This window comes from Arachis hypogaea, chromosome 15 (assembly GCF_003086295.3).
Source record: "Arachis hypogaea cultivar Tifrunner chromosome 15, arahy.Tifrunner.gnm2.J5K5, whole genome shotgun sequence".
In the NCBI taxonomy this organism is placed as follows: domain Eukaryota; kingdom Viridiplantae; phylum Streptophyta; class Magnoliopsida; order Fabales; family Fabaceae; genus Arachis; species Arachis hypogaea.
The window spans coordinates 12752972-12825060 of record NC_092050.1 but is presented as its reverse complement, the minus strand read 5'-3'; the positions used below and the strand labels follow the sequence as shown (position 1 = coordinate 12825060).

The following is a 72089-nucleotide window of genomic DNA, read 5'->3' as shown; positions in this document are numbered from 1 at the left end:
CTTATGTCATATTAATATATCAATGATGGTGCCCACCTACAATTATACGATTTTTAGATATTAACTTTATATTATATATAAATTTTTAGATATAATTTTTTATCATAAAAATAACTGGTGAATTTTCATAGTCAATTAGTGATTTATATAATCATATGAACATGCATATTTCCTTTTCCTTCTTTTATTATTTATTTATTTTGTTGCCATCCTCTTTTCTCATATGAATGTAACATTGTATACGCTTCTTATCTATCAATTATTATTCATATTTATTAATTAATTTCTTAATTCATAATCATTAAAAAAGCATCGCATAAAGATCTTCGGTGAGAAACTCGCATGCCCCACCAGCTCTGGCACTTGATACGATTCAATGTATCAAAGGTTTAGCAGATTACAAAATTGCCCACCGACACACCAATTCTTGAGATCCATCTTGTTCTTATATTATTATTATTGCACAATTTTCAAATTTCGACCATTAAGATAATAATATTCTACGTTGATTGATGATTATTGGTATAAGTCTTATTTAGTTTGAAAAATTAAATAAACCTAACAACAATATGAATATACTCATTATCTTTTATTTTTTTTTTCAATTTTACAAAGTTCATTGTACCAAATTCACATATTTTCTTATATCAACTAATTTTCCAGATTTTATTTTTCTTATATATGAACTAAATTTCCAGATTTTATTTTATCAATTAAACTTACAGACTTGAAATACGAAAATAAAATTAAAATTTAAGAGAGAATAAATAAACAAGGATTTGAGAGAGATCGAATTGGCGTAGAACCCTGAAGGAAAAGGATCAATAAGCGACCAGAGAGAGAGGGAACACAAAAAAGAACAAATCGAAAGCATAAAAACTTTCTTAAAAGAGTGATTAATGAAGGAATGCTATGGGGTTATACCTGACACAAATTAGACGCAGGAGCCCACGAAACCCTGTTCGATTTCGATTTCCTTGCCCGCTTCATATTTAATCTCAGAGATTTTTGCAGCTCTTTAACTCTCACAAACCAAAATTCGAGAACGAAAAAACAGATCGAATCGGAGAAAAGGTGTTCGAGAAAAATTCCTAAATCAGATGAAGCAAATCTGAAGAACAAAAAAGGACCGAGAATAAAAACACTAGTTAAAAAACAAAAAAAAAAAAGAGCGATTTTCTCCTTTGATATTTTTTTTTCTGTTTATGATGTGATTGTTGTGGTTCTCGTTTTCTCTCTCTGCGCTAAGCACAGTTGATAAAGAAATAGGAGAGGGAAGGGGAAGGGGGAGGGGAAGGGGAAGGGGAAGGGGTGGTCTGGGGAAGGAAACTGAAAACCCTAGAAGCATGCGACATTTAGGCTCGGTTTTGTTTATATTCTGTTACGTCTTACGTGACGTTTGGTCACCGTGTGAATTATTTATTTCTACATAAAAATATAAAATCTTTTTTCAAAAAATCACCTACCTGTAATTTGGTTTAATTTATCATTCCAAATCAAAATTTAGTCAAAACTCAAAACAAACAAACTGATTTTGATTAGTTAAATGACTTAAATCTAAAGTTCTAAAAATTAATTTGGGTTGATCTAATTACTGTTGATTATAACCATAAAATTTTAATTTAAAATTTAAATCAGTGATAAATTAATCCTGTAGAATTAAAAAATAAAAAAGTTTAGAAAGAATATTTTTATTAAAATTTGGTCAGTATTTAATCACTAAAAAAAATTAAATAATTTTATATTATAAGATAAAATTTTACATCATTACAAATACCAATAATAACTAATTGATAGCTACAAATCACGAAATTTAAGAAACCTTAACACCCACTCTTAAAAAATAGTAAATAGATAAATACTGAAAAAAATCTAAAGTTCTAAACTACTCAATATTTATTTATTACATAACGCGATTTGTTAAGTGTTAAACTATATAACTCTGTTTAAACAAAGTGTGAAACAACAGGTATATAAATAAGTAATAGTTAAAGGTTTATATATATAAATTAGTATTTGATTTTATTATATATATGGTTATTCTTTTATATGTTTCGAAAATTTTTAAATTAAGATTATATTTGCTTTATTTTATTTCGTGCATATTTAAGTCGGTGTACTTAATCCCCGTAGTACATGCACCTAAAATAGTTGTTTTAATTATTTTTAAAATTGAAATGGAATTTCGGAGTGGTTGATCCAGTCAGTTTCTGTTTTAATTTATGATTTTAAATGTAGATTTTCCTCGTATAATTTGGTAGAATCAAAATATTAAACTACCCTTTAACTTTAATCCATGATAACAATAAAAAAATTTTATGATTCATAAATTCATCTCAACAAAATATATCAATTCAGTTATAATTTTAGTCCTTATTATTATTATCTTATCTTTATTTATCTTTATCATATCTTTATTTATTTTTATCTTTTATAAGTCAATACTCTATGTATATTTAATTTTACTTTTATAATTTACAATTCCAATCAATCAACAATCAATAAAATTTCTTCATCTTTTATTTTCTTTTCTTATTTTTTCACAATTTTATTATCCTTACATACTCTTTATGTATTCTTTTCGTTTTATTACAAAACAATATATACGCTATAAAAAATAAAATATATTTTTTAAAAAAAATTTGATAAAATTTTAAAAAAAAATTTAAATTTTATTTTATTTTAATTTTATTCTAAAATTTTTAGATTTATATAAAATTTATTCTTAATAAAAAAAATTTTAAAAATTATAAAATTAATTCGATAATAATTTTATAAAAACAATCTTTCCAATGACTTTTTTTTTAATTTATAAAATTAATTTAGCAATAATTTCACAAAAATAATCTTAAACATAAATAAATCAAACAGAATTACCATACATTATTGTTAAAAATTTAGTCATTAAAAATATATTTGATACAAATAAAAAAATTTTAAAATAAAAATAAAATAAAATTAATTTCTTTTAAATTTTTAACAAATTTTAGAGATAAAAAATATAATTATTCCTATAAAAGATAACATGATAAAATATTAAAAATTAATTTTAGTTTTTGTATTAACGAGCTAAATTTTATATATTTAATTTATTTATTGGAAACTTATTAAAGTAACTAAAAATACGAGTTTTATTAGACATAAATTCAGATCTGTAAGAATTCAATATATAAATGATAATTTGCTTAAAAAAATAATTTCTTTTGATTTTTAATAACTTAAATGCAGTAATTTTTATATATTCAAACTTTTTTATGTATATGTATTTGACGAAAATAATATTTAGTTATTGAATTTTTTAACAAAATATAAATCTTAATGAGTTTTTAAATTTAAAAATAAATATTGTTTAATTGCAATTTTTATTTTTTATATTTAAAAATTCTAAAGGAAAGGGACAAAGGGTTGTGCGTAAAAAATGGAAAACGTAAATAGAGTGGGCCCATGTAGTCGTGGCAGCGAATATAAGTGAGTGTGTGACAGCACGGCCGTTGATACAACAAGTTATTTTTGTGTTGGCTTTTCCCTTTGAAAATTGAAATTATTCCTATTTTTTATTTTGATCTTTTAAAAGCTGTGCCTGTGCCTACCACCTATGACTAATACGGTATTCAACAATGGCACTCATCCATGGCTAATTGCTTTACTTTTCCCTTTTCTCTTTGCCTAAGTAACACATCCTTTTATAGTTTAATATCTTGTTATTATTTTTTAAAAAAATGTATATTGATAGTTTTAATGTTTTATGATATTTAATGGATAATAATGGATGAAGACTTCATTTCAGAAGAATTCAGTGAAACGACAGGATTAATACTATTAATATATTTTTTAAAAAAAATAATAACAAAAATTGACAAACGTTTTTTTTTTATTTATTTGTATTTGTTTTTGGTGAGGATGTTTTTGTTTCCCAGGGCTCAATGAATTTCAGCCCAATTGTATCCAAGCTCAGCCCAATTCCATGTTTTTATAGCACTTACATTCCATGATTTTTTATTGACAAAAAAAATTTTTGCAGCCGAGGCCTTGGTTCAACCGCGGCATCACCTGCCTCGTTGGGAGCTACACCCGGGTTCAAATCCTCAGTGAGGAATATAGAACTCATATTAATAGTGTATCCATATAATATGTGAGTGTATTGTGTGAGTGTATAATACATGGGTGTAATATTTAGGATTGGAGTTGTCCAATCCACTTCACTATATAATTTAGTATTACGAAAGTGCAATTATATATATATTCTCCAAAAAAAGAATATAACTTATAAATATATATTTATTAATATATGTAATTTACTGTAAATGTGTGTTTGGGGAAATATATATTACCGTCATTACTCATTTTTTGGTTTCCTACGGTATCCCCCAACCCGGCAGGTCAAGGACTAATCCGTCGCGGTACTGAGCTCTATTTAAGGGTTTGTCGCTGGCCAATGGGTACCGTCGTTACTCATTACTTTGTATATATGTAATATCTAGATGTGGAAAACATGAAAAAAGAAATAAAAAAGCACAATGTGAACTTGTATTCAAGAAAGGTAAGAATATAGGAGATAAGAGAGATAAAGTGAGGAGTTTAAAACATTACTTTGTCTTTGATCCGTCAATTTTTCTTTTCGATATTTATTGAATTTTTATTTCACTCCCTTTTTCTTTTTTTATTAAATTATTTAATTTTCATGTTTAAACAATTTTCATCTTTTGTTTAATACATATTTAACAATTGCCTACCATACTTAATTAATGTGATTTCACTAATACAGAAAAATAATTTTGAGGTTACATAGAAAAGTTAAAAAACCAACAAAACTACAAACACAACCGATTTTTTTTTCAACTTATTCTGTATTCAAGTTTCCTTATTTTCTTTGTCCAATTGAAAAACTTGCCTTATACTCACCGACACGAAAAATCACGTGTAGAGAGAGAGAGAGAGAGAGAGAGAGAGAGAGAGAGAGATACTTTATACTCATCTATGTTCTGTCATTAGCCAACAAATTCATATCTCACAATGTATTATAACAAATAATAAAAAAATGGATGAACCTTTAAATACATGAATGAAAAAAATTTGCCTCCGTGAAATGAATGATTCAACGACACCTACCAACAATATGGGATTTGAGGAGGGAGGGGGTGTCATTGATTTTTACTTCACTTATTCCACTTTTTATTTTTAGTGTTTGAATTTTGGTGGTATTATTTAATAGTATAAGGAGTTGGTGTATTTTTTTTTTTGGATGTCACAAATTAAAAGGTTAAATTTATAATTTATAATTTTTTTTATGTCACACATCTAAGAGTTACATTTATAGTTTTTATTTTCTTTAAAAAAATATAAATATGAGGATCAGATATACATTTTAGTGTTTAAAAAAATTTAAAATATACTAATCGAACTCTTCTATTTGTTTGAGAGCGAAAAAATATTTATCTTACCACAAATTAATTCCGTACTATAAAAATTTGATCCCTCTGATTTTTTAAATCTGAAAACCTAATTTGTTATTTAAAATAAAATAAAATAAATTTAAATTTATATAAAAAAACACATCAATTTACTATGATACTGAATTACATATTTTTTTTTTTTTTTAATTAGCCCACTTATTCATATCCAGATGATGTCCTTTCGAGGCGGGGCGCTCTCTCGCTCTTTTTAAATTAGTCTCTCATTATTTATTATTTATTAATTAGTATTTTTGTCTATAATAATATTACAAGAATACAAATCTTTAAAATTATATTGACTTTGTTCTAACATTATAGATTATGGTAGAAAATATTTATAAAATTAAACTTTTTTTATAAAAAGGTTGTAAAGGACAAAGATATTTGTCGTCTAAGAAGACTAATATTTTTGTAGATAAAAAAAAATCAAACAATAAGCTTTTTAGTTATTATTTTCACATGAAAGAGTTTAATTTTTTACTAATAATTAATTTTAATATTCATTATTTAAAACTTAAAAGAATTTAATGTATATACTTTTACATTTTGAGTAGGTATTAAGTCTGTTGCACAAATAAAAATAATCAACTTTTATATTTGTTATTTAAAAATAATATTTTTTCTCTCTATATAAATAATTAGATATTAGTATTAAAAAATTTATATTAATAGTTATAAAATAAACTCAAAATTAATTTTTTTAAAATAATCGAATCTTGATTCTAATTATTAATTACAATATCAGTATTCTCTTAAAATTATATGTAATAACTATTTGAAGAAAAAGAAGTAAAAATATAAATTAAAAAGATAAACAATGAAAAGTTAAAATTAAATAAAAAAGTATATATATATATATATATATATATATATATATATATATATAATATTTGTTGTGAATAATATATATTACTTGATTTTTTAATTATATTATTTTATTAATTTTTATTTTTCTAGAATTGAAAGATAGAGAGAGATAGAACATGAGAGAGAAAAGAGAAAGAAAGAAGAAGAGTAGATGGAGTTTGTTAATTTTGAAAAAAAAATATTTTATTTTAATTGTATTAAAAGAATATCTTGTGACATATTTTGGTTTATCAAATTAGTAATATAAAATATAAATTATAAGTTATGTATAGAGTAGAAATAGCAAAGAAAAATAAAGACGGAGAGAGATGTAGATAAAAAAATGGAGAGATAATTTATTAATTTTAGAAGAAAATATTTCATTTGAATTATAATGAGAGAATACATATTATGTAATATATTTTGGTTGTTAAATTAATAAAATAATATAGTTATATCTCAATTTTAATTTTAATAATAATATATAAAAGGGATAGAGTGAGCGAAGGAATGAGAAAAATAGATAAAGAGTCAAAGAAAAAAAATTCTTTAATTTCAAAAAAAATATTTGATTTCAATTATAATAAAAAAATAATATACGACACATTTTAATTATAAAATTAGTAATATATAATAAATTATTAGGGTTAAGTATTTTTTTTTCGTCCCTAAGGTTGGAGGCCAAAATCAAAATCGTCTCCAACCTTTTTTTGTTATTAAAATCATCCTCAACGTTACAAAACGTTATAAAATCATCCTTTTGTCAATAAATAACATTTTTTGGACAATTTTACCTTTAAACAAAAATTAAAAACTCTCTCCACCTTCACCACTACTCTCTGCATTACCCTCAGCATTATCATCACCATCACCATCGCTACACCATAACCACCAACAATCCAGCAACACCAACAACAACAATCACAAAATAAATCAACAAAAATTTTAAATTAAATAATTCAGCAATTATCAACCATAATTTCAGATCCAAAATTATCAACAACATAAATTAAAAGATTTAAAAAAGAAGAACACATATGTTCTTCAAAAATTTTAAAAAAAAAAAAAGAAAGAAGAAAAGAGAAAGAGAACAACGGAAGAAAATGAGAACAAGAACTCAAAATTGCAATATCTCTTCCAGAGACAACACCCTTTCTTCTCATATCTCTCCTTCGTTCTACCTCTCTCACTCCTCTATCTTTGTCATGCAATAGGGTAGGAGACGAAATGAGCGAAACGTAACAAGATTGGCCATTCTATCGGGAGTCGCAGGTTGATTCCGTTAGCGATAACGAAGTGCCTTGGAGACGGGTGGAGGAGGAAGAGGAATGGTGAATGGTAAAGGAGATCCATGTGAGTGAGGATGGGAAGGAAGCACAGAAGGAAGGGAAGAGCTTCCTCTGAAGGAAGTGAGAGAGTGTGGGAAGGGTTTCGTATTAAGGGGAGGTTTTTTTAATTTTTGTTTAAGGGTAAAATTGTCCAAAAAATATTATTTATTAACAAAATGATGATTTTATAATGTTTTATAACGTTGAAGATGATTTTAATAACAAAAAAAGGTTGGAGACGATTTTAATTTTAGCCTCAAATCTTAGGGCTGAAAAAAATACTTAACCCTAAATTATTATAATAAAGATATTGATATAATAGTTATCAAACAATCTAGTTTTTAATTATTTGTGTTATTCGACAAACCAGTATTGGAGAGATTCATCGAGATGTATTTGTACCAATAAAACATTGTGTTTACATGGTTTTACTTGTTTTCGTGTAGACTTATTTATCTTTATTAATACATAATATTGATACAAAATAAATATTTATAGATAATTATTTTTTGTAAAGTTAATAGTTAAAAATTATTAAATAATAATTAAAATTACAATTGCATAAAGACAAATTTTATATAAAAATAATTGTATATAAATTTCTATCTTATTACAATCACGTTATCACTTATCAACTATATAAAGTCTCGCTATTATTAATCAATTCCACTAACATGACCCTTCAATTTTGCAACATGGTGGAGATTTGTTTTCGGTGATGAAGTCTGTAGTGATGGAAAAGAAATAATCACCGTAAAAAATGCTTTAAATATTGTTGGATTTAATGAGGGATGTTATTGACAGATTTAGCGATAGATGTTATTGACAAATTTAGCGACGAATTTTTGATGGTTAAAAGTAAAAATTCGTCCCCCGAATAAGTTATCATCAGATTTAAAATTACGTAGCTAAATTTGATAATAAATAATGGTGTGAAATTTAATTTTATTATCGCATAATTCAGCGTCAGAAAATTTCGACGGTAACTGAATTTAGTAAAATATAACGTTTAGGCAACAACAAACATTTTAATGTTAAATTTTTTCATTGGTAAATTCGACAATAAATTTGGATAAAATTCAAACGCGAAAACCTCTTCTCTCTCTCTCTCTCTCTCTCTCTCTCTCTCTCTCTCTCTCTCTCTCTCTCTCTCTCTCTCTCTCTCTCTCTCTCTCTCTCTCTCTCTCTCTCTCTCTCTCTCTCTCTCTCTCTCTCTCTCTCTCTCTCTCTCTCTCTCTCTCTCTCTCTCTCTCCATTGAAGAAGGTTACGCGGCTCCCACCTGGAATTGCCATCGCCGCCAGTAGACCACATTATCGTCGTAGATTAGCACGTCATCGTCACTACTGCTGAATTTTCTGTGAAAAGCCTCTGTCGTGCCGCCGCTGTTGATGTCCCTTGCCGTCGGAGGTCGGCAGCTTATCGTTGTCACTGTGTCTAAGGTCTAGCATGCCAAAGCTAAGGTTGTTGTCTATTTCTTCTTTTGGTTGTTTGTTATATTACTAAATCCTACATCCACCAGTGTAGCTTTTACTGCCACTTGTCACCACCACGCTTTTAACATTCTATAGCCATCATCATTGTTAATTTTTTATAGTTTTTGTATTTTTTTCATATTTTTTTTATTTATTTAGGATTTTGTTAGGTATTTTATTAAATTATTGATTAAATTTTTTAATTAAGTGTGTGACTAATAAGGTTTGTTATATTAATTTAATGTAATTAGAAATTAAATCATGTTAGGTTAGATATGGTGTAATTTAGGATTTGTTCTGAGTTGATGATATTTTGGATGATTGTTAATTTTCTGAGTTTATTGTTATCTGAGTTTTATTATTTTCTAAGTTAATTAGTGTTGATTATTGTTAATTCTCGGAGTTAATCTTAATTTGTTAATTATTAACTTATTATTGATTGTTATTAATTTTTTGAGTTCATTGTTGTCTGATTTAATTATTTTCTGAATTAATTTTGCTGAAATAATTGTTGTTAATTTTACTAAGTTTGTTAGTAATTTACTCATTTGAATATATGAAATTTGATTTGTTTGTTTAATTATAACTTGTGTGTTGATTATATTTATAATTTGTGTATTGGTTATGTTTATAATCTTAATTTGTCCATTTGCATAATTAATTTTTTCTTTCAACATTTTATTATCTAAAAAGTTTTACTTATGCAATTTACTTAACCACTATGAGGTATCTTGTTTTTCATATCAAACAATAAGTAATTATTATCTTATTTTTATAGTGCTATATATCTTTTTCCTTACATGAGTAATTATTATTTTTCTTCTTTAGTCTTAAACTTTGATGTGTGAACTTGTTTGTAAACTTTTAATGAAAAATTATAGACAAATTATTATGAAAAATGTAAAATTTTAAATTTTGTTGGTTTAAAAATTATTGAATTTAAACATTTAAAATTATATATTAAATTTTTAAACAAATTTTTTTAGAAAAAATAAAGTTTAAGTTTACTGTCGAATTTACCGAAGATAAATTTGACGGTAAAAACTCTAAAATTTTGTCAATTAAAAGTTAATATCCACCGATAAATAATTACTAACGAAGTTTATACGGTCAAATTTATTTCACCGCTAAATTTAACAGTAAACAAATTACTGGTAAATTTTCTTAGCAAATTCACCAAAAAAATTCGACAGTATCTAACAATTTTCTTATAGTGAATTCTTCTTTTCTAATATTTGGTAGATCTGGAGACAACACAATCAAAAAATCTTTAACCCTAACGAAGCTTAGTCGTCGATTAAGGTTGTTGTCTTAGTTAGAAGATAGAAAAACAAGCTTAAGCAATCCTTCTCTCGGCCACGACAACTTTGCTCCACCAATGTGAGTTCACGGGGTTCTCTTTCGCTTGGTTTTAAAGGTAAACAGTGATACTAGCATTTTTCAAAAGGTTCAAGTAGTTGGGTTTAGTTGTGTGATTAGGGATCAAAGGGGTAGTTGAGTGAAGCGTTGCTCAAACAACCTCCCGTAATGGGATATCAAAAAATCCGAACTTTTTTATTTGGAAAGAGATGATCTTAGCTTAGGAATATGGTATCAAGAAAATAGTCTGCGAAATTGATTCAAAGGGTGCGTTTATGACTGACCAAAGAGAGTCTGGCATTGAATCATAAAAGATGAGGATTGGTTCTGTATATTCATTAAATACTTAACAAAAAATAGGAGGTCCATTTAAACTTGATATTTCGAGAAGAAATGGTATCATTAATTTATTGGTAAGAGTGATGCTTAAAATCCGATCGAGTATTCAAAGTGGCTTGATCCCACTAGCAACATCTTTGAATCTCTTCCAGATTAGATATTGTTTGAGTTCAAGAGACTTTCTTGAGTTTTTCTTTTTATTTTATTTTTTGTTTTATTTTATTTTCAGTCATAAAAAAAATTATTTATTTTATAAAAAGAAAGTTTAAAGATCTCAGATATAATAAAATTTAGTTAAAGGCATGTTCATTATAAAAACTTAGAATAAATACTCAATTCTAACTATAAAAAATTTAGGCATGGACAAAATCAACCACAAAAGATTTAATAAATTTGATAACCATTAAAGTTTATCATCATCTGATAAAACTAACAAAAAATTAACTCTATTTAGATAATTTTATATACATTTTTCCTTTCTTCTTTCTTCTTTGTCTTTTTTTTATATAATTTTTTAACTTTTATCACTATTATTATAACCACTAATGTTATTAAAAGAATCTTTAAATTAAATCCAAATAAAAAATCATAATTCTAAATCACAATTCCAACATTATACTTTACACTAATTTTTTAAAAAAAAAAATACAAAGTAAGGGAAAAGGTGGACAGAAGACCAATTCCACAATTCAGAGCTCGTCGTTTGACTCCGACAACGGAAGCAATTTCAAAGGAGGAGATTACAGTTGCGATAATAACATTGAGGATCACTAGATTTTAGCAGCGGAATCGATTTCTGGAGATGAAGTCGTGATAGATATTTTGCTAGCGAGTACGGTGATCGGTCTCTAAGAGATAGCGACGCACATGGTGGATGTGAGGTTTGGTACCTAGTATGCGCATGTGTACAGTTACTAGAGTGAGTTCCTAGAACAAAGCTTCTCAATGTTGGGGTTGCAAAATCTTAGCACTTCAGAGATTTGGGAGACGCCATAGCAGGATCTTGAAGACGAGATTGAGTGGTGGATCGCCAACGCCTTCAACGTCTCACATAGGATCCTTTTCACAAGTGTGCGTTGGCTGTGTGATAACTGATAACGTGTTCTCCAAAGATTTCGAATTCTCTAGGTATTTGACATAATGCGTGAACTAATTCGTGAATTTGTATTGCTCTTCTCCGATTCACAATGAGAGAGAGAGAGAAGCAATTAAAGTTTGGAAGCAATTGGGGGAAGCAGTTTTGTTTGTCTCTTCCCTACTCAGTCCTCCTATCTCTTTTTTTTAGAAAAAAATAAATTAAACATTAGTGTTGGGATTATAATTTAAGATACTTTGAATAGCAGTAGCAAGGATAATAACGGTGATCAAAATAAACAAATTTATAAAAGAAAGCTGAAGAGGAAAGAAGAAAGAAGAGGGGTATTTAAGAAATTATATTAATAGAGTTAACATTTTGTTAGTTTTATGGGACGAAGGTAAACTTTTTTATGACACAAGGGAGTTAAGGACCCTAAGGAACAAAGACAAAACAACCTAAAAAAATTTTAAGCAGACCCCCTAATTCTAAGGCAACCAAGACAATCCAAGAAAATGAAAACTTTGATATCAGCAGGAGCAAAGTTGAAAATGTGTAGATCCGGGAAAAGTTTTTGCCCTTCTTGGCAAGTGCATTAGCCACCGAGTTGGCTTCACGCAAAATATGCTTTCAATTAACATTACTAAAATGCTTTTCCATGATCAAGATGTCTTCAATCAGAAGCTTGCAAGGGTGGTATTGTAGACATCCTTCCTTAACAAAATAGTCATCATAGAATCAGATTCTAGGATGATATGCTGGTAATTATTGGCCAAAGCAATATGTAAACCTTTAATAATAGCCCATAACTCTGCATGCATAATAGAGTAATTCCCTAAATTGCATGCAAAGTCCTTCACAAATTTATCAAGGTGATCTCGAAGAACTCCTCCACATGCCACGTTCAAGTTGTGCGGGAAAAAGGAACCACCTACGTTGATTTTAATGCATGATTCAGGAGAATGACTCTATCAAATAAGTTGACTTACATTAGATTTATGCTTCATGGAGTAAACACTCTTCTTCCACACTTTTTAGGTCTCTTTTCACCGAGCCTTGGTCAACTCAGAAGCAACACAAGGATGGATATCTTTCCCATAAAATACTAACTGATTTCGGAAGTACCAAAGAGAAGGGATAGTTACACCAAATAATCATGTCCAATTTTGATCTCTCGAAAGATTGTTGATAATCCAATTCTGTGTTATTAACTAGGAAGTTTCCAATTATCACATGATGCACCAGCAACCGCCAAGTGTCTCTAGCAAAAGTGAAATCTCTTAGAACATGGAGGACAGATTCTTCCCCATAATTACTTCTTGGACAGATTGGGGAGGCAATCATATGTCTTCTTCTTCTTCTTCTTTTCGCATTGGTAAGGATGGACTCATGGGCCACCAACCACAGAAAAAAACAAATTCTTTCAAGTCCTTTCCAATCCCAGATCAACTTGAAGTCCTATTTGTCGGGCTCAAGTCAAGACGGATAGAATGATAAGCTGATTTTTAGGTTGATCACAGCTCTTGGTCAACATCCTTCCAAGGGGATGGAGGTGTCATCACCGTGACTTTTTTGGTGATATCCTCAAGGAGCCAATCTTTTAATTTGTCAATATCCCAATCAACTGAAACACATAGAAAGTCTATTAGTGAGGCATCTAAATTGGCTATAGACAATACTTGATTTGCGTGTTGCTCTAGTATTCTTAATGTTCTGAAAATCAGACCGGATCGGCCGGTTGAACCGATTCTACTGAAAATCGGCGAAAAAAATGGTCCAGTCCTCTCCCTAAAACTGCCAAATTCAAAACTGCTGCAAAATCGTTGAATCGGTCGGGCCGGATCGGAGCCGGCCGGTTCTAAAAAAATAACGTCGTTTTAATTTTTTGAGGGAAAAAAAAAAGAAACCTAACCTACAAGTCACTCACCCCCCGACTCCTCCTTCGTGAATCAAATTCAAATGCCCCTTAGCCATCGTTCACCAGCCCTAACCTCTAAACAAAAAAATTAGACTCTTCCATGGATCCGCTGCCGCCGTCCATCGTTAAAGGCGCCTCCGCGGCCTCCTCCTTCCCCCTGTCCCAAACCCAAATCCCTAGGTCGGAACGTCGTCGTCGCGTTGTCTTGTAGCTTAGCTTCGCTGTTCGAAGCCTCGAGTTTGAGCTGCCCGCCGTGGTGTTGCCATCGTCTCGCTGTGGTCATCTTGCTCGTCTCTCCGTGGTCGTCCTGATTTTCTTTTATGCTCTATTGTGTATATCAATATATCATTAATTTCTGAATATGAAATTAGTGATTTTTGAATTGAAATTAAATATATCATTGATTTTTTGTTGTTGAAATTATTGATTAACATGAATTTGTTATGCTGCTGTTGCCATTTTTTAATTTTTGAGTATGATATTTCTGAATTTTTTGTTGAAATAGTTATTGACTTCATGCTCTGTTTAGTGATTTTTGAATGTGAAATTGTGAATAGAAATCAAATAATTGATTGTGTTATTGAAATTATTGCTAGAAATGAATTTGTTACTCTGTTGCTATTAATAATGGTGATGGTAATGGTGGTAAGTACCAATCTGAGTAGAATTTTGATATGAATTTAAGAACTAATTTGTTAATGTATTTGCCTTGATTATGTGTGGTGGTTGATTTCATTAGAATCAAGCAAATTAATACTTGTTATTGTTTGAAATATAGAAATGAAATTGTGTATGTGGATCAATTCTAATGTTGACATTAAATGGACTATTGGATTTTATTGGTTGAAATTGTTGGCACTAATTAGTTGTTGGTGCTACAAAAGGAACATATTTGATATTTCCTTGCATTTGTTTTTAAATTTCACTTGTTGAAATGTAGTTTCTTCTACTTTTACATGTTGTCTTTTAAACACTCAATTACTTGTATTTTTTTTCTCTTCACAAAAAGTGTTATGGAAAAGTAAAACCTTAAACTCACTATGTCACTATTATTGTATGTCTTGATCTGTATAAAATGTTTTGTTGGTGAAGTTGTACATACTTACATCCATCTTGTTATGTATCATATTATTTGCCGATATTATCATTGTTATTTTATATGGATTTTTTTGGGTGATCACTTGTCCTATAACAATTGTCAAAGACTCTGCCCTTTCTAGGCTTCTACCGTTTGATCATGCTTTTGCCCTCTGCTGATAGTGTTTTTAGTTTCTATAAATAAATAAGCTTTGTGCTGAACTACACATACATGATTCTGTGTGTCTTGTTGGAACCAGAATATTGTTGCTTGAATGATGTACAATATCTTTAGTTTATTATTATAAAGTGACTACCATTCACATGAATTTGTTTATCATCTAGTGTTTTAAATTTGGAGAATATTTTAATATTTATATTAGATTATAATTATATTTTATAATGTTTATTTATAATTTATTTATTATTTTATTCTAAAACAGTTTTTCTGGTTGAACCACGATTAGACTGGTTAGACCAGTGAACCAGTAAATCAATTATTAGAGTGGTTCGATAATCGGTTCGGTTCTCATAACCTTCAGTATTTCCATTTTGGGAATCTAATGATGTTTCCAAAAATTTATCCTAAAACTATCTCGAATCTTCCAAACAGTGTTGTGTTCCACATCACTCCAAGCTGCATAAACTCCCTTCCAAAGATTTAAATCATCGCTTCTCCTAGCTACTTTTTGAATGATATCATTTCCACACTTGTATTTAGATCGCAAAACTCTAGTTCAAAGGGTATTCGGTTTCTCTATAAGACCCTACTCCACTTTCATCATGAAAGCATGGTTAAGATCCTTAGCGTATTGAAATCCTAACCCTCCAGAATGTTTAGGTTCAGCAACTTTCTTCCAACTAAGAAGGTGAATCTTCTTACTTTGTTCGGCTTGTATTTACTATCAATCTCATTACAAGTAGCAATAGGTAACTTAGCAGTTTGCATATTATAACTAGGAAGGAAAGAGATGACAGATCTCACCAGAGTAGTTCTTCCTCCAAGGGATAGTGATGTGGCCTTCCATCCACTTAATTTGAAATTAAGCTTATTGATGATACGATTGAAGGTTTTCTTATATGCTCTGGAATAAAGCAGAGGGACTCCAAGATATTTTTCTAAATCATATATTCTGGAAAAATGGAGAGTTTCACTAATCTCAGTTCTCACATTGATGCCAACATTACTTGAGAAACAAATTCTGTTCTTTTCATTACTAACTCTTTGACCGAACCTATTGTATAGAAAGCATCAAGAAATCCATTAATGATCTTTGCTTATTCCATAGAAACCTCGACAAGGATGAGGTTGTTGGTGAAGCATAAGTGAGAGAGTTTGGATCTATCTTTCATAAGTCTAATAGGTTTCAAAAACTCATGTTCGACAGCTGCTGAAATCCATTGAAACAATCTTTTCATACAGAAGACAAAAATATATGGAGAGATAGGTCGTCTTGCCTTATACATCTGGAGAGAAAAAACTCATCCAGAGCCTCACCATTCCATAAGATCCTTATTTTAGTAGTAGAAATACATGAACAAACCAAATCAATGAACTGCGGAAAAAACTCAATATCAAGTAAGGTATCTTTAATGAAACTCTATTTTAGTTTATTATACGCTTTCTCAAGATCCAGCTTGATAATTATCAATCTTTCTTTTTCTCTTTTGTTCTTTATAGATTGGATGACTTCTTGAACAATAATAATAATTGGGTTGGGGAGACCAACTTACCATCACCTTTTTGAATCTAGTAGCAAGAATTTTAGTCACAGCTTTGTAAGAAACGTTGCACAATCTTATTGGGCGTATTTGCTTGAGACTGGTGGCTGCATCCACTTTAAAAATTAGAGTAATTAAAATTTCATTTACTTCCTTGACTTTAGAAAGATCAGTAAAAATGTTCAAGATTAAATTGCATAAGTCATTACTCTTATTTTTTATTTTAGATATTTTACCTTTTACATTGGGTCCAAAGAAAAAAAAAATTATTTTTTGTTGTCTTGAAAATTCTTGTCTGCACCAACTCTCAAAACTTTTGTATAGGTTGGGAAAATAGTGCTAGAATATATTTGAGCTTCTTTTTTCACAATAACCGGTCCATGCATGGCTTCATTCTTTGGGTCCTCTACGTGATCTTCATGAGCGACAAATTTCTCTTCATGCTATGCATTCAAGACATTAAACTTGGACCCTATTTCGTTATTGCATTCTTGATTAGAATTATTTCTTTCCAAACTAGGTTGGTCATTATCTCTAATAAGTAAGTCCTTACTATTAACTGCACCCTTATCAGACTTTCTTCTATTAGAGCGTTTGACCATCATCCACGATCCAAAGTTTAGGGATCTTGAGAATATTTGCTAATGATTGAGTAGTTTTGAGCTCCTTAATTCTCGCTAGGATTAGTAATAATTCATGGATCATGATTACCCCTATCCTACCCCATTTTGTCGGCGGTTTCGACCTCCTTGTTAAACCCACTATCCTCTGGTGGTTCACTGCATTCTTCCAATCAATGACCATACTTGCCACAATTGAATCAGATGAGATGTAATCCCTGATACTTAATGTAGCACATGAGATGTAACTCATGATACTCAATGTTGATAATAGTTTCAAGGACTGATATTCTCGGCACTAGCTTCTTTGACAAATCAATCTCCATACATATTCTTGCAAATTTTTTCCAATAGTGAATGGAGGTTGCGCAATCTATTTTTAGTATAGTAATAATAGTGGATCCAACATGCCAGATAAAATGATGGTTATATAGTTCAATGGGTAAGCTAAGGATAAGAATTCGAGCTTCGATCTTCTTCACTTGATTCTCAAAGGACAGAAAAAAGTCTCCACCTTTGCATTATAAGATATTGTCCAATAATCATTCACGGACCATCCAGTAGCGCATGGCAGTAGTCTTCTTGATATGAAAAATGAACAAAAAAGTAAACACGACCCATATCAATGACGTTAATCTTACATTTCTTTACCCAATCTCTATTGAGGCGTTGTTCCATAAATTCTAATCCCACTCACTTTTCAAGAACTTTGACCATGAGAGCAGCGTGTCATGGTTTACGTCATTTATGAAAGTCATCCTTTGTAACTTGAATAATTGGACAAGGGTCAAAGACAGTATCCTTAACAGAGTCGTCTTCGTCCCTTTTAATTTGTACCACTTGTCCTCAAGATTAGGTTAGTCTTCTTCAATGTCTTCCGAAAAATCTTTAATATCATCCATTCCATTGCCTAGAACTTCCAGTAACAATTCTTTATAAGAAGTTTTCATAGTAGTTTAGGTTTCATCATCGATCATCGTAAGGTTCTTTGGGGGGATTAGGGTCCACCTCTTCTCGTACTTTAACTTTTTTAATGCTTTCTTTCATAAGATCAATTTCTTCTACCGAAATCTTAAGGGAGTGCTCAGAACTCATTGAAACAAAACACAAAAATAAACTTTGATGGTTATTAAATTTATTTAAATATTTCGTGGTCAATTTTGTCTGCGTCAAAATCTTCTATAATAAAAAATAATTAGTGGAAACTCAAGTACAGTCGACTTCAGTAAAGTTGATAATCAAGAGCTGTTAGATGATTTAACTGATTTGACTAAATTTTCATCTAACGACTCTTAACTATCAACTTCACGTAAAATCGATTGCATCTAGTCTTTACCAAAATAATTATTTAATGTACAAACTTATTTGTTCATGTATTCAATTGATATCTAACATAAGAATTTTTTTTTTTTTACCAAAGATAGGAGACTCGAACCCGCAACCTCTTAATTGAGTATGGAGAGATTATGCCATTTGAGTTATAACTCATTGGCACATAAGAAATTGACTTGAACTAAATAATTTAATGAAATAAAAAAATAAAAAATGGATATGATAATAAAAATTTGTTCATATTTAAAATATTAAAGCAAATATTTTTTTTGATTAATCAAATGACATAATTTTTTTATACTCACTTAAATGTTACAGATTTGAGTCCCACTCCTAACTTAAAAAAAAAAAATTATTGGAAATTGTATTGGATTTTGCTTAAAGTTAAATTTGTACTGCCTATTTTGTATTCATTTGTTTTGTTTTGGTTTGCCAATCAAAGGCTTAAGAATGAATTACAATTAAAACATCGGAGGACAGTGAGACTTTTACAGAGGATGAGCAGGATTAATATCTTCTGACTCCCATTTCTGATATCCCCACCTCCCACTGTCAAACACAAACAACCGCGTCTCTCCTTCTCTCTCTCTTCTCTCTCTCTCTCTCTATCCATTCTCCATAAATTACCATCTTCTTCGCACTCTCTTTCACTCATATTCTCCATTCCCCCAGATCTTCACTCTCACTCACTCACACTTCTCCATCAATGTCGTCCAGCGGATCCGGATCCGCCCCCAACGGCGAAGCCACTCCGCCGTCGCAACGCAAGGTGGCTCTGATAACCGGAATCACGGGTCAGGACGGTTCCTACCTGACGGAATTCTTGATGGAGAAGGGTTACGAGGTGCACGGCCTCATCCGCCGTTCCTCCAACTTCAACACGCAGCGGATCGAGCACATATACGTGGACCCACACAACGCCCACAAGGCACGCATGAAGCTCCACTACGCCGACCTCTCCGACGCCTCCTCCCTCCGCCGTTGGCTCGACACCATCCTCCCCGACGAGGTCTACAACCTCGCCGCCCAGTCCCACGTCGCCGTCTCCTTCGAGATCCCCGACTACACCGCCGACGTCGTCGCCACCGGGGCCCTCCGCCTTCTGGAGGCCGTGCGCTCCCACATCTCCGCCACTGGGCGCTCGCACATCCGGTATTACCAGGCGGGATCCTCGGAGATGTTCGGGTCCACACCACCCCCTCAGGACGAGACCACACCGTTTCACCCGAGATCCCCTTACGCTGCATCCAAGTGCGCGGCGCACTGGTACACCGTCAATTACCGCGAGGCCTACGGGATCTTCGCCTGCAACGGCATCCTCTTCAACCACGAATCTCCTCGCAGAGGTGAGAATTTTGTGACGCGCAAGATTACGCGGGCCGTGGGCCGGATCAAGATCGGGCTTCAGAGAAAGCTCTTCTTGGGGAATCTTCAGGCTTCTAGGGATTGGGGTTTCGCCGGGGATTACGTGGAGGCTATGTGGCTGATGCTGCAGCAGGAGAAGCCCGACGACTATGTGGTGGCCACCGAGGAGTCTCACACCGTCGAAGAGTTCCTGGAGGTGGCGTTCGGTCATGTGGGCCTAAATTGGAGGGACCATGTTGCTATTGACAAGAGGTATTTTAGGCCCACTGAGGTGGATAACCTCAAGGGTGATGCTACAAAGGCCAAGAAGGTGCTTGGGTGGAAGCCCAAGGTGGGCTTTGAGCAGCTCGTCAAGATGATGGTCGATCAGGATGTTGAGTTGGCTAAGAAGGAGAAGGTTCTTGTTGATGCTGGCTACATTGATGCTCAGCAACAACCTTGATCTGCTACACTCCCTACTCCCTTTCTTCATTTTTTTTTCTTTTCTGGTTTTGTTTTCAGTTTAGATCAATATTGCCACAAATTTAATTTAATTTAAGGAACTTTTTTTTCTCTGTTTTAGTCATATAATTCTGTTCTTGTTAAATGATTCAATTTCATCATCATAGCTTAAGAGAGTTTATAAATCTATGAGTACGTTTTGGTTTTGGGGTTGTCTTACTGTTGTAAGAAGTGCATTGCTTGATATAATATCGCGGTAACGTGTAACCCCCTCGAATTCAATTCATTCTATCCAATGCTCCTTTTCCCATACTTTCTTTACTTTGCTTTCATCTACTGTAGGCCTCAGGATGCTCTACTATTAGTTTTACTGCACGATTTCGTCATTTGAATTAGTTTGTCTGTCTATAGTCAATAAAAAAGGGCTAAATCTCTGTCTCTATTACTTTGGCTGGATCCTAGATCGATGGGACTGGGAGCATTCGGTTAGTTATCTTCCGTGACACTTCATATGTAATCTGCATGATTCGTTTCTGTAATCTATAACTATATGACTTTAGGGATCATCATATCCGAAATCTGCATCCGGTGACAATGCTCTGCATGATTCATGTGTGTTTGATCCAATTTTCTCGTGTACTCCTTTCATGTCTTTTTCCACACTGTTGGCTGTGTCTATTCTTTTGATTTTATAAGACAATCATCAACAACATATTAACTACAATTTTGCATGGCCGATATAATACAACTTCATGTGTAACATCATTGCTCCCGTCGACAAGAAAAACATGACTGTAAACGCCGTTAGCAAAGTGTATCACAAAGAAAGTGGCCATGTGCACATGTTGCAGTTGAGGTTACCACATTTTATACCAACCAAATATGGAAAACAACATTGTTAGGATGTATTTGGTTTGCGTTTTTATTTTCAGTGTTTTTTGTTTGGGTTATGCTAGGTAACCAATGATTTTTTTGAACAACAACAACCACTAATCAAATAAAAACACACTACACCTCTAAATTACTCACCTAAATTTTAATATTAGAATAACCATTCGTACACACCTAGTGAAATGAACATCTGATATATCTATTGTTCACATTGTTTAGTATTTTCATTGTCTACCTATACTTTTCCTTTTTGTTTTTTGAATTTTATGAATGAAAAAGTGAAAACTGTGAAAATAATAAAATTCTGTTTTCTGGTTTCATCTACAGTTTTTATTTTTTTCTTCACAAAATTTAAAAAACAAAAAATACTAAAAATAAAAACAGAAAATGAAAATTCAAAACAAACGCACCCTAATATTTTAAGGGTTTTTTTTTTCTGTTTTCTCTCTAATGAGTGCATAAGAATACATGAATTTTGTCTAAAACTACTTATAAAAAAACTAACAAGCATCTTAAAACAGTTGATGTCAAAAACGATATTTTAAATCCCTAGCCAATGGACGAAAACGTTGATATCACGTCTCATTGTTTGAATCAACACCGTCTCAATTTAGCAATCGAAACCAACACCTCAACCCCCCCCCCCCCCCCTCTCTCTCTTTCTTTATTTGTTCTCCTCTTTTTTCCTCCGAAAAAAAGACTGCACATGTCATGTCAGTGATAGGGAACAAATCTCCCTTTGTTGTAGCATTGTAACATGGCCGGAAAGCTCCAAAGGTTGCCACGTATTAGATCTCAATTAAATGAAAACCTCTATACACAATATTAATAGACGACCATGTGAATGTGATCCCTTCAAGTTCCAAACTACCTCAGATTCAATAACAAGCATGGAGCCCTCTGAATATATGGACAAGAACCAAACCTGCTGATCTAACTATGCATCAGTAGAAGGTGAATTTGTTTCTGAAACTGTTGGCAAACAAGAGGGTGAGGCTAAGTTTTTATCTTTGTCAACTGTAGAAAATGCGAAGGGCTTGACAGAAGATCGGAGAGATTCTGGGCCCTCTGCTGCAATCCTCTTGCACAATGTGTCGCAGTTATTGATAACTTCAGTCAACCTTCCTTTGAGCTCACCAATTTCCACCTGAAGTGAATGAACTGAATGCACAAACAATGGTAAGCCGGAAAAATATGTGGTGGTAATCATCCACTAATAAGTGGTTCAACAATCATCACTACCTCAAAGTATAAACATGGTCAGGATATTATGATTTGGTGAGCCTTCTAAAGTTCTATGAGCCTAAGACCATTGAAAGAAGGAATCTTCTCTTTCAAGTTAACAGATTCTGAAACCATCTGTCACAGATTTTTACAGTTTTACTCACTGCGCCTACAAAGTTATAAAGACCTTGATTGCACACATTATTAAAACTCGTGTGTTAATAATTACCTCCCGATAGATGCTGTGAAGTAGTCCTCATTGTGGACATGGAGTAGTTATATCTCTGAAGAAGTTTGATTGCCAGAGCATCTGCGACTTCTATTTTGTTTTCTATCTCCTCCTGCAAGGATTTGTGTCAATTTTCTACATGTACAGGATAACAGGAATATCTCATTGCTTTTATAAGTCATAATGAAGGAATACAAGTCAAGTTTCCTAAGTGGCAACAATACAATGATAGTGCGAAACAACATAATATAGAAACAACAAAAAAAATGATCAAGGGGTAGCCAGAAAATAGGAGTTTCACATTCCGATAAAGATTCATCCTACTTGGTAACTTATTTTGAATTTGATAATCATGTCCACTGCATATGTACATTAGACACATTAAGCCGGCAGTTATCACCATGTAAGGGTTCCCCTACTATTCATCATTTTATTTATTTATTTTTGTCAATTTTTCCTCTCCAAGCATACCTCAATTCACTAAACTAAACAAAGAATTAGCATCACCATTCAGAATCTCCTGCCTGGAAAAGTCAAACTAATGATAGGAGATAACTTTTTCATGATCATTCACCACCAATATTTTCATATTGAAATAGTTAAAAAGGTATACAAAATTACAAATCCTTTTAATCAGTGTGGAAGGTTGAAAAAGTCTAGTTTTAGCTAATGTATTAGGATTTCACTATGGTTGAACTCTATGAGTGACTTTGCAGGCAATTCTTCAAGTTTCAAAACTTATGAGATGCTATCAATGAACTTTACATCATGACATTTTACCATTATTGAAGATATGAAGTAATTTCCCATTTCATGCAGCATTATACAGCCAAAAAACTAAGGTCTTGACAAATTATCATCATACCATTGTAACTGGCATTCCCAAAACACCACACCAAGTTTACATTTCTTGAACCAACATATTATGTTAAAAACTAGAAATCATGCGTTTATTGAACAGACCTGTCTTTTGCTGATTTTTTCAGCCTTTTCCTCTTGCCACTCACGATAGATTGAGAAGAGCTCCAGTATAACCTTTGGATTCACTATAGCTGTTTCAACCATAAAAAGAGAGCCGCTAAGTATTTGCTTTAAGAGGGCTGCGACCATGAAACGAGCCAACCTTCTTAAGCGAAGCTGAAAAACCTGAATCTTACTCGCATCAAAGTATTTCATAAAACCAATAAAAGTATAAAACCATAAGGAACAGAGGCTCTCTCTCACATCAATGAGTGGAGGGAATTCCATTCAGCAATGTTCAATTTTGCAATCTAGCATAACATATAGAGATATCTATGCCGTCAGCTTTTATTAATTGAAGTATGGAAAGGAAACAAGGGGTAAGGATTTTAAAGAGAAACTGAAGGGTTTATAGCTTTAGCCTTGGCAGATAAGCAACAACAAGGGATCGAGTATCGTTGCTTATTCTACAATCAGTTTGGCTTAAAGTTACAGTATCCAAAACCTTTATCATGGGTCATATATTCTGCAAGTAACATATTAAGTAATAATTCACCAAAAAATATTTTATTTGAGTTTTCAGTTTTGATTTTTGAGGATTAATCAGTTGCAACCGAAGTATATATGATATGTATGAACATATTGGAGGGAAAGTATAATGATTAAGGCATAGGAGATGCTGACCTGGAACTGAGGAGGAAGGCCTTCTCACCAAGATCTCAGTCAAGGTACCCTCTGTAGGGGGAGACGTTAGAATGGGCGATGTCTACAATACAGGAACAATAAAGTTAAGGGAAGGATAAAAAAACACAAGAAACAAATAATCAAACACCTGGTGTTCTTATTAATTACTAACAAAAACAAAGAACGTACTACATACCAGTTTGAGGGATTTGAGCTTGTCCAAGATGGGGTCAGAGGCTGCGGATCGCTCAGTTACGGTGGTGATTTTGTCACCCGGTGCCTTCAGCCATAACAAATTAATAAAGCAAACAAAAACAACATAGAATTGAATATAAGAAAGAATTATACTTGTAGAGTAGACTCTGAAGCACCCATGTTTTGAAATTGGGAATGATGTGTTGAATCGAGCTCAAAATATCGAATCCGGAACGTGGTGAGCTCTCAAGCTCTCAAAGCTGTCGCAGATAAAGCAGTTAAACCTTCAATTTCATCAGTTGGAACTCAGCTCCTGCTTCTTTTCTTGACGATCTCGCTCCTCATGCTTGCGGAGCCATTCTCCATCTTCTTTTTTTTATCGTTGTTTGTTTGTTTTTTTTTTTTTTTTTTGGAAAGGGTGGGGGTGGGGGAGTTTTGCAGTTATTCTAATAGTACATTTAGTTATCGTTTACCTTTTAGAATTTTGTAAAGTACAGGAGAAAATATTATAACTAATAAGATTTTGTTTTTAGTTTACTTTTTTTATTATTTTTTTAAATACAACTTTAAAAATCAAAATCAAAACTAAAACACAAATCGAAACCTTCTAAAATTTTATAATGGTCAATTTTATTTGTTCAAGATTGGAGTTTGATGCACCTTAGAGGGAGAGAGAGAGTTGTGATCTAGTTAGATTTTTCTATTCACATAATTTTAATTAATAAATAAGAAAGTCAATAGTTAATGTGAGAAAAAAAATGACCATATATAATTTGATTAAATAATAGAAAATAATAAAAATTAGTCCAAATAGTTTAAAATTATTTTATTTAATATTTATTAATTATTATTAAAATAATTATATAATTATAGATATTATATTATATAAAATAATTTTAAATATTGTCTTCTTAATATTATCGAATTTAATTTGAGGGCAAGTTACTCAAAAAAAATGGTTCCAAATACATTTTATTAGATTACAACTTTCTCAAACTAAAGATGCAATTGCAACTTTTATAATTCTACAGAAACCGCTAGAGATCAACCTAAACCCGCTACTAGTAGTGAAGTGAAAAAAAGGTGCATGCAAAAGCTACTATAGGCAGCAGCGATTTCTGAATGAGGGAAGTAATGTATAAACCGCTACAGGCAGTAGCGGTTTATGAGAGACGTTGCATGTGTTAAGAGTACTAAGATTAAATAATTAGTTAGTGAAGTCAATAGGGTTGTAATAGTTCCTAAGTTTGTTACTGCAGAGTAGTTTAGTTCCTAACTACCTCTTCTTAGTCTCTTCTTGATAGTCATGCATGACTATATATATATGAATAGTCTCTTATGTAACTAAGAGACTAATAATACAATACACTTCACTCATAGTCTTTTACAATCTCTCTATGATTCACAACTGTGACTCAACATGGTATCTAGAGCCTCAAAACCACTATTCTTCCGCCATTGAATTTTTTTTCCCCTCTGCTTCATTGATTCTTATTCCTTAATCATTCATCTCCTTTAACAATGGCAATGCTTCTAAGCAGTTCTTCTGCCACAACAAAACCAGAACTAGTTCCTCTTGCTGAAAAACTTAAAGACAACAACTATAATACATGGAAACATCAAGCATGGCTCATAATTCAGACTCTTGAGATGGAGCATCATTTAGATCCCACTAAAACACCAGCAAGATATGTGCAAACAACCCTTCTTGAAGCTTCTTCAAATCAAGATTTCTCTACCACATCAAACACCACTCCAGGTGCTACACCTGCTACAATACCATCACCATCACCTGCTCCCACAACAACCACAACACAGGTTCAAGAATCCACAGCATACAAAGAATGGCGTCAGAATGATCTTGCACTCACTACTTAGCTTTTTTCTTCAGTATCTAATTCCTTTAAGAATAAAGTTCTATATTGTCACACCTTTGTTGAAGTATGGAATACCATCACTAACTTCTTTTCTGTTACATCAAAGATAAAGATTCAAAGTCTCAAAGCACAACTAAAATGTGTCAAGAAAACGACTACCATTTCTGATTACCTTGGCCGGATTCACAAACTTGTTGCATCTCTTCTTGCGATTGGCCATCAGATTAGTGATGATGATCATATTCAAGCCATCATTGATGGGCTTCCAGAGGACTATAGTGGCTATATCACTTCTATCATGTCTAGACTTGGTACATTCACAGTGGCTGAGGCAGAATCGTTACTACAAGCATATGATGATATGCTTGATCGTTTCAAACATCCTAGTAGTCACATTCCCATTGCGCATTTGTCACAATCTTTCTTTAGCTCCAATAACCGAGACGGAGCACAGAGAGGTCATGGTGGAAGATTCCAAAGAGGAAGAAGGAATCTATGGGATAATCCTTGCTCTTCTTGCCAAATTTGTGGATGCAATGGTCACGTAGCCTAGAATTGCTACTCTCGTTTTGATCAAAGTTATCAACCAAATTCTACATCCAACACACCACAGATACCTTTTTCTAACACCGTTCCACCATCACCATCTCCATCATTCCATCAATCTCGAGCATATCTCACTGCACCCTCTTCAATTGGTGAATCAGCCTGGTACCCAGACTCAGGTGCGAGTCATCATGTTACCCCCGATGCAACCAACTTGTTAACATCTTCTCAAGGTCCTCCTGATCTAGATCAACTCTTTGTGGGTAATGGTGCAGGTATTCCTATCTTAAATTATGGTTCTTTAATATTAATGGATAAATCTAATAACTTTGGCTATCGTTTACAAAATCTCTTGCATGTGTCTAATATTACTCAGAATTTAATGAGTGTTTCAAAGTTTGCAGAGGATAATAATATTTTCTTTGAATTTTGGCCTAAAAGTGCCTTGTTCGTGATCAGGTTTCTCGCCAACTCCTTCTCCAGGGCCACACTAAAGGGAGAATTTATGTTTTTGATCACCTAATTATACCTAAGAATGTTTCTTGTTTGAAGAATGGTGCTACATGTTTATGTTGTTCTTTCTATACCTCACCATGTACTAAGAAATATGCTATTGATCATACTTTTAATTCATGTCTACAAAAAAATGATGTACCCATTAGAAAGATAGAATCTTGTAACAATTTACATTTTGATAAAAAATCTAAAGAGTTACATTCTGTTCCATTAAATTTTTCAAATACTGCACCTATTGTTATTACTACTCTTATAAATTCCTGCACAATGCCTCTTAATAGTGTTGCTCTTACTACTACAAAATTCAATACTATTAATTTATGGCATAAACGTGTAGGCCATACTAATGTTCCAAATGTGATACACGTTCTAAAAGATTATGGCGTTACTGTCCCTAAAAATTCAGAAGTGCATAATGTTTGTGAGTTTTGCTCTCTTGCCAAAGATGCATGTATTGCCTTTTTCTCATTCAACATCTTCTCATACTATGCCTCTTGAACTAGTATATGTGGATATTTGGGGCCAGCTCCCATACTTTCTAGATCTTGTTTCAAATATTATATTGCTTTTGTGGATGCCTTTAGTCGCTATACCAGTATTTTTTTATTGACTAATAAAGCTCAAGCCTTTGCATCCTTCAAAACTTATAAAGCTTTAATGGAGAATCAAACAAATTGTAATTTAAAAGCTCTCCAATATGATCATGTCTCTACACACATCAACAACGAGATGTGTTGAAAGGAGGCACATGACCATAACTGAAACGGATTTGTCTTTGTTAGCTACTGCATCTCTCCCAATGAAATTTTGGGAGGATGCTTTTGGCACACTTGTGTATTTACTTAATAGATTACTCACATCAACTCTTAATTTCATCTCTCCCTTTGAAACTCTTTTTAAACGAAAACCTGATTATACTATGTTTAAAGTCTTTGGTTGCCTATGGTTTCCATACTTAAGACCATATCATAAGCATAAATTAGAATATAAAACTGAAAAATACATTTTCTTAGAATATAACAATGCACATCATGGTTATAAGTGCATGACAAAATTTGAAAAATTATTTGTGTATAGACATGTTATTTTTAATGAAGAATTCTTTCTTTATCATAATTTATTTTCAATTGAATTACAATCATCTAATGCAAATAATTTAAATGTAATTTCTCATGAAACTATTATGACTTTGCAGGTGGTTACAGAACAATAAAATTCTCATTATCTAGAACAATTTCATACTACTACTAATATCATGTCTGACTTTGAGATGACAGCACCCTTAAATGCACAAGAAGTCCAATATAAAATTTTAACTTAGAATAACAAAGACTTACAGCAACATCAAGTTACACCATCAATTTCAAACACTGAAACTGAAATTTTTTTGCCACCAACAAGTCCTACACCAATTAACATTCATCTCCTGATAACAAGGTCAAAAGCTGGTATCCATGAGACAAGAGCCTACACAACCTCAACATCTTTGGACTTATATCAGAACACACCAAAAAGTGTGACTCAAGCTCTTAATACTCCTCATTGGAAGTCTGCTATGAATGCAGAATACTAGGTTCTAATAAATTGCCACACTTGGAACTTGGTGGATGCACAGCCCAATGCTACCATAATTGGAAGCAAGTGGGTGTATGCTATAAAACGAAATAGCAAACAAAAAATTATAAGATAAAAGGCTAGACTCGTTGGCAAAGGCTATCATCAAAAGGAAAGTGTGGACTATGAACAGATTTTTAGTCCAATGATTAGACCCTAAACCCTTCGAATTGTGTTAACAATTGCTCTCGCCCAAGGTTGGGTGTTGAGATAATTTGATTTCAATAATACTTTTTTTAGTGGAAAGCTTGAAGAGTAAGTCTACATGCAACAACCCCAATGGTATGAGAGTAAGAATTTAAACAAGGTTTGTAAGCTCAACAGAGCTTTATATGGGTTGAAACAGGCTCCTTGAACCTGGTTTTTGACACTCAAATCACTCTTTTAAAATTTGGGTTTATTAATACTAAATCGGATATTTTATTATTTGTAAAAAATACGAAAAATTTTATCACATATCTTCTTGTATATGTTGATGATAGTGTTGTAACGGGAAGTAGCTTAAATTAAATTGAAGAACTCGTTGTAAATTTAAACAAGATATTTCCTTTGAAAGATTTAGGGGAGCTAAATTTTTTTTCTTGGTCTTGAAGTGAAATACTTATATGAGGGTTCTATTTTGTTATCTCAAGAAAAATATGCTGCATAATTATTAGAAAAAGCTGGGATGTCTACCTCTAACACCATGCCTACACCAATGATTTCATCAGTGAAGCTGCACAAGCATGACTCAGAACCTTGTGAAAATTCTGGATTATACAGATCAATTGTTAGGGGCCTACAATATCTAACAACTACTAGACCGGACTTGTCATATTCCGTAAATAAAGCTTCTTAATTCATGCATAATCCTACGACTGAGAAATGGAAAATTGTTAAGTGAATTTTGAGATACATCAAAGGTACGACGGGACAAGGTTTGATATTTTCAAAAAGTTCTTACTATAGGATTATTGCATTTGCAAATGCGGATTGGGGAGCCGATCTTGATGATCGTAGGAGTGTTACGAAATATTGCATTTATCTTGGAGCAAACTTAATAGCATGGAAGTCACAGAAACAAAGCAAGGTTAGCAGAAGTAGTACCAAAGCTGAGTATAGAGCACTTGCGTCGGCCCAGACAGAGGTGGTGGTAGTACAGCAGCTGCTCCAAGAGTTGAATGTTGCTAAAAAATTACCCCGACTATCTATTGTGATAACCAAAGTGCTTGTCAACTTGCAGCTAATCCCATATTGCACAGCAGATGCAAACACATAGAATTAGATCTTCATTTTGTGAGAGAATTTGTGAACCAGAAGAAGCTTTTTTGTGGTACACATCCCTGCCCAAGATTAGGTAGTAGATGTGTTGACAAAACCAGTGTCAATAAGACTCTTTGATAAGTTTAGAAACAAACTTAGAATGAGTGATTCACCTCACCTAAGTTTGAGGGGGGATGTTAAGAGTACTAAGATTAAATAATTAGTTAGTGAAGTCAATAGGGTTGTGATAGTTTCTGAGTTTGTTCCTAACTACCTCTTCTTGGTCTCTTCTTGATATATATATATATATATATATATATATATATATATATATATATATATATATATATATATATATATATATGAATAGCTTCTAATGTAACTAAGGGACTAATAATACAATACACTTCACTCATAGTCTTTTACAATCTCTTTATGATTCACAATTGTGATTTCAACAGCATGGCTGTAAACTGCTGGAGGTAGCCGCGATTTATGTGAAGAGGGGCTATAAAACTGGAATAGCCGGTAGAAGATTTTTTTATTTGGTGTGGAGTAGCAATTTTGTTAGAGAGAGAAAATTCTAGAGGGAGGGAGGAGGACTTTGGGAGCGAATTTGGATTTTGTCAATGGTGACATTCAAGTGGACAACATAGAAGAGAAACATTGCTTGTACCGATTGAACGACATTGTCCACATTCAGTGACAGATTCAGAAAAATTTAGTCGTGGGGGCAAAAATATAATAAAATTTAAGTATAGATATATATATTTTTTTAGCTTCCTACGATACCCAACAAGTTAAGGACTAATCTATATAATGAATTTGAGTTTTATTTAAGAGGGACAATAAGTTACTACACATACAAGATGGAATTCGAACTTCCAACACTTGTTTACCAACCCAAATTTGTTTAGATATATTTAAAATTTTAAATTAGAACTATCATACATATTGATAAGAACTAGAAATATACACACAATAACTTATTATCGTATTTAAAATAATAACAAGATAATTTCACAAGTATAATATTCAAAATAATAAAAAAATAATTTATAATGACTTTCTTTTTATTGTTAATATGACTAAATATTATTTTTCTATATATGTTCTTAACAATTATTTTATTTTTTATTATCTCATATTTAATTATGAAATCTATTTATTATAGTCTTTATGGTATAAATAATTTTTTTAACCAAAATAATTACTATAAATAAGACCATTTTAATAATAAATATTAATAGAGTATATTAATATATAAATAATATATTTTATCTTAAATATTTTTTAAAAAGTCACTAATAATTTAAGTTGTATTTAATTAGAAAACAAAGGTTCAATTTAATTATCAACTAATTAACTAATATAATAAAATTAATTATTACTATTTTTTGAATTTATTTATTTATTATTTTTATACTAAATCAAATTTAACAATATAATTATTATTAAATGTTAAGTTTAACAAAATATTTTTTAAACATAAAATACAAAAAATTATTTATATTTTAGTTTGGGACAAATATAATATATATATATATATATATATATATATATATATATATAAGTATTAGTTTTTTTTTTTAACTTTGTGGAGGCAAATGTCCCTCTTCACTGAATGTAGGTTCGTCCCTGTCCATATTGCCGGTGCCATTGTTGACGAGGTTAGCTTGTTTTTTTTAGTATTAATTAGACTTTGGAATATAGAATCTAGTATGTAGGGTATAGGAGTTAGAATATATAATTTAATCTTTATAGTTGAGTATTAGACTTTGGAATATAGGATCTGGAACGTAGGGTATAAAAAATAGAATATATAATTTAATGTTTATAGTTTAATATTAGACTCTGGAATATAGAATCTAGTATGTAGCCTATAGGATATAGACAATATTATACCTTGAGATATATAGTTTAGTGTGCAAAATTTAATGCGGATGAAATATTAGATTTCGTTCTGTTTTTGTACTTAGAGAGTCTACGGATGAAATATGTAGTTAATTTTATATTGAACCAAAATGGGATATTTGGAGTAATTATTTAGTGTTTATGCGTGTATCAAGTAGAATTTAATTGCGTTGTAGTTATTTCTAATGCATGATGCAGCCGAGTAGGTATATCTACAGCGTTCGAAGGCAACAGAATATGCCTATACATGAACAGATCATACCTTTTTTGGAGAGGGCTGATTTGTACCACTTGGCCAGGCTGAACAGCCATTGGTTCTGGTTGGATGAGCCTATGGTCAGTGCATTCATTGAGAGGTGGTGTCCGAGATGCACATTTTTCATATGTCTTTCAAAGAGTGCACCATCACGCTGTAAGATGTGGCGTATCAGCTTGGGTTGTCCATCGATGGGAAGGCCGTTAGTGGGTGCCTGGCTGAGTTCGAAAAAATCAGGGGAGGTAGCCGACCAACTTGGGAATGATTTCAAGAGTTATTCAGTGAGCTGCCACCGCCGAATAAAGTCAAGCAAATGACAGTACACTTCACATGGTTTCATGAGAGGTTTAGGGTGTTACTAACTGATGCGACAAAGAATATTGTTCACATATACGCATGTGCCTATATCATGATGCTGCTATCCACTCAGTTATTTGGTGACAAGAGTACGAACCGGGTTCATATTCGGTGGTTGCCTTTTGTGGCGAATCTTGATGACATGGGCAGTTATAGCTGGGGTTCCGCTGCATTGGCATGATTGTATCGATGCATGTATCGAGTGACGAACATAAATGTCACCAATTTGGCAGGTCCTCTTCAACTGCTACAAAGTTGGATCTTCTGACGGTTTCCCACTCTGAGGCCGCAAGGGTTTGACGATTTTTCATTTCCGTTGGCATCCAGGTGTCGTTTATTTATTCCAAGTAAATAAACTATTATATGTCGTGTTAAACCTTCATCTTACCGCTAACTATCATTCAGGTAGGCAGCCTCCTTACTACCAAATGATAGGAAGGAGCAAAGGGTTATACAGTATTGCCTTGCGTTAGATCGATTGAGCGCTTGAGATGTAAGTTTTCTGTGTATGGTTGGTTTTATAACTAGCGGTTCACCGATCTCGCCAAGTACGTGTGCGGTCCGTTGTACTTCCGCACTTCCTAAGTGCTCTTCCTTTGCCAGAGCATGATACGAATCATCCACGTGCACCGTTTACCGAACTCTTTGTATCTCCCACAGTATTTAATATGGTCTGACTCAAGCACCCTGTACTCAACTCCACGCTTGATGCTGTAATCCTTTACGATCAGTACGTCTTCCTCCTTACTTTAGAAAGATTAACCAATATGAAATTTTGTTAGAGCGGTTGCATCATGCAGTCCCTGACTCCCAAAGGTTGCATCGACGTCCGGCTGTTGGCCTATGGCTTCCAAGTTCAAAGTTGCCAAATGGAGAGAATGTTGCTGTGTGTCGGAACTCGATGGCTCATGGGGGTATAGGTGGATTGCTCGGAGTATCATCATCATTGTCTCCAACAATGTCGACTGACTCATCGTCTAAATCATCCTCTCGCATTGCATTTTCAACTCGATTCGGTCTAGACTCAACTACAAAATCAGGAATACGCCGAGGTGAACTAGCAGTACCAACTGCAACACATGGAGGATCAATCAACAGACAAGCAGGTGCAACCACAGGCATCAACGTTGAGGCAACCCCATCATTGTCGACTGAAGATTTGGTGCTGATGCCCCAGAGCTGTCGATGCAATCTTCCAACTTGGTAAACAACTTGTGTATTCTAACTTCGGAAAAACTTCGCCTACAGTAAAACAAGACCTGCATATCTTCATCGGACCCTATCACAAATGTTTCATACTTCACATCGGTTGACATAACAGCAATAGGAATCTTGTAGAATAACTTTTTACCCATTTTGTCCCACACACCCCCAACTTCTGTAATATGCTGCTTTTTATATCTACCAATGTATTCGATAACCGAATAAAAATGATCAGCGATTTCCTATCTATAAATTTAACACCGTGCCTTTGGTTTTTCTGAATTTAACCAGAGTAATGCACTAGAGCTAGGAAATTCTTCTCACAATCTATTTGTGAAAAATGACACTCCACTACTACCTCATTGCCTTGGAGGAATATATATAGACAAGTCACATATGCATAAACCTCACGTAAACTGCTACTGCCTGTAGCGGTTTATGCATTACTTTCCTCCTTCAGAAACCGTCGCTGCCTATAGCAGTTTTTGCGTGCACCTTTTTCCACATAAATCGCAGCTATCAATAGCGGTTTACATTGATCTCTAATCCGCTGGTACCAGTAGCGATTTTTATAGAATTGTAAAAGTCGTAATTGTGTCTTCAGTTTTAGAAAGTTGTAATCTGATAAAATGTGTTTGTAACTATTTTATTTGAGTAACCTGCCCTCAAATTAAATTCGATAATATTAAGAAGTGAAATATTGTTTTTTTTATATGTATTTGTTTTTATTTTTAGTTTTATATATACTTTTTCAAATTAATAAATTAGTTAATTGTACACGGTTGTTAAAATGAATATTAAATTTTTTGAATAAATATAAATTTAAAATAAAAAATATTTTTATTAATCCTAATATATTTTTTTGTCCATAATTATATCATATTTATTAATATTTTTTAATTAAATACTTAAAAAATAATATATTATTAAGTTATTAAAATTAAAAAATATATATATTATCACTTATTAATAATAATAATAATAATAATAATAATAATAATATTCAATAAAATTTAAAACTATTTGATCTTTTGTATTTAATATAATTTAGTTTGGTATGATAGTTAAAAATAAAATATAATTAAAATTATTCTTTTATTTTCACTTGAATTTTAATTTAATTACTAAATTATCAATTAACTTAATATAATTAAACTAATTTAGCATACCCATCTATATGACACACACATATATATTATTTATAATATATACAAAAACTATGTTAACAAAAAAAAGTATGTCAGATTTATATTTTTTGTTGGTGAGTTACGTTAAAAAATAAATAAAAAATTATTATATTTGACAAAAAAATAAAAAATTAATTTATGTATTAATTTTTTTAATGATTAAAATATTTAACTTTTAAAATTTTAAAAATTAATTTAAATAATTATTTTACTAAAAAATAAATTAAAAATTAATTTATTTATCGAAATAAAATTTTAAAAATATTTTTGTGTATTAATTTTTTAAAAAAATTAAAATATCCTATTTTTAAAATTCTTGAGGAGGAATTAACACTTAGGCCGCGCTTTCAAAAGGGGGTAGCACGTGCGTTTTTATAACCTGCGAAGGCATTTATTAGTTTCATTGTCGGTGGAATATCGAATCCTCTTTCGTCTTGGCGATTGAAGAATTTGAAAACCCTAACCTGGTAATTCCCTTCTTCCCTCTCTTCCAATCTGTTATTCCCACCTAAATCTTCATACTTCGGTGATTCAATGTGTCTTCGGTCCCTTACGTGCTTCGATTTGTAGATAATCTCCTCTTTCGTCTTTCGTAAGCAGACATGGCACGTACGAAGCAAACCGCTCGCAAATCTACCGGTGGAAAGGCTCCAAGGAAGCAGCTCGCAACTAAGGTTTTCATTCTTTTCTAATTCTTTAGCTTTTATATGCTTTCGATTTTCACGTTTATTTTCAATTTAATTTGTTCTTTTTCTTTCTTGTTGCATGTGTTAGTGGCTTGTTAATTCTGGTTATGATTATTCGATCGTTATTTTGTTTGCTTAAGTTTCGTAGTTGGATTTTTCGACAATAGCAATTTGATCATTTGCTGCAGTATTAACATCTTTTATTTTATTTATTTTATCTGATTTGTTAATTGGGAACTATTCTATATTTTAGCAAGACTTATGAAAAACATGTCTTCCAACTTAGCATGTTTGGTCTTGCTCATTATTCATAATGAATTGAATAAATTCGATGTTTTGGGTCTTTGAATTTCACATTATTGTGGTAGATTTCTAAGTTTGATAAATTTTGTGCTGCATGTGTAAGATTATTGGGAAACAATGCGTGCCCAATTACCATTTTAGTTGAATTTCTTGAAGTAGAATGATCATTTTCATTATGGTTTCGATTAGCTTACTCCCCCCCCCCCCCCCCTTTTTTCTCTTTTATTTCTTCCCATCTGCTTCTTTTTGTTACATGTGTTATGTGTAATGGGTATAAAGTGTCCATGAGGTTAATGTTACGCAAGGTATAATTGTTTGCATGTTTGTTTCATATAAAAGGCAGCAAGAAAGTCTGCCCCTACCACCGGTGGAGTGAAGAAGCCCCACAGATACCGCCCAGGAACCGTCGCTCTTCGGTATAGATATTTTGTTCATTAAATTTTTCTTTTCTTTTCCTTATATTTACTCTGTTCTGAATGGGGATCAAAATCAAAATAATTTTCTTATTTTCTAACATTTGAACAGTGAAATTCGCAAGTATCAGAAAAGTACTGAACTGTTGATCAGGAAACTGCCCTTCCAACGTCTTGTTCGTGAAATTGCCCAAGACTTCAAGGTGACAAATCCAGACTGCATGTGCTTTTTTTCTGTTTTTGTCGTTCGTATTATATGTTTGTAATAACCAAGTTATTTTTGTTTCTCTTTTTGTGTATAGACGGATTTGAGGTTCCAGAGCCATGCTGTTCTTGCTCTTCAGGAAGCTGCAGAAGCTTATCTTGTTGGATTGTTTGAGGATACTAATCTCTGCGCCATCCATGCTAAGCGGGTGACCATAATGCCCAAGGACATCCAGCTTGCTAGGCGGATTCGTGGTGAAAGGGCTTAATTGTAATAGGTGTCTGGTCTATTAGAAGAATGAATTGAAAAATTGGTCTTTGTCTGTTCATTTAGATTGTATGTTATGCACCTATAATCGGTTGTGGTTATCTGGAATATGAACCACTTTATACTATTTGTTGTCTTGACAATATGACAAAACCGTGAAGTTATATACTAAAGTCCTTGTTGCCTTTGCTTAATGTGTGCTAGTTATTTTTGCTGTATTATGATTTTGGTTAGCATATATCCTTGACCACCAGACCAGCAAGTTGGCGTGAGATGTGGAAGACTTATTGTGAGACGGTAGTTGTTGGCCACTTGGCTTGTTGCACAACAGAGTTATCTAGGACATTTTTTTTTTTGGGTTAGACCAAGAAATTACAATATGATCTGGGCTGACTTAGGCCTAAAGTCCCAAATCGGACATTTTTAATGGTAGGAACTTTTCACTGAGGATGGTACCATGGGCTGGAGATCTTTTTATTTGGGATCACGGTTTTTGGAGGAAGCACATTAGCAGGCCACATTTGGGGTTGAAAAAATGTGAGTGGAAAAGAAATCTAGAGGCTTATGTTTTCAGAAATATGATAAATGGGGGATACTATTACCCAAAAAAAAAAAGGGGATACCAAAAAAAACGATAAATGCTATGATGAATATTTTTATATTATGATAATAATGACAACATCATAAGATGCATAAGGTGAAAGTATCTTCGAGCCTGGTAGCCTATGGATGAATTTATCACAGATTTAAGTTCTATTTAAAAGTTTATCATTGATTTGCTGCATATCTCACATCTGGTTAAAAAATGAGTAGATTTGAAACCCAAATTGGTTTGTTTTTGGGTAATTGACGATGTTAATATTTTAATGTTTCTTCAGCTCGATGGTGTTAGCATACATGAATGCAGGTATTTAATTTGGTTTGGGACAACTCGGGTTTTTTTTTCTTTTGGTTACTTGCGGTATCTCCCAGCTTGACAGACCAAAGACCCAGTTTGATAGACCAAAGATTAATTTCCAGCTTGATAGACCAAAGATTAATTCCCTGCGAATTTGAGCTTTTTTTAAGGGTTTTCCGCTGTCCAATAACTTGCTGCATACATAAGGCAGGATATTTGATTAAATGAAGGAATGAGCTTATGACTCAACCAATCCAAGTTATTTTTTTTTAATTGATGTCTTTGACGTTATTAAAAATTCAAATGTACAAACCTTGGATATTCTGTTGATGGATGAACAAAATTCAGCCCATCATTTTAAATGGGTCCTTGAACTTGGTTCCATTCGAAGACCAAAAATACCGATGGTTTCATGCTGATAGAAAAAACAATAAACAAAAGGAATCCTCGGGTTTCATGGAAGGAAGGCAAAAAAACAGTAAAGGAAGCTACAATAAAAAATACATGCTATCGTAAACCAGTACTAGTATACTTATATTTTGTGATGAAATCATGAAATATGATCATAAACTAGTAAGAAATTGATAAGTAAAGTGTTTTTTTTTTTTTTTGGATTAGCCACTCTTATTCAAAGATAAATCAAAATATTATTTTCTTGTTGAACAAAAAACTAAGAAAAAGAATTAGCTAAAAATAATCAGAATTTATTTTATTTAATATTTATTAATTATTAAATAAGATAAATTTTGACTGTTTTTTTTTTTTAATATTATCGTTAATATAATATGGAATTAGAAAATAATAATAATAATAAATGAGAATTCAAAGATGAATGATAGGCAAAGTGTCGCAAAGAGACGCTAACTCATATGACTTTTGAATTGGTGTGGTGATAAATGAAATTAATGGAAATAGAGGCTTATCGCTTTTAAGATAATATGTTAGATGTATACCAAAAATGTTACTTTTACACACTAAAATTAATCATTATGTATTTATATATAAATAGATATAATTTAATTTATTTTTAATATATATTTTCTATTTAAATATGTATTCTATTTTAATAACTAATTTTAATAGCAAATTTTAGTATATGTCTAATATAAAGAGCTTGTTTGGGTGAGTTTTTAAGAAAAAAAATTTTTTGAGTTATTTTTTTTTAAAGATCTTATGGAAAAGTAAAAGTAATTTTATATTTGGGTATCTCATGCAAAAAGATCTTTTTATCTATCAATTATGTTTGAGTATAACGATATAAAAGTACTTTTTTGTTTATTTATTAGATGAAAAACATCTTTTTTTAAGAGAAAAAGATCTTTTAAAAAAAGATGTAAATTACAGCTTCTCAAAAAAATTTTTTTTTTATTTTTCTAATGCTTTTACTTTTACTACTAGAAATTTGCCAAACACACTAAAAAATAAAAAAAATCTTTTTTCATTAAAAAAATTTTTTTTTTATCAAAATAATGACGCCCAAACAAGCACAAAATATGATTGGTTAATACATATACACTCGGACAGGCAGACATGCATGATGCTAGCAAAGATTTTGTCATATATACTACATATACATATACATACATTCATACGCTACCCATTCAACCACTTCAAAAATTAATTTTTGGCATTCCTGCATCTTACACTATATAAATTTTGTATTTATTATAGATAAGATGGATCTTTTAAAAGATCTCAATGTTGGTTTACTTCCAACAATCTAAGCTAGTCTTAACAGAAAAATTCGATAACGTAATATCATCAGCTTCGGAAATATATAACTGAAAGTATCCAATGAGCAATGTTACTTTTTCAAGTGACTTAATAACAGAAAGAAGGAGAATCCTAGAATAGTGGCATTTAACTTTCACTACTGTTTAATTTAACGGTGGCTATAAGCTAGCACAACCTGAGTACACTTTAATCTTTCTTTTTTTTTCTTCTTCATTCCTTATCCTATCCTTAACTTATTAATTTTGTTGCATGAGATCGAAATTAGTGATGACAAAGATGCATAGTATGTAGTTGAATTCATAGTTGCGTGCGTGCCATGATTGGTATGATAAAAAGCTAAGGAGGGACCTTAACTTAACTTGTGTTTGGTCAACCATTTACACTAATTGCTTATCCTTTCTTTGCCCATTCTTGAAAAGCCATAACACGTGGATAGCCCTGATTGGCCCATTCATAAAGAAAGCACTTTCCGACCATAATAATAATAATATGGTTTTTGTCAACTTGGTTCGCAGGCAGCACAACTGATGAATTGAGTCTTGTATATTCCATGGAACGTGGTTGGTCGAGCCGCGACTGAAAGAGACTTATGGGTGTGGCTGATGTCACCTTAGCTTCATGGCCATGGCCCCTTCTTTTCCCTTTTCATTCTCATATGCCACGCTTCACCCTACTATATATCTCTTCTAACACTAATATGCTAGCTAGTAATATTACTCTCTCTTACAGATTGTGACCTAAACACTATAATCGATTTCATACATGTTAATGATGATGACAGGCTCTATAGACAGAGGTCACACTAACATTCGTCAAAAATCACTCTTGAAAATGAAAACACATGTTTAAATTATTCTCTGAATAAAGTAACAAATAAACGCTAAACAATTAGATTTCAGATAAATTAGTCTCTAAAAAAAATATCAATAAAATTTTTTATAGGATAATAAATATGGACAAATTAGTTCAAATTATTAAGACCTTTTATCTTAATTATAAGGATTAATTTAAAGTAGTGTGTCTGCATCTGCTATTTTAAAAAATTTTATTGATATTTTTTTTTAGAGACTAATCCATCTGAAATATAAATCTTTAAAAATTTATTTATCATTTTACTCTCTCATTATCAAATTTGACAAACTATTTTTGAGTATTTCTCTACAGAGGTTATTGATCACTTGTAATGAATTCAAGCAAATTTAAATTGCATACACAAAGTAATGGGGCATAATTTCTTTTCCAAAAATATTATTTATATATCAAAATCAGTTATTAAAATTATGTTTATATTTTGTATTAGTAGTTCATTTTAATATACACCTAATGGAATTATCTTTTTTTTTCCAAAATACCTTTCGTTAAAATCCCAAAAAGAATATTTATTTTTTGCAATTTCGAATATTTGAACCCAACCCAAAATCTATTATTAAGTTATAAATTATTTATCATCTCAGTAGCTATTGATACATACATTAGTATGTAAAGCAGTTTATATTTGTGAAGAAGATCGAGTTGCTAGTTGCTAGAAAGAAGTTGATGATTATTGATGCCTTTCTTTTACCAACGGCGAGACATGCAGATACAATTAAAGCAATTAATTAGCGCCCATTCTAAGTAACAAATTAAAGCTATGCTAAAGCTAGTAGGCAAAATTAACCACTATGATAATACTCCATTGAACCCCGACACGATGTGACTCACATCTTTTAATCATAATTAACTATCTAATCTAATTTAAGCTAATCTCTTGCCCATAATAACCGTTTATTTTATTTAGATTAAGCTTCATATGAAGTAGCAATAAAGTAGCAGCAAGTCATTCATCACTAGCTTGAATCAAAAAAGAAAAAGGGGTATCAGATATCACTAATAAATATAAATTGTTTATCGAACATTATGTCGAGCACATACAAAAATGTGAATCACTTTATAGAGTAATGAAAATCCAATTAATCGAATTGACACTAGGGAGAACATATGTGATCAAAGCCTAGCAATGATTGTCACGAAAAATGGTACAAAATTATTGGAGGTAGATGGTGCTGTCGTGGCTCAAAGTTATTGGAAAAACAAGATTACATTTTTGTGTATGTATAATTAGAGTTAGAGAAGGTGTACCAAAAACTCGGTAGCATGATGATAATGGTGAGAATTTCTGTAGGGATGGCTTTGTTTTAGCTTCAACACTATTGAGTCTCGACAGGAAGATGACACATTATCCTTTAGTGCTTAAAGTTGATAAGCACATACACACTCTTTCTGCCCTTTTCATGGGTCCTACTTGTTCACTACATATGTGGACCAATGCGGCTTTGAAATCTGTCTTTTTAACCATCACACCCCCACATTAATTATAACCAAATCCTAATTAAGGGATTGGAAATTATATATGGGCTTAAATAGTACATGATAATCAAACTAGAAAGTTCACATTTTTATAATGATTTAAAACATCTTGGTCATATATTAGCTAAGATGTAATTGTTATATATATGTAAGTAAACTGATACGTAACTAATTTGAATTGGTTTAGTAATTAAATTATTTATCTATTTAAATAAATTAATTAATAAATAATTTGATCCATATTTAAATATTTCGGAAACTACGTTATGCCTTAAAACTATAAAGTCAAACTCGGTGCAACTAATTTAAATTAAAAACTGTTATACACTTTTATAGTCGCTGATACAACCGTTATACGTCGGTTACGAATTATAGCTCGGCGAATCCCTTTTTAATCGGCACATTAACTTTGCCGACTTTATGGCATTAAACCACTATGATCGATTACACAGAAACGGTCAATAAACGGCCACCATCTCCGAGTTATAAAGGAAACAGCTGAAATTGAAAAGGTAGATCATCGTTCTAAGCTAAAATAACTCTTCAAATAATTCTCTTTAGCTGACTTGAGCGTCGGAGTGCTTTTTGCAGGTGCTCCCCCCCTTTGTTTCACTTGGTGGTCGAGGCATATTGAAGTTTTCCAATAAGGTCGGACGTTCAACCCTCCAAGGAGACATATAGCTCGGCCACAACCAGGCAGGAACATTTGGCGCCCACCGTGGGGCCGAGGTTATAGAAAAATTTTCTTTCTAGGCCCCAAAATACCCTAACATCCATTAATGGCTGATGTGCCTCCCCCTTCTACGTCCGAGCTCCTTCGGATGGTAACCGAGCTTCAGCAGGCAAATCAACGCATGGCTGAGGCAAATCAACGTATGGCGGGGGAAAATCAAAGAATGCAACAACAAATTCAGCAGATAGCCAACGCCCGCCTTGAGCACAACGACACCCATCACGGGCGAAACACCAATGATGAGCATCAATCCCACCCAACGCATGTTTCGGAAACCCCTCAAGATGATGATGGCGGAGATCCCCATAACAATGAAACCTCGCCCAACGACGAGGAGGATGAGCCTGACAACTCGGCAGGACCTTTCACGGCCGATATCATGAACTTTCAACTGCCTAGACAATTCACATTGCCAACGACTCTAACTCCATATGATGGTTTGGGAGATCCAAAGCAACATATCAAAAAATTCCGATCTATCATGATCGTTAACGGTGCATCTGACCCTATTTTATGTCGTTGTTTTCCATCCTTTTTAGATGGTCCTGCACTTGACTGGTTTTGCTCTTTGCCTGCAGATTCCATTTCACGTTTCCAGGAGTTAGCAAAACAGTTTGAAGATCATTTTGCGGCATCAGCAATATATTTACATGATTCCGATTACCTAACGGCACGTTCAAAAAAAGGACGGTTGACGCAAGTTCACAATAAATACTGATGCAGGCGACCTATGGAGAGCAGGAAAAAAAGAACAAGATATACAACAAATCAGAAAGCTTCTCGATTCTAAGTCTAATTTTTTTAGATTATATACTTACTTGAGCGTTGGAGCTTTTTTTTTTTTTTTTTTTTTGTGCAAGTTTTCTACATTACTCGAATGGAAGAGGAGCCAGTAGCATAATGCATAGGAAAAGGACATTTTCAGCACCCTTCCCACTGTGAACGAATTATACTTTGGAGTCCAATTCCAAACCAGAACACTAATCAATTATACTATGTGTATATTAAAATTAACTATTAAAATTAGTTATTGTATAAAATATATGTTGAAATATAAAATATATATTAAAAATAGGGTAAAGTATATTTTTTGTCTTTAAAGTTTGAAAAAAATTTCAAAAATATCCTTAAATTTTATTTTATTTCAATTTTGTCCCAAAAGTTTTTTATTTGCATTAAATATACCTTCGATAGCTAAATTTTCAAAAATTTAAGACCAATCTAACAATAATGCATAAAAATTATGCTTGATTTGCTTGTATTCAGGATTGTTCTTATGAAATTATTGTTGAATTGATTTTAATTTTTTAAAAAATTAGTCATTAAGAGTATATTTTATGCAAATAAAAAAATTTTGGGACAAAATTAAAACAAAATAAAACTTAGGGGTATTTAAACTTTTGTCAAACTTCATCAGAGACAAAAAGTATACTTTACCTTTAAAAATAAATTAAATAATATATGTATTTATACATAAATACATGATGGCAAATTTTGGTAACTGACTTTAGTGTACAAATAATATTTTTGATAATCAATTTAGATTTTTTTAGTAGTTAGATTATTTTTCTGTATAAGTGTTCGAAATTCGAATATCGTATTTGTATATACAGTAATTCTTTAGTCACTGACAAATTTTAAATGGAACTCCACTTCAGCAATCATTTGCCCTTATATTTATAAATATTTTGCACACAACAAACATATAATTTATACTTATATTTATCAGAATTTTGTACACATAAATTAATACAGTTTATACCCAAAATTTTCAGAATTTGCACACATAAATTATTAAAATTTATTTGTTAAAGATAATTTAATATTTATGCTGGTTAAATGATAGCAAAAAATATTAAAAATTAGTAGCCCCCAAAAATTTTTCATATAGATAAATTCTATCTGATCCTCTCTTAAATAAAGGGTTAGTTACTCTCTATGACATGTCTAATAACTATTGGATAAAATGAATTATACAAGTATCATCATAGTTAATATACATACTAATTCTTAATTTGACTTAAATTTTGATCATTTAATTAATTAACTATAATAATTTTTTTAAATTGCAAGAGTTTCTAAAAACATTCCTATTTTTTAATTTTTTAATTTTTTTTCAAACCATCTATTTATTAATCAATTCTAAATAAAACAAAAACAAAAAATCAAATGCTAAGAGGAATAAAAAAAATAAAAGACAACAGTGATTCTTCCATTGAAATTAAATTGATGCAAAAAAAATTTTCGAAAAAATTTTGTTTTTTCATCGAAGAAAAACCACAATGGTACATAATATTATGTATGTTATACCTTCGAATAGTATTTTAAGTAAGTTTACTATAGCCAAATTAAGTAACTCCCTTTCAGTTTTTAAATTTTTTATAAAGTTTTATAATTTGTATATGACACAAATATTTGATAAGCATGTAACTACTAAACATATATGTTCTTTCGTTTTGTTTTAGGTTAATCCAAAATATTTATTATTTAAAATTCTCTGATAAAAGTGGGTAGACTAGACTAGACGCACGATTATTACAGTTTTACTTCAATAAAAAAAAAAAACAAGATTTTTTTAAAAGTAAAATTTCTGCAGCATGAGTTTTTTTTTTTTTTTTTTTTTTTTTGTGTTGGAACTGATCATTAAATAGGTGATTTAAAAATAAATAAAAAATATAAAAGATGAGTTTTCTAATAATTCTATAATTTAAAAAAATTATTATTTAATTGGTTAAGTCATTAAAACTCAAGTTAAATAAAAAATTAATGTTAATATATCTACTTATGAGAATGAATGATATCTTCCGCTTTTTAATTTTGATATTGGAGAGCAGTTGGTGTTAGGCGTGGATATGGGGTGACTGGGTGCTTAACAAGGGTGTGGTGTCAGGAAGAATGCCATAACAGGAATCGGACCCAGCGATTCTCCCCCACGAATCGGACCCAGCGATTCCCTCCCCCCCCCACGAATCGGACCTAGCGATTCCCCCCACGAATCGGACCCAGCGATTGCGCCCCCTTCCACGTGTCGGACAGCAGCTTCTCCCCAGGACGGTGCCCCAGCAGCCAGCATACCCCCATTTCCCCACTCCCTCAGTCCGAAACATCATTTTCAAGTCTCAAACCCCATTTCTTTCTCTCTGTGTTCATCCTCTTCCTCTCTTCTTCAAAAAATTTGCATGCAATAAAATTTGTGGAAATGGCCAAAAAATACAAAGCTAGAGATGTTGATCGTCCTGAACTTCACATTGTAAATTATTTGTCTGATCCTGATTATGTAAGTTAAATTTTTTAATTTTTTGCAAATTTCTGTATTTTAATTAAATTTTGTATGAAATTTTTTTATATTTTATGGTTAAATGTTGCAGTTAGGTAGATAGATATGTAAATGTTGATTGTTACAGATTTTGTAAGAATTTTTTCGGGGTAGTATTAGAAATTTTAATTAATTAATAAAATCTGATGAATAATTTAAAAATTATAATATTAGCAATTATGATAATTTTTTGTTATTATGTTTAGATATTTTTAGTTAATTGGAGAATATGTTAAATAATATTTTTTAACACGGTTAGAAATTTTAATTAATGAATAAATTTTGATGATTAAACTTATAAATTATGATTGTAAATTGTTTGTTATTGTGTATGTATAGATGTTGTTAGTTAGTTAGAGGAAAGGTAAGATATTATTTTTCGAATAGATTTAGAAATTATAATTAGTAATTTAGCTTTTATGATTCATGTTATAAATTATAAGTTTAGGAATTATTATGACACATTTTTGTTGGAAATTATATATTTAGGATTTATTATAATTTTTTGTTGGAGAATATGTTAGAAATTTTTTTGTAATAGGATTAGATATTGTAGTTAACTAATTAACTTTTGTGATTAATGTTGGAAATTATAATTCTGATTTTGTAATAGATTTAGAAATTAGAATTACTTAATTTACTTTTGTTATTAATTTAAGAATTTATAATCTGGAACTGCATCATTAATAACGAAATTTTTTAATATTAATTGCAAGGCCAATTTACTTAATACATAGTTCATTTGGGAAGAAAGGTAAATCATAAGAATTTAATTGTAAATAAAATAAGAATACTAAAGTAACGTTAATTTTGTATGTTGTTAGTTAGACAATATTTTTCAAATGTTGTTTGTAAATAGCTGAGAAGTTATAATTAACTAATTAATTATTATGATTAATTTTTGGAAATTATAATTATAGGACTTATGATAATCTTTTGAAGTTATGTTTACATGCTGTAGTTTGATCATTTGGTAGTTTTTTTTTTTTTTTTTTGTAATTGGGTTAGAAATTATGATTAATCGATTAAATAGTATGATTAATTTAAGTTGTAAATTAGTAATCATTCATGATTTGACTAGTAACGTGTTATGTTCTTGCAGAGTTTACGGATGATGACATGTGACCACCCACTGCCCCCTGATCGGTACCATCCGAGTGTAGAGGATCATTTACGGGTTATTGGGTTTTATCATGCCTCTCAGATTGGAGTAGTTCAATGCCAGAAAGCATTGATAAATGCTCTAGTGGAGAGGTGGCGGCCGGAAACACACACCTTCCACCTTCCGATTGGTGAGTGCACTGTGACGCTGGAGGATGTAGCCGTTATTTTGGGCCTCCCGACGAACGGCCTTCCGGTGACAGGGATGACCTTGAGCAGCTTCGAAGCATTGGAAAGTGAGTGTTTCCATCAGTTTGGGGTTGCACCGAGGAAGGCCGACTGCAGAGGGAGTGGCATAAAATTGACATGGCTTAGGAATCTGAAAGAACGTATACAACTGACTGACGAAATCAGTATGCAGAGGTACGTCAAGTGCCACATTATGTTGTTACTGGGTACTATCTTACTTGGAGACAAGTCAGGGGCATCTGTGCACTGGAAGTTTCTACCTTTGCTCCGGGATTTTCATAGTATCAGTCATTTTAGTTGGGGATCGGCATGTTTGGCGCACCTATACAGGTCCTTATGCCGGGCATCTCGTTTTGATTGTAAAGAAATCGATGGTCCGTTAACACTTCTGCTAGCTTGGTTTTGGATCCGCCTACCCTATCTTGCGCCCCCTACTAGGGAACCCCGCAGTTTTCCGCTTGCGAACAGGTAACATTGGCAACTTACTTGGTATGTTCATAATTCTATTTAAGATGTGCTACTGACATAAATAATTTCAGGTGGCGTAACTGGGAGCGTGGTGACAATCGGTATAGATATCTTAGCCTCGCCCACTTTAGAAAGGCATTAGATGAGGTTCAGGAAGGGCAGGTGTGTTTTTATTAGAAAAGTATTTGTCTCGAATTGAGGTTGACTGTTATTTGGCTTGTAATCATGTGTGCCTTGTGCTGTGTGCAGTTCGTGTGGGTTGCTTATGGTGTGGATCGCATTGATCCGGGCATAATCCCAGAAGACATCCTCATGCACGCAGTAGTGTGGAGTGCTACGGTTCCGTTGATTTCATTCGAATCTATTGAGTGGCATGCAACGGATAGAATTAGAAGACAGTTTGGTTTTGTTCAGGGAGTTCCACATCAAGAATGGAATCCGGGAAGGGCACACGGAGAAACACTGGCTGGTCCTAAGAATCTTGACTGGGCCACAGCCCCGTCCCATTCATGTTGGATTATGCACTGGACAAACAGGTATAATAACGTTCTGACTGAGTATCTGGAACCTTCACAACATCCGTTGGATGCTTACATGCACTGGTATCGTAGAGAATATGGCAACCATTTGAACTTGTCAAATGTTGTGGTTCAAGAGAACGATGTAGGTGAATAAGTTATGGATGATGAGGGTAACCCAGTTATGAATGATGAGGGTAGCCCAGTAATGGAGGATGAGGGTAGCCCAGTTATTGATGTAGCCAATGAAGAACCGGGGGCACAGTCACAGCCACATCCAACTACACCTCCAGCTCCTCAAGAACAACCGCAGGCCTCGGTACCATATGTTGTTCAGACACAATTTACTCCGTCATATCCAATACATCAACAATACTGGAGTACCCCACAGTGGGATGCAGGAGAGGGTGCTTCTTTTAGCCAGTTGCTTGGGTTCATAGCTGCGGATGCAGGCCAGTCACAATTTGGCCATCAACCTGAATTTATGCCCGGTAGGTATTCTTTGGACGCGAGGATTCCATGCCACACTGCCTCAGTTGCTTCTGGAGGTTTGGTTTCTGGAGATTCTAGTAGAAGTGATGGTGGTCGGGGGATACTTAATAGCCGGAACCTACGGCGTGTATCAATGGGTCAGATTGAAGAAAATGCCGGGGCAGGTGAGCATGAAACAGATGAGTATCTCATGGAAGAACCGGATGATGAGGATCAAGACGAGAGCGACGATGAGGAGATGGACGAGGATGAAGAATCCCGCAACAATGCCCTTGATGATGGGGATGATGCAGGTCCGACTTGATTTCACTGTCCATTGATTATATTGCATTAATTTCAGGACTTGTGTCTTTATGATTATGTTATGAAGTTGTTGGTGTATTTTTTTTTTCTTGTTTATCCCGTGTTTGCATCATTTTGGATAGTCTGTTTCATTAAATTATGTACAGGTGAAACAGGTAAACATTACAATCTCAGGGTGGACCCGCCACGTCGTAACGCTAACCGATACACCCCGTCCTTGTTCAAGAAGGCCAAGAAATGCAAGAACTTCGTCGAAGACATAAAATGGGCAATGAGAAAGTAGTTGTGTGGGTCACATAAGTATTTTGTGTATGTATGTTGGAAACTTGTAATTTGAACTTAATATTGTGTATGTATGTTGGAAAATTGTAATTTGAACTTAATATTGTGTTTGTATGTTGGAAACTTGTAATTTGAACTTAATATTGTGTTTGTATGTTGGAACCCTTTAAATGTGAATTTCCTATCGTCGATTATGCTACAAATTAAAGAAGTTTCAGGTGTCATAAAGAAGTTTCATGAAAGTACAATGTTCCGATAAGGTGGTTAGCACAAACGGATAAACATAAACAAGCAAATGCCATAAAGTACTATAATGAAACATGAAAGGCATAAATCTACTGTCCTGGGTTGCTGGGACCTACACCAGCTGACCGACGGCATCTACTTCGGCTGTGTCCCTCGGCTCCACATTGCCTACAACGCCTAGGAGCACGTAACATTCGTGTGTCCATTTCGTTCAAGAAACGTGTCATCCTCGGGCGACCTTTCGTCACCCGTCTCAGGTTCGGATTCGGGACAAATCGAGGGCCGCTGTACACAGGCCACGTTGTGGGATTCCCTAGTGGCCGAAACCTAGCTCGGTAAACCCTCCGAACTTGGTCCATCTTGTAAACTTCGTGTACATACACTCGCCAATCCAGTCGCTAATTTGCACAACATGCAAAAATATGTCGACAGGGAATCCGATCCACCTGGAACTCACCACAGTCACATCGTTGTCGACGGAGGTCGACGGCATACTCAGTTCCACCTGGCATCTCACGAACCTCGAAGACCTCATTCATCCTGTCGAAGCAATTAACCTGGATGTTTGATGATGCAAGTTGATTTGCATTCAATTTTGACGTGACAACCTCAGAAAAAACATGTCCAGCTGTTATCCGCGACTCCGCCTCGTGTCTTTTTCTAGTGAACAACTCGTTAAACCTGTAGAATGTGGCTTTGACAAGTGCCGTTATCGGAAGATTGCGTGCACCCTTCAACACTGAGTTGATGCATTCCACTAGGTTTGTCGTCATGTGACCCCAGCGGTAGCCACCGTCATACGCCAACGCGTACTGTTCGCGTGGGATTCGGTTAAGCCAGTTCGGATGGTATAATCTTTCACCGCCATCATAACAGCTTCCCTAGAACTGAATTCCATTCCGATTGCAAATTCACCATCTGCGACCATAGGAATTTCTACCACAACGACAGCCAAATCAAAATAATTTAACACAAATACATTTAATAACTGAAATTAAGACTACGTCAATGCTCCCTATATCCACATCAATATAAATATTATTCCTATCATGTTGTCATCCCACTTTTAACATCATACAAACATAAACACATAAAAAACTTTGGCCGAATGCACACAAACTAATATTCACGTGACTTATATTCTTATTTACATCACTCAACATAGATTATTTCCTAAAGTCTAATACTTTCTATATTTATATGTTAATACGTACCGGCACTCATATATTCCGGAAACTCCGGCGCATGCATGGCTTCCAAGTCCAGAACCCGCATGAAAGACGGCTCCTCAAAGGGATCTTCGTTTGCGAGTGCATTTGCAACGTCTCCCACGTTTGGAGCCACCACCCCGTCACCTTGATCTTCTTCTCCGTCTGGAGCAACGGCTTCGTAATTGCTTTCAAACTCTTCCTCACTGTCACTATCATATTCTTCCCCTTCAATATTTCGGTCCGCTTCAGATTGTTCGAATTCGACGTACAACTCTATCATCGATATCTGACCGCGAGTTTCAAAATACATTGAAAACATCTCCTGCATACTCGCTTCGTCGGTTACATACTTGGTTTGATACTGCACGAAACCACCAAATACCGGTATGGGATATCTGTATACCATACATGATATTTTTTTTTATATCTGAAAACCTATCTTCTCACAAATCACACCTTTTAGCTCCTCAAATGAGATTGTGAACGGAATAACAATATCTAACGGCTTTTCGCAACTAAATCTCACTCCTTCAGATGTTTGTAACAGAATCTGACCAAAATAATATACTCTAAGTGCAATTCTATCATCCATTTTTCATACTCTCATATATAAATATCGACTATACTCTCAAAGAGACACAGAGAGAAGTAGAAGAGAAACAGGGGGAAGAAGAAGACGCAGAACAACGAATAATCAGATCTGGGGAGGAAGATGAACACACACACACACACATATATATATATATATATACTCAACTCGGACCCTCCGCATCCTATAAAAAAAAAATTCTGCAAGAAAACGGACCCAACGAGTCCATAAAAAAAATATATTTTTTCCTGAGGAAAACGGACCCAACGAGTCCATAAAAAAAAATTTCCTGAAGGAAACGGACCCAACGAGTCCTTCACAAAAAAAAAAAAAAATAAAAAAATAAAACCCCAAACGTACCCTGCGATTCCACTTTCAATATCAAAATTAAAAAGCGTAACTTTGGCCCTTAACGAATCGGACCCTACGATTTCATACACAACTTCAATTTTTTTTTCCCGCGCAAGACAATCGCTCGGTCCGACTCCCCTTGCCATGGCCCAGAAAAAGCTGCCCCACACCATTGTCTAACACCACCATATTCCATATCCCTGCACAACTCACCAATCCCTCCAATATTAAAAAAACTGAGCCGATATCTTCGTTGTTTACTTGTAGAAAAAGGTGAACCAAATTATAAAGCAATATTCCAAGTTAACTTTTAAAAAACGAATATATAAAAATGAAAATGTATATTATTTTACACTGAAATTATTTCTGACACAAATAGCCAGCAGCAAAGACAAGCTAATAAGATAGGAAGCTTATCACCTATTCCATCGTATAAATCTGGAACTTTTTTGTTCCAACTTATTTAGTCATTCAGATTTAATAAAAAAAATATTAACGGTCAAGATTGAGGTGGAAAATATGTTGTGGATGTGCAATTTGAGTGGTTTATATGTGGTCTTCAACTGGTAGTTCCCTTATCCAATTTTCCTCTGATAAAATTGACACTTGTAGAAAAATTTTTAAGACTTCTTTATGAGTCCAGCCATAGCTGGATAAATTATGCGAGCCAAAGCTGTGTATCATCACGTAATCTTTTTTTAAAGATCTTGAAACTTTTACAATATTAGTAATAACATATAATGTTTGACTCAAATAAAATATTAATATAAAAGACTGTGAAATCGCGTCAAATTAAAATATACTAATTTAAACATATATATTTTGCTTCATTTAGTTTTTGTATAATCTTTAAACATATCGTAGTATATAACAATTAGAACACGACTCTGACAATGGTAAAATTTGAACTTAAGATTTCATATGTTTTTTTTTAAATTTTATATTATGAAAACATTATTAGTATTTTATTTAAAGTCAAATAAAAAATACTTACATATTTGTTTACGCTAATTTGTGTATAATGTAACAAATAATTTTTATATTTAAATATAAAAAGATAACTTTAAATCATGAATATATTTTAGAATTTAACTGATACGTAAAAAATTTTACATGTGCATTTAATTATAAATACCACATCATAAAAATAATTACTATTTTTATTGATTGCGTGAATGGTTATAAAAAAAAATGGATGTGGTTACACGAACGTGACTGTCTGAGCATTAAAAATTAAACTCTATATTTTTTTGGTTTAATTATTTTGTCGATCCTTATAGTTTGAATTTTCAATTAAGTCCATATACTGTTTTTTCTTTCTGATTGAGTCATTATACAATATTAGATTTTATAATTAAGTCCCTGACAAAAATACTAGAATTAACATAATATTCTGTTAAATAGAACGAATATGTCTAATATTTGACTTAAAATTTTGTATAATTTAAGAGAATATTCTATTAATTTTAATCTTTTTGTCACGGTAGGGACTTAATTACAAAATTAGTATTTTTGCCTATAATGTTATTTTTGTCCATATTAATTTATGTGTATTTTTTGGTGTTTTTATGTAATAGATAATACAATTATCTAGTATACTCAATTATAAGCAGATAAATTTATTTTTATTTGTTGGTGTGAATGTTTTTTTAAGATGATATTCTATGATGTAATTTTAAATTTTAATTATAATTTTTTTAGTTTATGTTTGAAAATAATTAAAGAAAAGAGTTAAAAAAAAATGATTGAGAATAAAAATACAAAAAATATAATATAGAAGTATAAATAAACTTTATTAATCATAATATATTAAAATGTATACTAAATAAGTATTTGTTGTTGTGTTAAAGCTAAATATACTTAGAGATATTTTAAATAATCTATTTGATCCAGAAGATATAAAATAGACTAATATTGATAAAAGTGTTATTAAATATGTTTAAGTAAATCTAACGTTATATATTCTGAATATTTATAATTAAAAGTTGTTATTATAGCTATTTTAATTAAATATTAATTATATTTAACTATCATATTTTAATTCAATTGAGATGATAAGTATGAAATTTAATTGATTAGTGGTATATTATAACGGACTTAAATTTTAAAACTATTGATGATAAATGATACTCATAAATAGATACAAATGTTTTAAATATTAGAATTTATATTTTTTAAATCATTACTAGGTTGAAATTTATTTATTTATTGTCTTAAAAAATTATAAAGTTATTATTTATAAAAAATTATTGATAATTTTTCCAAACAATTAAGCCAGTTACTGAAAAGTCACCAAAAAAAGTCAGTTATTGAAAGCCAGCAATTCAAGGAGCAGCGAACCTCTTATAGCTGCCCATTTATGTCATTTAATGTCTAATTTAGAGGATTTTAGAATCTTAAAAAATTGCTAAACGACAAAATTAATACGAGAATCTTTTACTTATTGGAACAGCCATGTTCCATAAAAGTACTTGGAACACCTGATAATTTTCCTAACATCTTAAGTATATAATGCTGCATATGCAAGGCTTATATACATTAGAGTGCGTGGTTGAAGACATACATAAGATCACAACCATAATGCGACTAGTAGAATGAAGTGGTCCATTGTTAATTTCATAATACTAATTCAGTTGGACCATTTGGTCCAACCTAGTATATTTATATGTAGCTTCTACATACACTGCTTTAGTTATATATATATATATATATATATATATATATATATATATATATATATATATAATATCAATTGATCTAGATGCAAACAAAAAATTAATTATTTGTATAAAATATATATTTTTATAAAATAATAAGACATATGAATATTTGTGAATATATAATAATTAATTTAGTAACTAATTTTTTGTATATATATAATATTTTAATAATACAAATTATTATAAAAAAAATAAGATAAAGTAGATACAATAATAGTGGACGATAAATATTATAATGACAATGAGAAAAGAAACAATGAATCTTTTTGTTGGGAGTAAATTAATAACAAGAGACAATTGACAATTGGTTTGTCATTTGTGCCCGCTCTAATAAGAGGGTGGGGTACACAAATACCGATTTATTTTTATTTAATTTTCTGGATGGTAGCTTACTAGCTTAATTGAGAGTTGAGAGAAAAATGCAAAAAAATAGGCTCGCAAATGTTGGAATGGATGGGGCCATTGGACCATTTGGTCCACCTTGTAGTTGTAGCCTAGTAGCCGCTACTCCTATATATATATATATATATATTTCTTATCATATCATAATCTTATGAATAAAGATGATGAATCTCTGTTCCAAATCAGAGATAATGTATATCGTTAGCACAAAAACAAAATAAGAATCTGTCTTTTACAATCAAAGAATCACTTTGCCCACAAGCTTATTTTATTACAATAAGAAAGTAAGAGATTCTATTATAAATTTATTTGCACAACAATTATTATTTTGCAAGTCCATTAAGGAGCTAGCTAACTGTAAAAATTAATAAAGCTAATTTTAGAAAATAAATAAATAAATAATAATTAAATAAAATAAAAGATAATAAATAATTTTAGTTTATAACTTTATAATTTTAATGGTTAAAAAAAAGAATTATATACCTCTAATTGATGGATGGTTTATATTGAAAAGACTCATCTATAAATTGAGTTTTTTTTTTTATTCATTTCAAATAAGTCATCTAGATAGAATAACATAATATTTCTTTGAGTAATTTTCTCTTATATATAATAGAGAGAAGTGTGTTCTCCTTTTGTCAAGAGAGAGTGTTATTGTAGTCTCCTTATGATAGAGAGAAGTTGTAATTCAAAGAAAGTTATTCAATTGTTTTCATATTTTATACAAATTTCTAATTTTTTATCTCTATATTTTGTTGTGTCATTTGTCTGGTACCTAACAGTGGTATCAGAGCCAAAGGTTACTGATTAGTATTTTTTTTTTCTGCTGCGAGTTACCGTCTAAAAAAAATGGCAGCAAAGTATGAAATTCCAAAATTCAGTGGGAGTAATTTTTCCATATGGAAATTGAAGATAAAAGCCATTATGAGAAAAGACAATTGCGTGACAGAAATTGAAGGTAGACCCACTGGAATTACAGATGAAAAATGGAAGAAGATGGACAACAATGCTGTTGCAAACTTATACTTGGTACTAGCTGACTCAGTTTTATCAAGTGTAGCAGGGAAAAAGACAGCAAAAAAATTTGGGATGCTCTCACAAAATTATATGAAGTCAAGTCACTTCACAACAAGATATTCTTGAAGAGAAGACTTCATACTCTTCGAATGAGTAAATCCACATCGGCAACGGATCACATCAATAATCTAAATACGCTATTTTCCCAACTCTCATAGTTGGAATATACCATAGCGAAAAACAAACGTGCAGAGCTCTTACTTCAAAGTCTACCAGATTCATATGATCATCTTATCATTAACTTAACTAATAATGTTTTGACTGATTATCTTTCTTTTGATGACATGGCTGCTGCGATTCTTAAGGAAGAATCTAGGTGCAAGAATAAGAAAGATAGATTAGAGAGCTCAAAACAAGCAGAGGCTTTGTTGATGACAAGAGGGAGATCAATGGAGCGTGGTTCTAGTGGGAGTCAAAGTAGACCAAAATCACAAAGTAAGAAGCAAGTCAAATGCTACAATTGTGGAAAGAGAGGGCACTTCAAGAAAGATTCTTGGAATAAGAAGAGTATAGAGAAGGTTCCAGAAGGATCAAGTTCTCAAGGATGTGTTGCGAGTACCTTTGATGATGGAGAAATCCTGTATGGCGAAGCAACAATTGGTTCTAAAGGCAGCAAACAGCTCACTAATGTTTGGATTGTTGATTCAGGAGCAACATGGTATATGACTCCTCATCGTGATTGGTTTTGTACATATGAACCTGTCTTGGAAGGATCTGTGTTTATGGGAAACGATCATGCCTTAGAAATTGTTGGAATAGGTACTGTCAAAATAAAAATGTTTGATGGTTCTATTCGTTCACTTCAAGGGGTAAGGCATGTGAAGGGCTTGAAGAAGAATTTGTTGTCGATTGGGCAACTGGATGAACCTGGTTGCAAGACCCTATTGAAAGTGGGATCTTGAAAGTTGTTAAAGGAGCTCTTGTGGTAATAAAAGCAGAAAAGATTGCAGCAAATCTATACATGCTTGTGGGAGATACTTTACAAGAGGCAGAGGCATCAGTTGCTTCAACAAGCCAAGAAAAAATGACGATGATATGGCATTGCAAACTAGGCCACATGTCAGAACGAGGTTTGAAAATTATTGTAGAACGTAATCTCATTTCCGGGCTCAAATCGGTAAACTTACCATTTTGTAAGCACTGCGTTACAAGCAAATAACATAGATTGACGTTTGGTAGATCAACTGCTCGGAGCAAGCACATATTGGAGTACGTTGATTCATTCTGATGTGTGGGAATGGCCGGAGATGTTCCTAGGAGGAGCAAAATATCTTGTATCATTTATTGATGATTACTCTAGGAGGCTATGGGTGTACCCGATCAAGAAGAAGTCAGACGTATTTGCGATGTTCAAAGAGTTCAAAGCAAAGTTAGAACTTGAATCTGGAAAGAAAATCAAGTATTTAAGGACAGATAATGGAGGAGAATATGTTGATGGTGATTTTCTAACATTTTGCAAGTAAGCAGGTATTCAACGACAATTCACAGTTGCATATACGCCTTAACAAAATGGTGTAGCAGAGCGAATGAATAGGACTCTCCTAGAAAGAGCACGAGCTATGTTGTAAACTGCAAGTTTAGCCAAGTCTTTTTTGGCAGAAGCTGTTAAAACCGCCTGTTATGTGATAAATCGGTCACCATCAACTGCAATTGGGTTAAAGACACCAATGGAGATGTGGCAAGGTAAGCCACCTAATTATTCTTCTTTACATATATTTGGTTGTCCTGTGTACGTGATGTACAATTCCCAAGAAAGAACAAAGCTAGACCCAAAGTCTAGAAAATGTATATTCTTGGGTTATGCTGACGGAGTTAAGGGGTATCGCCTGTGGGATCCCACTGCTCGCAAGGTAGTTGTCAGTAGAGATATGATATTTGCAGAAGATGAATTACAAAAAGAACAAGAAAATGACAACACTATTAAAGAGATAACCAATGTTCAAATAGATAAAAAATACAGAGAAGGTGATCTTTCTGAAGCAGAATCACAGCACGAAGAATAAGAAGCAGAGGTTAATGACATAAAAGTTCGTCGATCCACTCGACAAAGAAGAACACCATTATGGCACTCAAATTATGTTTTGACAAACCATGATGCATATTGTCTTTTGACAGAAGATGGAGAACCAACAACTTTTATGGAGGCTATGCGCAATCCAGACGCTTCTATGTGGATGACAGCAATGCAAGAAGAAATTGAGGCATTACATAGGAACCATACTTGAAAACTTGTTGAACTTCCAGCAGGTCGAAAAGCCATTGGTAACAAATGGGTTTACAAGATCAAACGAGATAGTAATGATCAGGTGGAACGGTATCGTGCAAGATTGGCTGGTTGTCAAGGGATATGCTCAGAAAGAAGGTGTTGACTTCAATGAAATATTTTCTCCAATGGTGAGACTAACTACTATTAGAGTAGTTTTGGCCATGTATGTTGTATTTGATTTACATCTAGAGCAATTAGATGTAAAGACTGCTTTTCTTCATGGAGAACTTGAAGAAGAGATATATATGCTCCAACCAGAAGGTTTTGAAGAACAAGGAAAAGAAAACTTGATTTGCAGGTTAACTAAATCTTTGTACGGTCTAAAGTAGGTGCCAAGGTGTTGGTACAAGAGATTTGATTCTTTCATTATTAGCCTTGGATACAACAGACTTAGTTCATATCATTGTACTTATTACAAGAGGTCTGGTGATAATGATTTCATCATTTTGCTGTTGTATGTGGATGACATGTTGGTGGTAGGTCCCAACAAAGATTAAATCCAAGAATTGAAGGCACAGTTGGCTAGGGTGTTTGATATGAAAGACTTGGGACCAGCAAACAAGATTTTAGGGATGCAAATTCACCGAGACAAAAAGGATAGGAAGATTTGGCTATCGCAAAAGAATTATTTGAAGAAGATCTTGCAACGCTTCAACATGGAAGAATGTAAACCAATTTCAACCCCACTTCCTATGAATTTTAAATTATCCTCAAGTATGTGCCCAAGTAGTGAAGCAGAGAGGATGAAAATGTCTCGAGTGCCGTATGCATCAGCAGTGGGAAGCCTTATGTATGCCATGATTTGTACAAGGCCAGATATTGCTCAAGCAGTTGCAATGGTAAGTCGATTTATGGCAAATTCAGGTAAAGAGCATTGGAATATTGTTAAGAGGATCTTGAGATATATCAAAGGGACCTCGAATGTTGCATTATGTTTTGGAGGATCGGAATTCATTGTCAATGGATATGTCGACTCAGACTTTGCAGGTGATCTTGATAAACGAAAATCTACTACAGGCTATGTGTTTACATTTGCAGGAGGAGCTATGAGCTTGCTATCTAAATTACAGACTGTTATAGCTTTATCTACTACAGAAGCTGAATATATGGCAGCTACACAAGCATGCAAGAAAGCTATTTGGATCCAAAGGTTGATAGAAGAACTCGGGCACAAACAATAGAAGATTTCTGTGTACTGTGACAGTCAGAGTGCCTTGCACATTACAAGGAATCCTGCCTTTCATTCAAGAACAAAACACATTGGAGTATAATATCACTTTGTTTGGGAAGTAGTAGAAGAAGGAAGTGTTGATATGCAGATGATTCACACTAAAGATAACCTAGCAGATGCCATGACAAAACCAATCAACACAGAAAAGTTTGAATGGTGTAAATCCTCGTATGGCCTATGAAATACATGAGCAACATGAATTTTGAAAATTTATCAAAATTAGCTTTAAGTGGGAGATTGTAAAAATTAGTAAAGTTAATTTTAGAAAATAAATAAATAAATAATAACTAAATAAAATGAAAGGTAATAAACAATCTTAGTTTATAACTGTTGGGAATAATACACCATTCCCCCTTGAGAAAACACCTTTGACAGAGAAATAAAATAGACACAATCACAACACAAGAATTTAACGTGGAAACTCCAATTACCGGAGAAAAAAACCACGGCCGTTGTCAAATGACAACCAGAGAATATCACTATGTGAAAATTGTTACAACACATAGACTTCTTTCTCTCTAATACCGGCACCCCAATACACCCACACTCTCTCAAAGCAAATATCTAACTACACCTCACAACACTCTCTATTCAAAGAGTATAGAGGAAAAGAAAAATCAGATACAAGCTTAAAGTGTTTTCGACTGGTGCAAAAACAAATGGAGAACTTAGCCTCATATTTATAGCCTAGGCCACCCACTCCATTTGCTATCCTAAGCAATGTGGGACTAATTCAACCAAATCCTAACAATAACCTTAGGATTTTAATGGTTGAAAAAGAGAAGAATTATATACCTCTAATTGACGGATGGTTCATATTGAAGAGACTCACCTATAAATTGAGCTTTTCTTTGATTCATTTCAATTAAGTCATTCAGATAGAATAACATAATATTTCTTTGAGTAGTTTTTTCCTATATATGATAGAGAGAAGTGTGTTCTCCTTTTGTCAAGTGAGAGTGTTATTGTAGTCTCCTTGTGATAGAGAGAAGTTGTAATTCTCAAAGAAATTTATTCAATTGTTTTCATATTTTATACAAATTTCTAATTTTTCATCTCTATATTTTGCTGTGTCATTTGTCTGGTACCTAACACTAACAAAGGATCAATTAACGTTAGTAAATTTAAATAAGTCCATTCACTTAATTGTTTTTATTCTTTTTACTTCTTTCTCCATCTTCCTCTTAATCCCACAATTTAAAAAAACAATTTTATAATAAATCAATTTAACTAAATTGCCTAAATTAAAAGTAGGTTTTAGTCTATTTTGCTTTCGGATTTTTTTATTTGAATTTTAGATGTGTTTTTATTATTTTTACTTTCAAATATTTTTTCTGGTATTCTTTTCTTTTTAATTATTAGTTAATTTTTAAATTAATGTTGGTTTCTCATATTTCTTAATCCAAATATTAGTCTTTAATTTGAAGGTTTTAACAATAAAGAAGTGAAACTTTTGGAAGTATAGCTATCTAGAAAGGTAAAAAGATAGAGGGAGAAAAAAAAGGAAATATAAATTGCATGGGACTAGAAGGTTTGTGCATGGTAAGACAAAGCATGCTGAAGAGAAGCAATGGCGGATAACGCATGCTAGACAACATAAGGACCCACCAAAACTCTCCATGCTGACCAATGACCACCGTCAATTTCTAATTCATGAACCTTCCTTATGTTATCTTATGTTATGTTTATGCTTTTTAGTTGCTGTTGTGTGATTGGTCCTACTTTTCACCTCTACTTCTTGACTTCAATTTAACTTTTTTCCCCCACATTCATTTGGGTGCTTTTTCCTCCCTCCCTTTAGGTTTCTCTTTTGGTTATCAACTATATATGTTGTTCTACGAGAACTTGGAGTAGTAGTAGATGGTCCATTCTTCTCTTTTTTTAATTTATATTATATGAGATATTGATGATGATTATAAGACCCATAAAGGCTAATTAATTTATTAATAATGTGTTGAATAGTTGTATAAAGTTTTAAGACATGACACTTGTTAATTAACAAACATGTTGTTGTTCTATATGTTTGTGTTTTCGAATGTTGATTTGGTTGTAGAAGTGATGGTTGATTATTGTAAGATAAATGTGGGTGATTATAATGAGTCCTTTTCGGTTGGCAAAGTGGTACTTGGCCAAAGTGGGACTTTAGGGAGAGCTGTCGGGTAAAGCCATTCACAATCACAGGCTCTCCATTCTCTCTAGCCAACAATGCCATGCCTAAATGCAACTCACATTACTCTTTCCTTTTTTTTTTTTTGTTTCTCCAACTTCATCTTCCCTTCATTTAGTTACCATTGTAATACAAGTAATTCAATTTTGATAATAAAAGTAGCATAAAGTTGTTTTTGGGAGAGGATGGAATAGATATATAGCTCAAAAAATATTTAAATGCAATGAAATATGGATAATAACACACAATTAATAATTACACTTATCATTCCAATACTTAGATTTTGTAATTAGAAAAATCTAGGGGGAGCAACTTTATCAAATTTTAGACAGCATGTAACCAGTAAAAAAAGTGAGCCATTATATGAAATTTCACACCAATTTTACACCATTAAAATCATCATTGATGACTATTTAATGGCTACAAATCACAAAAGTTGCTGGCCTTAACACTCTTCATTGTAATTTTGTAGCATAAAATATTATCATAATTTATTAATAATTGATTTTCTTGCCACCAATTTTCTCCCTTTTTTGGATAATTATTAGGACAAAAAACAGAAATAAGCCAAGGGAGAAAATAATTTACGTGAATAAGCCAAAACAAAAACTGCTTCATGAATCCACCAATGCACGTTTATATGTAGTTCGAACCAGTTAAATTCGAACTCCATTTCTATATAATTCGAACCAGCTTGGTTCGAATTATACACAAACACACACACTAATTCGAACCAGCTTGGTTCGAATTACACACAGTAATTCATGGTATAATTCGAATTAAGCTGTTAAAAAATGAATAATTTATTAAAAAAAATTTATTAAAAAATTTATTAAAAAAATTAATAATTTAAAAATTAAGAAATATATATTTTATTTCATACGTTAAAAAAAACTAACAAAATATTTAATTACGAGAATTCTTTAAAATATTAATGAGCTATCAATTCGAATTTCATACAATACTTTTCTGTCCATTTTTAATAGCTCATGAATATTTTTTAATAAATTTTTTTAATAAATTTATTTAAATTATACTACAAAAAATATTTTATCCTATGCAAAACAATTTAAAAAAATGGCTTAAAAAATGTTAGGAGTACTATAAAAATTTGTAATGTTCTAATAACTTAGGTAAATACATGCATGTACTCAAATTTTAAATAAAATACTCTACATAGTCAATAATAATTTAGAAATGAAAGAAAATATTTTATTCCATACAAAATAATTAAAAAATATATTTTATTCTATACAAAATAATTTTAAAAAATGGCTTAAAAGATGTTATGAGTACTATAAAAGTTTGTAATATTCTAGTGATTTAGGTAAATACATGATAAAAATATTTTTTCTTTAATTTTTAAATTATTAGTGACTATGTAGAGTATTTCTTTAATGTCCTAAGTCATTAGGACATTACAAATTTAAAAATTTATTTAAATTATACCACAAAAAATATTTTATTCTATGCAAAATAATTTAAAAAATGGCTCAAAAAAATGTTAGAAGTACTATAAAAATTTGTAATGGACAGAAAAGTATTGTATGGAATTTGAATTGATAACTCATTAATATTTTAAAGAAATTTTGTAATTAAATATTTTGTTAGCTTTTTTTTAACGAATGAAATAAAATATATATTTTTTTAATTTTTAAATTATTAATTTTTTTAATAAATTATTAATTTTTTAACAGCTTAATTCGAATTATACCATGAATTACTGTGTGTGTAATTCGAACCAAGCTGGTTCGAATTAGTGTGTGCGTGTGTTTGTGTATGCGTGTTTTGTGTATAATTCGAACCAAGTTGGTTCGAATTATGTAGAAATAGAGTTCGAATTTAGCTGGTTCAAACTACATATAAACGTGCATTGGTGGATTTATGAAGCAATTTTCATTTTGGCTGATTCGTATAAAATTTTGCTCCCCTTAGCTTATTATTGTAATTTGCCCTAATTATTAATTAAGCAGTAACTCTTGACTTTTGAGAAGAATAAGTTAAAATGTTATAATATATAAGTGACTATTAATTTTATATAAAAATAATAATTTAATTAAATATATTAAATTATTAAATAATTTTTATCTATTATATTCATACAGAGAGAGAGAGAGACACATTAAACCTATTAATTGAGAGAGAGATATTCATGTCATTAGTCACTCTCTTTGTAATGCAAAACAAATACACATTAAAATCAAATTAAGCAAACAGCTTCTGACGTCATAGCATCATTTTAAGCAATCTTGGTAGACAAATAAGCAATCCTAACAATGCAAATTTAGTACTAGTTTAGATAGGTTTTTTTTTAGTTAAAAAATATTTAAAAAAAATAAAATATTTTTATTTAATTTAAAATTTATTTAAATATGTTTTTTTAAAAAATATTTTTATTAAAAAAATAAATTATTTTTTTTTAAATTAACAATACATTATTTAAAAAAAATGTTTTTAATATTTAAATTTTTTTTAGAAGTCTATCCAAATATAAAATAATTTTTATTAATTAAAATAAATTAAAAAGATCAAATACTTTTTTATTTAAAAACCAATTCAAACTGATCTTTAATAAATATAAATGCCTTAGTCACATACAAAGACAGCATTAAGATGGCGTTTGGTTCATGTTCATGTTCACTAGAGACATGGACAAGGTAAAATGTGTACACTATTTGTTTGTTGAGACATAAAATTTTGATGGACACGATTACATATAAATGTACATAAAATACATGTATTTTGTATATCTCTTTCAAGATGTGACACTGAGACATAATCCATGAGATACAATTTTTTTAAATTTTATTCCTAGTTATTTTTTAAAATTTTAATTTTATCCTTTACTCTATCTTCATAATTCTCCCTCTTCTTCTCCAATTCATTCCACCTTCCAACCTCTGTTCTACTCATGCCTTCTCCTTCCACCATTGTCACCGCTACCACTACCGGTATCGCCACCACCTCCTTCCTTTGTCCGCCTCTCTTCCTCTCTTCTGCCTTCTCTCTCTTCTTCCGCCGCCGCCCTCATCTCCCTCTCAGCGTTGTTGCCGTCACCATCATTGTGCTGCCTCCCTGTCGCCTTCCGTCATCCCATCGTCGTGCCGCCTCCAGATCTGCCTTGGTTCGCCTCTCTTTTTCGTTGCTTGTGTCAATGCCTCTATTGCCTCGCCTTGCCTCTAGATCTACCTTCACCCACCTCCGTTGTCTTTGTTGGTTTGTGCCGGTGCTGACGCCTCCGTTGCCTCTTCCTGTATATAGATCTGTCTTCACGGCTTCCATATCTGTTTTTTAAATTGTACTTGTTTTTATATTTTTTTATTATTCTTTTTCATTGGATATATTTTGTTCAAGTTTCTTTTTTTTTTGGATCTCTGTTTTAATTTTTTATATATAAAAAAATTATTAATTTGATTATTGAATTAAAGATTTTGATGATATTTCATAGTTATTTAGATTGAGGCTAAAAAATTAATTACAGTGATGGTGAAAAGCAATGTTGATAGTGGTGTTACAGTGATAAAGATAAATATAATATTTAATTAAGATAAATATGTCTTATACATCATTACTAAATATAACAAAAAATATTGTGTATTTTATATCTATGTCTTACTATATATTTATGTCTCAAAGACACTATCCAAACACTACCTAACCTCTCTAATAGTTACTAACCTACCAATCCTTATTATAGGTGTCATACACATTACAAGAGTTTAATTGTTTAGAAATCTTTGCTCTAAATTCATCCTATACATACGGTGATGATCGAGATATATATGAAACCATGATAAATTCAAAAGAATAATAGCCTATACTAACACAAGGTCATCACCGCTAACGGCGGCAGGAGCATAGGCTTTAGCTTCGAGCCTTCCAATAATTATGCCAAACAATCTAATGTTCTAATGAGTCAAGATTAAAATAAAAAATTAAAATACGAATGGAAAAAAAATGCATGATAAATATATGAAATAAAAATAAAAGAAGTGCACACCTCCCAAAAATGTAGTTAATAATAATGAGGAATAATAATGGCTGTAGGCCAACAACAGCGTGGTTTTTAGTGCTACTCATATATAGTATAGTAATATATAGTGGTAACTATATAAATAGGTGGCTATTTAGATAAAAATTATTAGAATAACTTTTTATAACAAATAATGATTAATATATATAGATAATTGTTATATCAAGCAATTTAATTAAATATGTTAAATTATGTAATAATTTTTTATTATTATCTTTAAATAAAATGATTTTAATTATATTTATGTTGGTAAGTAATTTCTTTATAAATATGATTTTGAGCCGCTAACCATTAGCAACATATTGTTGAAATAATACTTGAATTGATGTCACTAAGAATTGAAATAGAAAAACATCCTGTCCAAATAAATAAATAAAGGATTCTTTAGATAAAAATATTAAAAATATTTTTTTAAAAAATATTTTTTAATAATTAAAATTTAACATATATAACCGATTAAACTGTATTATTTTTATTAAAATTAGATCGAACAAATTAATTTAGCCAAAAAATTAATAAATTAAATTTTAAACTAATTTAAATTAGTATTTTTTGAACCAATTTAAATTAATAAATTAATATTAATTTTAAAAATTCTAAATTCTAACTCTATAACGGTAGAAAAGAAAAAGACTATAATTTAAGATTTTAAAATTAATATATATAATAAAAATATTTTAATTATTTTTTATAATAAAAATATTGTAGTTATTTTTTTATAAAAAATAATATTAATTTAGATAAATTTAAGATTTAATTTATTATTTTTTTATCAAATTAATTTGTTTAATTTAATTTTGATAAAAATAACATAATTTAATTAATTATACATATATTAAATTTTAATTATTAAAAAAATATTAAAAAAATGTTTTAGACGTCTTATTTGAATGGCTCCAATAAATAAATAATAACAACGCACGCATCCATCCTCAGCCTATGGTTTGTTGTTGTCGTTGGCTTTGTTCATGAAATAATTACTCTAGTGTATATGGGCAGCATCCCTTCAAGTAAAAGTATAACTACATGCATGTGTTATTCTATCATCAACTAAAGTATGAAGTAATTTATTTCATAAGAATTTTACACACAAATGGAAGGGTTTTAAATGCCTACATAATTTCATTGCATGCCAAACATACATATCGACTAATCGTCTCTCTTAGGTAAAACACTTTATGAGTGTCTTCTCTCCTTACGGAACGGAATTAAAAAAAAAAGTATGAAATATGATGAATGTTGATACTATGCTTTATATTTCATTGCATGCCAAAAAGATTACTTGCCTTAGTTTAGCTTGTGCAAATATTTTTTTTTAGTTATAGATACCAACTTAACAAGTTCTTACATAAGGTAGACATGCTTTATATAAAAAATTTTAAGTTAATACTATGCCAAAAAGTAAAGATTCACATGTATTTATTTTCATCTAAAATTAATAATAAAAAATTATTTAATAATTTAATATTTAATTAAATTATTATTTAATTAATAATTTTTAATTATTAATATCATACATAAAAATATCTGCATGTTAAGTTTTTACCATATAAAAATAATATAAAATTAAGGAGATAGAAATATTAAAGCTCGAGCTAATAAAAAATACACGTATATGAAATGAAGAATTTTAGATATACAAAGTACAAATATTTTGTAAATTCTAGCGATAAAATTTTTATACGATATTTTGTAAATATAATTTTGTTTTTGTAGAATTAGATTAAATATATTCACAAATTAGTTGTCAATTACAAAAAAAAATGTTTATTTTGTCAAAAAGAAGCTAATCTTTATCTTAAAGGACCACATTATCATTTATTTCTTTCCCAAAAAAAAAAAACATTTTGTTTGACGAGTAAACTTCTTGGGACAAAATGATGGTTTGATTTACTAATTTATTTGAAGTAATTTTTCATGATCACGTTCAGTTTCATGCATTAAGGAGTTAGACTGATGTGATCATCATCAGAGGTGGAGAAATATTTGACCAATTTCAAATTTTATAGGATAATCTTGTGTAGTTTTTCCTTCCTCTAATCAAGTAGTTAGGTAAGTGTCAATTTAGAAATAATTTTTAGTTCTTTTTATTAGAATAATTAAGTAGAAGAAGCAAAATACCTTGAATAAAAACCGAAAAAATATTATATGATGTAACCTATCCCACATTTCATTGAATAAAAAGCTTTAAAAGAAGGCTCTTAGCTTCTGCTTTTTATACTTATTAACTCTGTATACTTATTTAAACAACACAGTTCTTAATTATAACCTAATAACCTATTTATATTAATAGTTCTTTAGCCAACTAACCATCTGATGCATGGCATTATTAGTAAGTAATTAACAGTAACCAGTCTGTGTTATTATATATCTATATTAATTCACTACTGCGAGCAAAGACCTAGTCAAAGAAATTGAAAATGTTATGTATGTAGAAAAATAATTTTACAACATGAGATATAAAAGACTAAAAGAGAACAAGTAAGGTTTGTTTTGAGGCAGAAATTAAAGAATACATGCATTCAAATTTTGGTAGAAGAGATTGTAGAGTGTGCCACACATACATCTCTCTCTTATCATAATAATAATAATAACTAATATATATATTAAAAAGGGAAATTAAAAGCCCCATTATCTAGATTGTAGAGCCAGCTTGACGCATGCATCTCTATTTGCACACAAACACATACACGCACACGCATTGTTCTTCATTCTTAGCTTCCACACATTGAGATGTTTATGCAAAAATATAGGAGTAGCATGTAGTATGTGTAAGCATCCATCAGCACTGATGGAATTGAAATTGTAAGAAACTAAGATCTAGCTATATATATTGTTCTCCATGCACGCAACGCAAGACATTGTTAATAATTTAATTTTCGAAGACGCATATCCCAATATCACAGTCAGAGCTTGTGTTTAGAAAGGGGCTCATGCTCATCATCAACCTGTTCCCTTCATTGTTGACCCTACTATTACTACTACTACTCTGCAGAAGCTGCAGCAATGACATGTCCGAGATGCTATCACTGTTGTCATGGTTGTTATTATCCATAAAGCTTGGGAGCACTGCTGCATCATCGGTTTCAGTTTCGTGCCTACTACTGTCTCCTCCATGACTCAGTTGAGATGCCACAAACTTATCAAGATCCCTCCAATCAGTCACTACTTTCTTCGATAACATGTTATGATCTTCGTTGCTTTCTGAGACTAGTGCCATTGTGCTTGTTGTTGGCCTCTTAACTAGCGGCAAACTTGGGCTCTCAAGCTGTGGAAGCTGTACAAATTGCTCTGCTGCTATATTTGCATGCATGTTCTCTATTTCTTGCTTGCACATGAAGCTGCTTTGATGATGATGATGATGACGACTCTGCCTTGAGAGCAGCTGCTCAATTGACTCAACAACCGGGCCGCCACCGCCGCCGCTCCCTTCCTCGTACAAGTAGCTTGAATCCCATCCTTCCATAGTCTTCGTTTGCCCGTTTGTCGTCCTTTTCTTGAATGCTCTACAAACAACCCACCCTTCCTCCTGCATACATATTAATCGTTTGTTAATTCTATATAAATATATAAAAGAAATGTGGACTTTGTTTTTCCTTTTTGTTGTTATGTTTGAGACTTTGAGTTGACCAAGTTAAAGATGATGATGATGATGTTATGAATGTTGTTAGTGGTTCTCCTTTAGCTTTTGCAGTAGGTGATGCAGTCAAATAATATAAATGAGATAGGATTTAATTTGTTAACGTTTGACAATGAAAAATGGTAAGAAAAAGGGTGTAGCAGAAAAGGAAAAGAGAAAACGTTCAATTATATCGGTGTTGAAAGAAGTGAGACTTTTGACTTGTTGTTGGGAGATGAGAAAGTAGTGTGCCAAGAAAGCTTGTACGTCCCTTATCTTCCTCAACATACATACACATAATACAAGTCTACTCAAAAAAGCAAAATTAATGAGTAACATAGCAACAAACTAATTATTAATTAGATCTAATAGCTATATAGAACAATCTAGAAGGCTTGCCTGAGGGGGTCCGTTTTCATCGGATTCAAGTCTGTACTCGTGCATGATCCAGTCTGTTTTCTGGCCGTTAGGGGCTCTCCCTTTGTAGAACACGAGAGTCTTCCTCATCCCGATCAGCTTCGCCTTGTCGTACACTGCCTTGTCTCTTCCGGTGGCCTTCCAGAACCCCGCCATGGTGGCCCTGTTCGTTCGAGTCCCCGTCGGATACTTCTTGTCTTTGTGGCTGAAGAAGTACCACTCGTTCTGCTCTTCATACCCGATCCTACATCTCTCTGCACTCACACGTTCAGATCTAGTTAATAATCTCATCAATTTTCACTATCATATCATATGCATGTATATGTATGTGTACCTTGGAGATCCCAGGGTTCAATACGATAGAGATCGATCTCTCTGATAACGTCAAGGTCTATCTTCTGAGATGCCACTTTCTTCCTCAGATAATAACCAACAAGCTCTTCATCCGTTGGGTGGAACCGAAAACCAGGTGGGACACACGATGATTCCATCTACTTGTACTACTTCTGCATCAAATTCACCACACACCACATAACTTGTTCATCATCATGTATAAATAATAACCAAGGCGAATGAATAGTGATAGATGAAGTGAGACCAAAAAGTTAAAAAAATAATAAGGAATGAGGTAATTAATAGAAGAAGGTGACAAGTGTTATCAGAGATAATCATAGGGTCATTTGGTGGTGAGCAACACTAGTCATACCAAAAATTAGTCGGAATGAAAAGGGATAAATAAAATATAAGCGCGTGTTATTTAACAATAGTCCATAAATTCAGAAAACAATAATGATTTTTGTTCGCTGCTGGCCCCGGTTGAGAGAGAACCAAATGATGAGGGTTTGGTATAAATGTATTTTGATAAAAACCATGAGATGAAGGAGTTGAGGCTTAGGCACTACTAGTATATGTGTTATGCAAGAGAGGGTGAGAAACGGACAGGTAGAGGCTTGTGCTAATGATGTTGTCTTGTGTTAGTGAATGGAGGGAATCATTCTTCAAGAACGGGGTTCCCCATTCCCACATTACTATTAATTATTATGTATCTATTTTCACTTATAACCACTTCACCTTATTAAAATAACTAAACCAAACCAAACTAAACCATAACCAAACAAAACCAACTTTTTTAGGAAACAATATAATAATATTTATTTATAAGAGTTCTAATTTGAAGCTTAAGCAAGGGAAAAACAAATAGTAATAGAGGTGTAGAGGCATCTGATTACTAGTGATTAGTATATAGTAGGTAGGTATAGTTAAATTAAAGAAAAGAATATAGTATATGAGTGACGTTATGAGGAATGGGGGCACGCGCGGGCGTTTGTGGAAAGGGAGGTACCGTTGTATTGGATCAAGGCCTGCCTGCCGTAGTTTGTAGGAGGAGATAATATAAAGAAGAAAAAGACGTTTGAAGGAGAGAAATTAAAGAATGAAGAGTAGAGAGTGTATGTATGTAGTGTGAGTGTGAGTCTTCTGAATGGGGAAACTGGGGACTCTGACTTTATTGTCTGCTTGTCGAGAATTTTCATGGCACATATCTGACTTTGAGAATGTGGTGTGGTGCTCACCCTAAAAATACACAACTTTAAGGGGAATGTATGTATGTGCCTGTGCCCTATATGTTTTGCAGCTTCTTTCTACTAGTTTCTAATTTCCACCAGTAGTTCATGACTTTTATTTCTATTTCTATTACAAAACCCAGCCCCCGACCCGGCCCCCTCGTCATTAGTTATTTGGTGAAATTGGATTTTCAATATTCACGAAGGAGCGAAGAAGGAAGTTTCTGGAAAGAAAGATAATCGGATACATTCATGATCGTACGATGAAAACTACGTACTAGTGGTAGTTTTGGAGCTGCAATTGTTTTATGTCTTGATATATGACGAATGATATATACTACATTCATGGTGTTGCGTGGGAACATGTATCTATGCATGGAAGCTAAGATAAGATCCCGCCATATGAATACTTAATTAGAGATAGATGCAGATAGAAGAATAATAGTAAGAATATAAGCTCACCTGAATGTATGTGACAAGAGTAATTAAGAGTAGGGTTGAAGAACGAAGAAGGAGATGGAATTGGAAGAGGAAGAGAGAGAAAGTTGAAGGAAGAGATTCAGTTAGGAGTGAGAGAATGGAGAATATAAATAAAAGAAAGAAGAAAGAAGGACCGCTGAAATGCGCATGGGTTGATGGTT

At 32.1% G+C, this 72089-nt stretch overlaps 7 protein-coding genes across 11 annotated transcripts in view; 3 read left to right on the top strand and 4 right to left on the bottom strand.

The window, feature by feature from the left end:
* LOC112749516 (zinc finger CCCH domain-containing protein 6) overlaps positions 1–1394 on the bottom strand; it is a 5259-nt gene extending 3865 nt beyond the window's left edge. For both annotated transcript variants that reach the window (XM_025797788.3, XM_025797789.3), the window contains exon 1: positions 925–1394. In XM_025797788.3, the coding sequence (XP_025653573.1) occupies positions 925–990 (66 nt within the window). In that variant the 5' untranslated portion in view covers positions 991–1394. The remainder of the gene's footprint in view (positions 1–924) is intronic.
* A 17560-nt stretch (positions 1395–18954) lies between these two features.
* Positions 18955–20660, top strand: LOC112749515 (GDP-mannose 4,6 dehydratase 1). The gene has a single exon (XM_025797787.3). The coding sequence runs from the start codon at positions 19249–19251 to the stop codon at positions 20347–20349; it is 1101 nt and encodes a 366-aa protein (XP_025653572.1). The 5' UTR covers positions 18955–19248; the 3' UTR covers positions 20350–20660.
* A 973-nt stretch (positions 20661–21633) lies between these two features.
* LOC112749514 (uncharacterized) lies at positions 21634–25019 on the bottom strand. Its single transcript, XM_025797786.3, has 6 exons — positions 24685–25019; positions 24533–24616; positions 24337–24418; positions 23656–23744; positions 22693–22804; positions 21634–22400 (listed from the first exon to the last, which is right to left on the bottom strand). The coding sequence occupies exons 1-6, from the start codon at positions 24709–24711 to the stop codon at positions 22177–22179; spliced, it is 618 nt and encodes a 205-aa protein (XP_025653571.1). The 5' UTR covers positions 24712–25019; the 3' UTR covers positions 21634–22176.
* Positions 25020–35563: 10544 nt separating this feature from the next.
* LOC112749513 (histone H3.3) lies at positions 35564–37311 on the top strand. 2 transcript variants are annotated; one of them, XM_025797784.2, is made up of 5 exons: positions 35564–35710; positions 35814–35917; positions 36572–36648; positions 36758–36848; positions 36948–37311. In XM_025797784.2, the coding sequence occupies exons 2-5, from the start codon at positions 35846–35848 to the stop codon at positions 37116–37118; spliced, it is 411 nt and encodes a 136-aa protein (XP_025653569.1). In that variant the 5' UTR covers positions 35564–35710; positions 35814–35845; the 3' UTR covers positions 37119–37311. The 2 variants fall into 2 exon arrangements, with proteins under 2 accessions (XP_025653569.1, XP_025653570.1); XM_025797785.2 differs by having other exon boundaries at positions 35580–35710; positions 35844–35917.
* An 8716-nt stretch (positions 37312–46027) lies between these two features.
* On the top strand, positions 46028–48637 carry LOC140179117 (serine/threonine-protein phosphatase 7 long form homolog). The gene is made up of 4 exons (XM_072217741.1): positions 46028–46105; positions 47247–47962; positions 48034–48124; positions 48212–48637. Exons 1-4 carry the CDS (start codon positions 46028–46030, stop codon positions 48635–48637), a joined length of 1311 nt encoding a protein of 436 aa, XP_072073842.1.
* Positions 48638–49892: 1255 nt separating this feature from the next.
* LOC114925325 (uncharacterized) lies at positions 49893–50576 on the bottom strand. The gene is made up of 2 exons (XM_029292893.1): positions 50250–50576; positions 49893–50201 (listed from the first exon to the last, which is right to left on the bottom strand). Exons 1-2 carry the CDS (start codon positions 50574–50576, stop codon positions 49893–49895), a joined length of 636 nt encoding a protein of 211 aa, XP_029148726.1.
* A 17761-nt stretch (positions 50577–68337) lies between these two features.
* The window catches only part of LOC112749512 (NAC domain-containing protein 37), a 3867-nt gene continuing 115 nt past the window's right edge, over positions 68338–72089 (bottom strand). The window contains exons 1-4 of one of the 3 annotated variants that reach the window (XM_025797782.3): positions 71911–72089; positions 70221–70392; positions 69869–70140; positions 68338–69379 (exon numbers count right to left, since the gene is read on the bottom strand). The exon at positions 71911–72089 is cut by the window's right edge and continues 115 nt beyond it. In XM_025797782.3, the coding sequence (XP_025653567.1) occupies positions 68723–69379; positions 69869–70140; positions 70221–70377 (1086 nt within the window). In that variant the 5' untranslated portion in view covers positions 70378–70392; positions 71911–72089 and the 3' untranslated portion in view covers positions 68338–68722. The other 2 variants (XM_072218611.1, XM_025797783.3) reach the window with 2 other exon arrangements.

Bases quoted from the DNA above. Each gene is read 5' to 3' on its own strand.
- LOC112749515 (XM_025797787.3), top strand. From the start codon at position 19,249: ATGTCGTCCAGCGGATCCGGATCCGCCCCCAACGGCGAAGCCACTCCG.
- LOC112749514 (XM_025797786.3), bottom strand. From the start codon at position 24,711: ATGGGTGCTTCAGAGTCTACTCTACAA. The intron at 24,419-24,532 runs GTATGTAGTACG...CCTGTATTGTAG, and splicing joins AGCTCAAATCCCTCAAACTG to ACATCGCCCATTCTAACGTC. The intron at 22,401-22,692 runs GTAATTATTAAC...TTGTGCATTCAG, and splicing joins TTCACAGCATCTATCGGGAG to TTCATTCACTTCAGGTGGAA.
- LOC112749513 (XM_025797784.2), top strand. From the start codon at position 35,846: ATGGCACGTACGAAGCAAACCGCTCGCAAATCTACCGGTGGAAAGGCT. The intron at 35,918-36,571 runs GTTTTCATTCTT...TTCATATAAAAG, and splicing joins GGAAGCAGCTCGCAACTAAG to GCAGCAAGAAAGTCTGCCCC. The intron at 36,849-36,947 runs GTGACAAATCCA...TTTTGTGTATAG, and splicing joins AAATTGCCCAAGACTTCAAG to ACGGATTTGAGGTTCCAGAG.
- LOC140179117 (XM_072217741.1), top strand. From the start codon at position 46,028: ATGGCCAAAAAATACAAAGCTAGAGATGTTGATCGTCCTGAACTTCAC. The intron at 46,106-47,246 runs GTAAGTTAAATT...ATGTTCTTGCAG, and splicing joins ATTTGTCTGATCCTGATTAT to AGTTTACGGATGATGACATG. The intron at 48,125-48,211 runs GTGTGTTTTTAT...TGCTGTGTGCAG, and splicing joins ATGAGGTTCAGGAAGGGCAG to TTCGTGTGGGTTGCTTATGG.
- LOC114925325 (XM_029292893.1), bottom strand. From the start codon at position 50,576: ATGACGACAAACCTAGTGGAATGCATCAACTCAGTGTTGAAGGGTGCA. The intron at 50,202-50,249 runs GTGGATCGGATT...TGTGCAAATTAG, and splicing joins GTGACTGTGGTGAGTTCCAG to CGACTGGATTGGCGAGTGTA.